Source organism: Sceloporus occidentalis, unplaced genomic scaffold, assembly GCF_023333645.1.
Source record: "Sceloporus occidentalis isolate IW3139 unplaced genomic scaffold, rSceOcc1.0.p SCAF_128, whole genome shotgun sequence".
Lineage (NCBI taxonomy): Eukaryota > Metazoa > Chordata > Lepidosauria > Squamata > Phrynosomatidae > Sceloporus > Sceloporus occidentalis.
This window is the reverse complement of record NW_028317108.1, coordinates 2393250-2465338: the sequence shown is the minus strand read 5'-3', so window position 1 is coordinate 2465338 and position 72089 is coordinate 2393250. Positions and strand designations below refer to the sequence as shown.

Below are 72089 nucleotides of genomic sequence, written 5' to 3'. Positions count from 1 at the left end.
AGTACCCAAATAACCAGGCAAGACTAGTCTTTAGGTACAACAAGAGGAGAACTGATTTATTTTAGACACAGACAGCTGGATATATCCAGCAAAACACACATTAACATAAAACAAGATACTGGGATACAAACGTCCCCTTAATCTGCATCCCAGAGACAACAGGGGCAGTAAAGGGATTAACAATACAAAAGGAATAACTGTTTATTATGGGACAAGTGTCACCTTTTATAGGAAGGGACACCAAAGGGTGGGGGGACACAATGCAACAGGACACTGGCACCACTATGTCTGGGAGATCAAGAGCACACATTATCTTTATTACATTATCTCTCAGACCCTAGGAACCATCACAGGTACTGTCCCAGGGAAGGACTACAGGTGGAGACCATAGAGGCAGAAGAAAGGCCATGCCCCAGTAGACTCTTTAAGAGCGTTTCGAGTAAATTCTGCGAACAGCAAGATCAACCCAATTATCCTGGTGGTTATTGACTAAGATTCGTAGGTATTGCTCGAGATGTTAATTAGCTCTCTCCACTTACCCATTGGTCTGAGGTTGGTAAGCAGATGAGAAGGCAACGGTTATACCTAAGGACTTGGTGAACAGTGCTATAAACTGCGTTCCTCTGTCTCAGATAATTTGAGTGGGCAACCCGTGAAGACGAAGCACCCCCTGAATGAAGACATCTGCCAGAGTGACAGCGCTGGGTAGTTTCTTTAGGGGTATGAAGTGGGCCATCTTAGAGAAACGGTCGACCACAACTAGGATCATCGTATATCCCTTAGAGGAGGGCAAATCAACAATTAAGTCCATAGCAATATGAGTCCATGAAATGGAGGGATAGGTTAAGGTTCATGACTCTCTCCTTCCGGTATAGTGTGCATACAGGACAGGGTGTCTGCCTTGGTATTCTTAGAACCCGGACGGTAAGTCAGCACAAATGGAAAGCGGGAAATGAAGAGAGCCCATCTGGGCCAGCGCGGATTGAGGCATTTGGAGGATTCAATGTATCGAAGGTTCTTGTTAACAGTCAAAACCAGTGTAGGTACAGAGACCCCTTCTAACTGACGACGCCACTCCTCCAGGGCCAGGATGATGTCTCAAAAGCTCTTTGTTACCTATATTGTAGTTTCTTTTGGCCAAAGTAAAACGTCTTGAAAAATACCCACAAGAATGAAGAGGACTGCTGTAAGATGCCTGTTGGGCAAAGACTGCTCCAACCCTGGACTCAGAGTCATCCACCTCTAAAATAAACTGTAGTTGAGAGTCAGGATGTGTCAGCACAGGAGCCGTGATAAACTTGTCCTTAAGGCGGATATAGCCTCAGATGACCACTTCGAGACATTGGCCCCCTTCGGGGTTAGGGCTATTAAAGGTGCAACTTGGAGTGATTGCAGATAAACTGTCTGTAGTAATTGGCAAAACCCAAAAAACTTTGAAAGGCCTTAAGGCCTTGATTGCTTGTACCATTATGAACCTCAAAGGCACACTTCTCCAGCGGTCCTCTGTAGTCTATACAGGGGCGCAATTCGCCGTCTTTTTTTCCCAGACAAAGGAAAACCAAACACCAGCGGGGATGTCGACCGGCGAAAAAACCCACGTTTCAGATTCTCCTTGATGTAAGCCTCCATAGCATTGGTCTCTGGAATGGATAACAGACTCGACCTCTGGCTGGCATGGTACCAGGAAGAAGGTTAATCTGTGCGGGGGCAACTTCTCTGCCTCCTTTTTGTTGAATACGTCCACAAAGTCCTGGTACGGCTAAGGTAGAAGTGTTGTCAAGGCCAAAGGAGTAGTCAACAAGGAAGCAAGTCTCACTGGCTTGAGATGATGCTCCTCGCAGGTTTTACTCCAAGACGTAATCTGCCTGGTAGTCCAGTCAATGGTGGGGTTATGTGACTGTAGCCAATGAAATCCCAGTATTATGGGAGTTAAAGGGGAACAGATAGTGAAAAACTGCAATCCTTCAGTATGTACCAGACCCACGGACAGCGTCAGGGGAGCTCAGGTGACCTGAGCAGGATGGAGAGGCCTGCCATCAATGGACTCAAGGCGTACAGGAGTACTTCTCAGGAGCGTGGAAATAAGGTGCTGCTTGCTGAACGCAGAGTCAACAAAGTTACCCGCAGCTCCAGAATCCAGGAAAGCCTCAGTGAAAATTGACCTGTAGACCAGGATAGACGAACAGGAACAATACCTGCCTTCTCTCACAACCAAACACATATAAAAAGTAAACATTGGATCGGAACACCAATTACTCATTAAATGCAAGTACATAGGTAAGTGAAAGGCTTTCTGCATGTACTCCATGTGGATATTATGATTATTATTATATTTAATTTATATAATGGCAACAATTTTTACAATACATACAATACATATATTCGAAGGGTTTGAGAAAACTAGAATTGACAGACCAAAGATATCAGATAGATGACCTTGCTCACAACCGTACAATCCAAAGAATTTGCTTTTTACTTTTTTGTTATGATCTTTAACCCCTTCAGTCCCCTATGGATGTACCTGTACATCCTAAAAATGCATTTAGTAAAGCCCTTTAGGACACCCTGGACTTCCCCTGTCAGCAGAACCCAGCGTTGCTGCCTTCCTGCAGCCTGATCTCTTGTATCGCTGCTGGCACGAGAGGCGGAAAGCTGCTACAGTTAAGTGCCACAGCAGTGAGCTGCCGTCCTACGTTAGGCAGCTGTGGGGCTGCATAGACGTCTGTGTGGCACCAGTGATGATCGGCTGGTCCCTGGACCAGTGATGTGCAAGAGAGGTAATGGGGTGCGGGAGAGTGAATGATTGAATTAAGTGAGTAAGTGTTTAGGGGCAGAAATGTGACAGGCAGGCTGTTTAGAGGGGCAGAGGTGGCACAGGCAGGCTTCTTCAGGGGGGACAGAAATGGAACAGGCTGTTCGGGGGCAGAGGGGCACAGGCAGGTTGCTTCAGGGACAGAGTTGGCTCTGGCAGGCTGTTTCAGGGGCAGAGTTGGCTCTGGGAGGCTGTTTCAGAGGCAGAGTTGACACTGGCAGGCTATTTCATGGACAGAGGTGGCACAACCTGGCTGCTTCAGGGCAGATGTGGCACAGGCAAGGCTGTTTTAGGGACAGCACTGGCACGGGCTGGCTGTTTTAGGTGCAGCAGTGGCATGGGGAGACTATTTTAGGGCCAAAGTCTGGCTTACTGTATAGTGATAGAGGTTATGCTCCACAACCGTCAATGTCTGGCTAAGTATATAGTAATGGGAATTATGCTGTACCAGATCTGTTCAGTATTTTTGGTTTATTTATTTAAAATTAAGTTGCAATCCCATTTTACCTAATGTAAAACTTCTACGGCTTTGTAAAAAATAATTTACACCTTTATAGTATGTTCCTTATAAGTGTTGGGAAAGTATGGAAATCCTTTATAAATGAGGTATTTCTGAAATCAGGACGCCTGAATTGATATATTTGGATGGGATCTTCCGTCACCTTACTTAATTTTCATTTAGTTTTTACTAAATTGCTCATCCTAAATTTTCAGCTAATTATCTAACTGTGGTATCAAAGGAAAGTCCTCTCTCTCCTTGAAAAAACAATTTATAGTTTACATGGGTACACTTTTCGCAGGAAAGGGGAATAATCGCTGAACCGACATACCGCAAAAATGGCTCCAAGACTTAAGATACCAAAACACCTTGGGACTAAAGGGGTTAATGACATACGTTCAAACATTGAACCTATTTGTTATTGTTGAATAATAGACGATCACAAATGAAATCAAGAATTTTAACTAACATGCGATCAGAAAGAAAAATGTTTGCATGTTTACAATATGCAAAATACTTTTAGCTTTATTTTGTTACTTTATCTCCACCTTGTGGCTAAAATAGCAAATTAAATCCTAAACATGCCTATTATTTTAATTGAAAAAAGAGAGAATGAACTTCAGCAGCTTCGGCAGATGGGATTGTAAAGGATTTGGGCAATGTACACTACATGACAAAAGTACTGGCACACCTATTACACCAACAGGGACTTTTATGGCATTCTAAATACAAAGATGTTAATGTAATGTAGTCAACCCCCCCCTTTTGCAGCGATAACAGTTTCCCCTCTTCTGTCAAGGCTTTCCACAAGATTGAGGAGTGTTTTTGCCCATTCATCCAGTAGAGCATTTGTGAGGTTAGGCATTGATGTTGGATGAGAAGGCCCGGCCAGCATTCCCCATTCCAGTTCATCCAAAAGGTGTTCAATGAGGTGATTTAAAAGACCTTAGGAGGCAATCAATGAGTGTAGGAGGCGCTTAAACGGTGTTGCTTAAATGCCTCAATAGCGAAGCATTCAGTGACACTGAAAACCCATCCCAGGGCGCAGGATGGCCGGATGTCAAAATCTATTTAGCATTTTTTTTTTTCATTGTCTTTTATAGAAGACTAAAAGATGTTTCAAGTATAAGTCAATAAGTACATGCACATCACTTTCAGCCTCCCTGTGCTCCCTCCTTGTGTCCCCTACACACGGATCCATGCTATCACGCACACACACACATATATTCATTAATTTACTCCCCCACCCTGATCTGAACTGCAGATCTTCTGGTGCCGCTCGCAGACTTCCGTGGGGGCCGCTGTTTCCCTCTCCGTTGCTCGAACAGGAACGGAGCGGAGTCATGTGATGTGATGTGGGTTCTTGTGTCGCCCCGACGGATCAAGAGACGCTGCTGAGCAACACAGAGGTAAGCAGCTTTCCGGTAAAAAAAAAAAAAATCTACCACCATTGTATAAGACCCACCCAGTTTTTAGACCCCACATTTTTCTATACATGGGGAACTACGGTAATATTCAGGGATATAATTTTTAAATTATGTGGAAACAGCTTCTTGATTCTTGATCCAAGGAAAGATCTGACTGCCATTCTGGGGTCAAGAAGGATTTTTTCCCCCTAGTTTGTAGAAAATTGTAAAGAGACAACTGGGTTTGCCTTCTTTTGGATTAACAGCAAGAAATAAACAGATATGGGAAAGGCTGAACTTGATGGACACGTGTTTTTTCAGCCTATGTAACTATGTAAAATAATGACATCTAAAGATTAACTCCTTTTGTCCTGAAAAAAACCCAATGTACAACTTGTGTGGGTTCAGTAAATGAGAGAGGAAAATTACCGCTAAACATGAGCACCACAAAAATGTTAATTTTGTACACTAAATTGTTATTGAAAATATTAAATTGAACATTATATTAAGATTCTCAAAACATATCTTATAGCAATAATTTGTTGACTCATGTGAAATACAATTTTACTCTACTTCACTGTTCCAGACATATCTGTATTAAATATTACTTAAGGGTGCTGCATATTGTCAGTGCCATATATTGTCAGAAGGCAATATTTACTTATTATTAAGTTGCTTTTTGGATGCTACAAAAACTTAAAATTGAAAGGTGTAGCGTAAGTATTGATTTCTGACTTCCTATCAAGAATCTAGAAAACAAACCAATATTCTGTGTGCAATGTGTTTAGATAATCTTCCAACTTCCTCAGATTGTGTGGTTTTCAGGCAAAATATCTTTTCTGCATCTGTACATGTCTGTATCAAATTTGAGAACGTTTTATTTGGCCACAAATGTTTGTATTTCCCGCATGATTCAGAATTTAAAAGGATATTTTTTGCAACTAGTACATTAGGTCCAATACGAATGCATTGCTTTGTCAGGTTGAAAGCCAATATAGGGTATTCATTTGTTTTTTTTGTTCCAGGTCAACCCAAGACAAACAGAAAAAACAAGGTCACCAAAGGTTGCCAAATTCAAAACGGAAAAAACTGGCCCAACAGCATATTAGTAGCAGCACTGCTCTATCTTACATTGCAGCTGTAGTGCCATACACCCAACCACCAATTTGGCAGTACCGTGCTATGATGAGCAAATTTACACTGTGTATGTATATGTGTATGTGTATATATATACTGTATATATATATATATACTGTATATGTATGTATGTGTGTGTATATATATATATATACTGTATGTGTGTATATATATATATATATACTGTATGTGTGTATATATATATATATATACTGTATGTGTGTATATATATATATATATACTGTATGTGTGTATATATATATATATATACTGTATGTGTGTATATATATATATATATACTGTATGTGTGTATATATATATATATACTGTATGTGTGTATATATATATATATACTGTATGTGTGTATATATATATATATATACTGTATGTGTGTGTATATATATATATACTGTATGTGTGTGTATATATATATATACTGTATGTGTATATATATACTGTATGTGTATATACTGTATGTGTATATGTATATACTGTATGTGTGTATGTATATACTGTATGTGTGTATATGTGTATATATATATATATATATATATATATATATACTGTATGTGTGTATATATATATATTAGACATATGCACGGTGACCAAAATCACTTTAGCCAATAGTTTTATTTTTGTAGCGTTCGTGGATTTCTTATCCTGCCAGTTTAGCTCAAACGAAATTTGTGAGTCTTTTTTGATTCATAAGGTGCCGGGGGGACACCTTCTGGACTCGCCTTTCATTATAGAAATTTGAAAAAAAAAGTAAGGAAGGAAGGTCAAAGAGGTACAGCAGCCACTGTAGTACTAGGGCACTGAGCCTGGGCAGGCAAATACTGGCAGCCCTGTGAAGAAGGACTACACTTCCCCAATATTATAAAGATGTATAATATTATATCCATGTTTTCTTTGTTCCTTATACATGTAGTTATATTAGGTGTTGCTACTAGGACAGGTCTCTTGCTCCATGCAACATACCAAAACTATTTTAGTCACACATATTAATGATGTATTTTTAACTTAAGCCAAGCTCAAAAAACATTTTAACATAAACACTCAATTATATAATATAGGCTCTAATTGAAATCTTGGAGTATGAGATTGAATATTTCAGTATGTCCGATTGGAGCAAATTAAGGATAACCTCATTTGCCCACTTTCGATTCAACAAACTATAATCCCTTTCCCTTCTTTAGCACTTAAGATTGGATTGACTACTAAGGATCTTTTTAAATACATAATTAAAAAAACTACTTCTATCTTCTAAAAATATGCATATTATAATGAACTTTATAACTGCCTTCCACAAATGTAAAGGGGTTTTTAGAGCAATCAGACTATTACATGAATTACCCTATACATTATTCTACCAGTGGTATAGTACCAACAAAACAAAAAAAATTACAACTACAATTTCTGATACATGTTGATGTTGTTCAAGTAATTCAGGATATATTTTTCACATTTAGTTGGAGTGTGACCAGTTGATTCCTCTAATAAATCACTTGAAACTTTTAGTAAACAAACTTATTCCAGAGATATCTGAAATTACTCCCCAAATGTGTTTTGTTCAATATTGACTTATCAAATTAAAACAAAAGTCAAAAAGCTCTATTTATATTATGATAGCAGCAAAAATCTATATAGCAAGGAAATGGAAGAAGCATTGGTCCAATAAATTGGTTAGAAGTTATGAACCAAATCGACTATCTATACAAAATGGAAAGGAGTTTCTATCTCACATTAGGGAAAGAAATCTGGGCCCCGTGGACTAAATACTTAGATAAAATTGCTCATTAATTTATTTTAACACCCTTATCTTCGTCACAGTAATATAAAACACCTGACCGAGATCAATGTAGTGTGAGAGTGTGTGTATATCATTGTTTATTATTGTTTCTGTTGTTAACTTCATATGCTTTCATCTCATTCTAGATATATTTAGATAATCCTAGCAAAACAAATATCTAACAACTTGGAGGAAAAGCAGTGGTGCAAGATTTGAATTCACCAGTAGTTGGATATTCCAGTAGTTGGATATTATCCAACACAAGTAACACATATACACAAAAAGGCCATGTCACGGAGCTGGCTAGTCCGACCGACTGCCTCCGCTGTTTTATGCTCCCTTAGCCTGGGACAACACACTTTCCCCGGTTCCCCAGTCACTAGCCGAGACTCAGTGTAGGGTAAAACCAAACGAAGACTGATTTATTTTAGACACACAGAGCTGGATATATCCAGCAAAACACACATTAACATAAAACAAGATATTGGGACACAAACCGCCCCCTTAATCTGCCTCTCAGAGACAACAGGGGCAGTAACGGGATTAACAATACAATAGGTGTGTGGGGGGGGGGGGGGGAGACTGATTTATACAACATTAAACATCAAAGAATGGTGGTCACTCCCTGGTGGCAGATCCTGGCTGTCTGCTGGAGATAATCCCCTCAGCCAGTGATGAGATAATAATACTGCTGGGGGTAGCCACAGAAGTCTCTACAAACCCAGGGCCCATAGTCAATAGGGAGGAGGCTGGCAGTCAGGCTTCTCCAGTGGTCCCAGTGATGGAGGCTTCCGTCACAGGCCAAACTTTTCTAAATAAACAAACAAAAAAAAAAAAGGAAAAAAGAAACTATCCTCATTGAGTTTTTGTTTCCTTGCCATAGTTAAGCCTGTTTGCATAGACATTTTGTATGTTCTTGCCATAGGGTTAACCTCTTGAGGCATCCACATTGTTTCCAAAATCCCATCATCATTTTTGGGGTTTTTTTTTTTTTACAGCACCAGCCGATTCTAGGGATAATAGGAGAATTTAACATGACAATACCTTTAAAGCACATTAAAACATACTACTAAAGAAGGAGAGGGGGGTCTTTCTGTTGCAAGTGTACAGGATATTGGGTGGTTGAGGGGAAGTAAAACAGCATGAGAGGACTGCTTGGGTTAGGCTATGTTGATTGTAGTGACTTGGAGAACTCAATGTTGGGCTAAGGTTTGTCATTGCCAAGCGCCAGTAGCTTGCAGGTACAGAGTGAAAGGGGGTTCAGCATATGATTTTTCTTTTGGACATAATGTATGTTCTGTAAAACATTCCCCATATTCAGGGCACTATATCAATTTCACACTTGGTACATCGTAGACATTATAGATTTTCCTACCACATGAATCAATACTCACAAAGGGCTTGGGCTTTCACAGTTAATGTTTGCTCTGGGAACCATGCCTGAGGCACCATGGATCCTACTAAACCACACTTGCAACATTACATACAGGTATAGACATGAATAATTTAACCCACATGTGATGTATATTAGTTTTATACATTTGATGCAAATATTGATTTCTATTTGTTTCCATCTCTCTTACAAACTCCATGTTTAGTGGAAAAAAAGCTGTTTTCATATATACATTCACATACTTTCCTTCATGTATATGCACACACAATATTGATTGCAATTTATATTTTGACCATAATTAAACATTTGTTTGATGACATCTTATATAGAGACTCTACATTTTATATTGTGATCACATGCTCTCATTTGAATACATAAAGGTGAGAGTGCTGACTGGTGATGGAGCTAAGCTAGACTTTGGGCTTGATTTGTCTAAAGGAATGAAAAGGAGGGGTTTTTACCCTTCTCAGAATAACTCTACTCTTGGCAAGTTGCACTCTAACTGGCCAATTAGACAGAAACACAACCTCTCTCACATATAAATATACACACATGCTATCAGGGCCGGCCTTAGGGGTGTGCGAGCTATGCGGCCCCGCAGGGGGGCCAAGAGGGCATGGGCAGGTTGTTTGAGGACAAAGATGTCTTATGCTGAGCTGTTTGGGGACAAAGATGGCTCAGGCTGGGCTGTAATTTGTATGTGTAATCTGGGTGCTGGTCAAGTTCTTTGTGGACACCAGGGCTGGCTTTGGGGTGTGCAACCTGTGATCTATGCCTGTAATTTTTTTTTTTATCTATACCTTTAATGCTGAGTTTATATGTGATTTCCAGTTGATCTATATCAGCAAATCCAGATTTGTGTGTTATTCTGTTGATCTATATCAGATATGCTATGTTTCCATGCATTATTTATGTATACCTGGGTATATCTTATTTAGTTGATCTATACCTGCAGTGCTGTTTCTATGTGGTGTTTATTTGATCCATACCTTCAGTGCTAAGTTTACATGTAATCCCCAGTTGATCTATTCCTGCAATGCTGGGTTTGTGTGTTATTCTGTTCGACTATACCTGCAATGCTATACACGCAAGTGTTGTTTACATGTGTTGTTCATTTGTTCTATACCTGAACTCCAAGGAGGAAGGAAAAGAGAGGTGTGGCATAGTGAATGAGGGGACAAAGGGACTCTGGGGATGATTACGGGGTAGAGGACCTTTCAAAGTTACAGTAGAGTCAGAAGGAGGGAAGACTGCATTTTTTTGTGTGGCATTTTTTTTTTTTTTTTTTGGTGTGGGAGCGGAGGGAGTGATTACATGCTAGGGTGTGTGGAGGGAGTGCAAAGGAAATAATTGCCTAGGGTCCAATTTTTTTCAATATTTGAAGGAAAAATGTTTTAATTACAAAGATTTTTTTTCCTATATTTAATGTATTTAACCTACATTATTGTTACCAGTGTATCCACTTATATTTTATTGTACTTGTTTTCACTTGCACATAAGTAATCTCTAATTAAAGCTAGTTGTTTGTTACAATATTTTTTCCCTTTCATTTTTGTCAAGGGGTGCGCCAGAGAAGTAGTCCGCACAGGGCGCCTGAACACCAAAGGCCAGCCCTGCATGCTATTTAAACCAACATAAGTGGGGGAGGTGACATAAATAAAGGTAGAGATTAATATATTAGCACTGCCATTACTATTCAGCTCAGTGTGGTAACACACCTCCCCCTTTGTCAGCCCCGTCCCAAGAACACCCCCATTTAGCTGTGGCAGTAGGACACAGAGAGGAGGGTTCCATCCCCTCCTCTAAACACACCTCCTGCCCAGCTGTGAGCAGGAAGACATGGAGGAAGGCTCTGCCCCCCTCCGCATCATCAGCGTTTCAGCTTCGAAGGCAGAGGGCACCAACAACCTGCCACGCACCCCCTGACCCCTCGCTGGGAGGCACGTTACCGCGTCAGGGTAGGTGCCTGACACCCAGGCTAATACCCAGATGATAACGATTCACATCAGCCATTTTGCTTAAGGATGCATGTATATTTTACGTGCTACTGACATGCATAAAGTGTTCCTCTTTAGTCTGTTAGATATTTAAACTCACAGAAGAATCAAATTCTTGCTTAACCCCTTACAGACCAAGCCATTTCAGCAGCTGTCTTTGTTCAACTGTGCTTTCTCTCTCATTTATTTAACTCCTTTGTCACAATGGCTGATTTTATCTTTTGTACCCTTTGTGACAATGGCTGTTTTAACTTTTCTGTGATGCTCGTAGTTTTCTTCTTTCCTTTTTTTTTACGAAACCCATGCATGTTATATATTTTTTTCAGGACAATGGCTTTCTTTGGATACCATTATTTTGAGCATATCCTCTAATTAACGCTAAACATTTTTTTAGAAAATATGGTGAAAAATTGAAAAAAATTCAAATGTGCTTACTTTTATTTGAAAAATATTTTACTCATCTACAAAAGCTAATGAAAAACCTGTTAAATAGATTCTATTTGTCCAGAGTTTAAAAATACCCATTGTTTTTATGGTTTTGTTTTTTTGCGATAAGTACAAGTAGCATATTGCTATTTTTAAACCATTTTTTTCAAAACTGGTCATTCTGTCCCCATGTGCGCTTTTAGGGACATATTTAAAGCCAATTAGTTCAATATACCCCCATATTTTTGAAAACTACACACCCCAAGGTATTTCACATGCTAGTATTTTAACTCTTTCCATGCACTATTTCTACCACCAGCCCTTGTCAAACTATGTGGTATTTGTTTTGTTGTTTTGCTTTTTTCCCCCACACACATTCTACTTTAGGTATGAATTTACAGCTCCTGGTATATGTCAAACAACATGCCAATATGTGTTCAGCAACTTCTCCTCAGTCCAGTGATACCACCCATGCAAATGTTTGCCTGGCTGTTTGGGAGCAGAGGGTCACATTTGGGAGGTGCACATTGTTCAATAGTGAACTTTGAAATTTGGTGATCCTGTGCATATGCCCTATTTGGGACATATTTCAAGCCGGTCAGTTCAATTTACCCTCATCAAACCATATATATATATATATATATATATATATAAATATATATATATATATATATATATTTATTTATTTATTTATTTTTTATTATTTTTTATTTGATTTTCGTATCGCAAGATATATACAAGCATAATCTTATTTGTATTGTCATTATTTCATCGTTCTATTTTATAACAGCCAATATCGTATAGTGTACGAACATCCGCAGATACATAAACTTTAAAGTGCTACCATACTGACGTTCAGGCTATTTATACCGTTAAAAATAGCATGTGCTGTATCACAGATTGCAATCATCTTATTTCTATTATCATTATTTCATCAGTCTGTTTTGTAAGAGTTTCAATTCAATACCATATAATATAAAGTGCATCCATAACTAACATAAAATCTAAGGTACATCCATACTCACATTCACACTGTTCATACCATTAGAGGAGTAAATCTAAACTAACAAACTTAATCGGAGTATGAGAAGAAATAATTAGAAATTAAAATTTTTGATAGGGTGTTGTGCGGGTAGTTGAATTATTTAAAGTTTCCAATAGTCCCTTTATATTTAATATAGTAGGGTTTTAATTTCTTAGCTTGAAGCTAAATATGAACATTTATGGTTTTGATCCCAACTGGGCCCATATCTTTTTAACGAGATCTGACTTTCCTTCCCTATAATAAAATCCTTTTTCCATATTATATTGGAAATGTATTTGATTTGTCACTTCCCATCATTCTGCTTCCTCTTTCTTTTTTCCATTTCCTTGTTATACATATCTTAGCTGCTGAGCATATATGGACTAGTAAGTTTTGTTGTTCACTGGTTAATTCTGGAAGATCTAATAGAAGAACAAACGCCTTTGGAGATAGTAGCTTATCTATAGAAAATAAGGAATTTATCATACTATTGAGTTTGTTTTAAATTTGTTAGCTTCTCGAGTTCCACCAGTTCTACATCAACAGCATATAGGTGAGTTTGATTTACTTATTTTATGCATTTTCTTCGGCACCATGTACCACCCGTAAGAGATTTTATAATGCAGTTCTGCTAAATTTATGCAGTGTATACTATTCCTGATTAATTTTATCCCCAAATCCATTCCTCAGGATCAATCGCAATATTTAGCTCTGTTTCCCATTTCATTAAAAATGAGACCTTTGGTTCTTCTTTTAAATTTCGGATCAGTTTAATTGTCCAAGGAGTTTCCAAGAAATCTATTGGTATGTGTGATAAAATAATTTCTCTAGTTCTCACAAAGTTCTTTATTCTAAGGTACGTGAAAATTTCCCGTGCAGGTAGGGCAAACTTCTCCTGGATTTGAGTGAATGTATTTAATTTGTCCAAGCTTGGATCTCCAAGGAAATCCCTTTATTCCTCCAGTTATTTAATTGTAAATCATCAATACTCAGATGTAGCACTTGAATTGGGGAAGATGCTGGGAGAGATTTTATTACATCAAATTTCTTTCTTAGGCATTTAATAGTATGTAGAACTCCTCTGATTATTGGGTTAGAATTAAAAAGATTTCATTTCCTGTAGTTGTTAACCCAAATCTAATTATTTAACTTAATGTGTTCTCTACTTAGATCTTCCAATCTTAGCCAAAGTGGTTCTTCTATGTCCCTCCTGTCCCATGACATAAAGTTAGTGATCATGCAAGCATCATGGAGGGCTTTTAGGGCTGAACAAGCTAAACCTCCCCTTCTCAATATTTTGGTTAATATGTGTTTAGATGTTCTTGTTTTTTTATTATGCCATATAAAATCTAAGATAGTTTTTTTTTAAATTGTTGAATAAGACACTCTGAGTGGGATAGATCTAAAAAGGTGAAGTATCTTCGGAGTTATATACGTCTTAACTAACTCTATTCTTCCAAGCCACCATGCCTCGTCTGATTTCTGCAAGTAGCTCCGCATAATTTGCATCTACCATATTTTAAATGCTAGATGTTATCTTAATGCCTAAATATTTTAATTTAGTATTATGTCAAATACATTTAAAACTAGAGTATGATCTTTCAATATCCCGCCCCTCTAAGCCCCCAGTTAGCCTTTGTGTTTTTGTTAGATTTAATTTATAGTTTGAGTGATAAATATATTGCTTGATAATCTGTAGCAATGCTTGAATAGAAGTGAGAGGGCTAGTTAGTGACAGGAGGACATCATCTGCATAAAGTGAGATCTAATATTCATGTTTACGAGCCACAATGCTCTTTACTTATTTAGATTGACGAATCATTTCTGCCAGAGGTTCCATAGACAGGATGTAAAGTAATGGGGCTAATGGACATCCTTGACGTGTCCCATTTTGTATATTAAATCGGTCAGATTCTAACATTAGTCCTAAGACTTTAGCAGCTGGATTTTAATAGAAAAGCAGTGTGTAGTCCTTAAATCTTCCTTAATGCCAAATGACTGTAATACCTGGTCTAATGCCTTTTCTGCATCTAAAGCAAGAAAGGTGGTCCCAATTTGGCTTTGTTCCTGTTGGGGTATCAGATTAAAAATATTATGAATTTTATCTGCTGTGATTCTACCTTGCACGTATCCCACCTTTATGTACTAAATCTGGAATTACCTCCTTAAATCTATCGGCCAATATTTTTAGGAATTATAGATGGTTCTTTCCTGGGTTTCAAGATTGGAAATATCGTGGTCTAGAGAAATTAATCCAGCAATCTTTTGAGAGTTGTAAACTCTGAGTATACCCTTAATAGGATTGGAGCTATAACTTCCTCCAGTATCTGATAGAAGATCGCTGTATAGCCATCTGGACCTGGTACTTTGCCCAATTTAAGTTTAGGTATTCCCTTTTCATTTCGTCCAATTATATAGGGAGGTTTAGTTTGTCCAATTTTTCGGCAGATATTTTTGGCAAGTTAAATAAGGACAAAAAGTTCAGGGTTGATTGTTAAGGAGAATTAATTTTAGGTAATAATTACCAAAGGCAGCAGATATGTGGTTAGGCGAAATAATTTTTTATCTCCTACTATAATGTTCTTTATTACTTCTGTTTTACGGTTGTTGTTAACCCTAATTGTAAGAGACTTGCCTGCTCTGTTATTCGCAAAATTCCATTTTTGGAGTAAGTATATTAGGGATTTAGTAATAGTTTTGATTTTATTTTCTCTTTAATTTGATTAATCTGTGTGCCAATTTGTTCATCTAATTTATCTTTATGAATTCTTTGGAGTTTTGCTAATTATATATATAGTACTGATAGCGTCTCTAGTTTATTACCATTCTTCCCTTTGTTTGCGCTCATTTTAATAAAGAAGTCCCGAATTACACATTTAAAAGTACTCCAGAGTGCAATATCCGAATTGTTGATTTGATCAATTCTAGTCATTTGTTGTTCTAAAAATTTCAAGGGGGGTTGATTAGTAGCATAGATATTTACTATGGAGTATGTTATATCATTGATCTTGGCTATAAGTATTTGGAATCTCCCATGTTCAAATTTTAATTTATTAGACATAAGTATCGCCACAACCCCACTAGTATATAGTTGGGAAACGAGCATATTTCCATAGATTTAATGGATCGGTTACCCAGAGTGTCTCCTGTATTAGGCCCACATCGATATTATTCTCTATGAGGGAATTATCTTCTGAGGTGAATTTAAACCCTGACAGTTCAGGGACATAAAATTTAATGTCATTTATGTACTTCCTCCCTTTTTGCTTTATACGATTTTTTACTTCCTCTAAAATTATTCATGATATTTCCTAATTCATTCAACCAAAACACAAATAACACCTTCATTCTAATAACTTTCATACCAACTTTCATACCATTGAGAATTATTCTAAACTGCATACTCAATCTAGTCCTGCCACCATTGCAGGGAAACCCAGGGCGGATGGGCGGTGAGGTAGCTAACATCTTTAATTCCCTTCTCCTTCTCTTTTCTATCCACTTCCCTCCAAATCCCTCTGTCTTTCCTTAAGTTTACTTATATTAATCAGTTTAAATTATAAACCTTCTATTTTAACTTTGACCAAATGAATGCCTTTCAAAGTCACCTTGTTATTAATTAAGGTAGCCGATTGTGCGCATTGCAGTTTAAATTGTGAACCACCTATTTAACAAAGGTATAACTTATACATTTTATTTATATCACTGATCACATAGTGATTAGTGAGCTGGGCTCCATTGACCTGCATGGTTGGCTGCAGTACCTGTCTGGAAAGACCCTTCGGGATTTTAAACTGCAATCTTGCTAGAGGCAGCATGTCTCTAACAGGTGGCCGATTGAAATGCTCCTAGGAGCAATCAAACGGGCCCCTGACTTTTTTTTGTGCCGCTGAATGCCTCTATGTAGAGGCACTTCAGCAACACCAGCTCAAATCCAAGAGTGTGTCCCACATACATGGATATGTCATGTTTTTCAGATGTTATGGGCAGGGTTGAGTCTAAGGTTAGTGCCACCTGAGTTACAAAGTGGGTGCTAACTGTTTGAATTTTGTTTGAAGAGCTCCGAAGAAAGAAGACAGAACAACAAGAAAATGAAAGAGAAAATACAGTGCTGGATGGCAAGGAGACAGGGATATGGAAGCCGTCGGCGGAAAAGGTAGGGAGACACTCAAAGAGTGTGAGAGAGAGTAAATGAGAGTGTGAGAGTCTGAAAGAGCATGAGAGAGTGAATGAGGGTGAGTGACAATTAATTTTGTTTCTATGATCCTTATCATGTCCAGAGTGTTCCAGCAGGTAACTACATCCTGACATAGACAGTGCCGGGGTAGACCTGTATTCCTCTGGTCCTCCCTCAGCTGCTGATTTATGCTGTGGTGAAAGGGCCCTGCAGTTTTTCTTTTGGATAATATATTTTTATTGTTTTACAGCACAAAAAAGGCAGTACAGCAGGATACTGTACACCTGTACAGGTTACAGTTTAGAGAACTCCCTTTATAGTCTAGGCCGGACCCCCTAATCCAAAAATGGAAAGTCCACTGCTGGCTAATCTACAAAGAGACTGTTCGCTCGTCAAGGAATGTCCCATATCATAAAAAGGAAGAATTGCATGTTTTTCTGGGTGTTAAGTATCTTTTGGTACCAGGACCTCTGTGGCCAGTTACATGTGGAGCAAATACTCCTAGATCCCCCCCTACAAAATTGTGCACTGGTAGACTAAGGGTTTGGAATATTATAGGCACAACTTGAGTTTAGGAATTGTGACCAAGGGAGACATTTAAGCTCATCTGCTGAGCCAGAGCCCCTCAAGGTATTTTTGATATTTTCCATTATTCTGATCCTATCAACCAACTCCATCCATCCCTCGATCTATGGAGAAGTAGTCTGTCTTCAGTGCCTAGGTATAAATGATTTGTCTGCCTAATTAACCCAATGAACTGGGTGAGTAGGGTAGAGGCTGCAGTTGCCTGAAACCCATCGTCAGAGACCTGTTTGATTACATAGGTTATTATATTCCAATTGTGCGTCAGTTTGGGGCAGCTACACCAGATGTGAACATATGAACCAGAGGCCCCCAAGCATCTCCAACACCTATCAGGTCTACCAGGGTAGATTTTTGCTAAATCGGTTTGGACCCTGTAGCATTGAGTAAGCAGTGTATAGGCCGTTTCTTAGAAGGCAACAGGCAATGAACATTACTGAGTTAGAATGACAATTTTCTCAGAGAAATTAAGGTCCAACCCCCTCTCCCATAGTTTAATAAAGTAGGGATCAGAGGAGGCTGTTTCAACATAAGACATCTGTACACAGAGGAAATTAGCCTGTTACGCTGTTCTTGAGCCACATAGAGCCTAGTGGGAGCTTTGGGATTTTTAGGTCTCATCTAATAATCCCAGGAGGAAGTCCCAATTATGTGTAAGGGGCATTAGAAGGGAAGGAGTGTGTAACATCTTGGAGCTGAGTGTGAGCTCATTCTACACCCTCTGGGTAGGTGAAATGGTCAAATGGTTTCTTGTTGTACACATTTTCTGGAGCCTTGGGAGCCATGCCACTACCTGTACTGGGGCTGTGAGATGCATTTAGTAAATACAAAAAATCCAAAGTAAGAAAGATCTAGACAGATCTATAAAATTAGGCAGAAAGAGGCAAAGCAAGTTATAAGAGCTGCCAAACCACACGCAGAAGTGATAATTGCCCAATCCGTTAAAAAGGAGATACAACTTTTTTAGATATATAAATGAGGAAAAGTCAAACAAAGATAAGTTAGATTAAAAACAAAAGAAGGTATGTAGAAGAGGATAAAGGTCTAGCTGACTGCCTCGATGAATGTTTATGTTCAGTTTTTGTAGCTGAGAATGAAGGAAAGGGACCTCAGTTAGGAAAAAATACTAATGAGTCATTTGATACATCTGAGTTTATCGAGGAGGAGGTTCTACTTCAGCTGTCTAAAGTAATGAAAAATAAGTTGATGGTGCCTGATGGGATACACCTCAAGTAATTAAAAGAGCTTAGTGGTGTCCTAGCCAAACCGTTAACGGATTTCTTAAACTAATCATTGTTTGGAGTAGTCCTAAAAGGTTGGCGAATGTTATACCCATCACAAGAAAGACAGTAGGGATGAGTAGGGCAACTACAGTCCTTTGAGTCTTACATCGGTAGTAAGAAACTTTATTAAAGGATCTAAAGTCACGTGAGTTTCAAGATCAAAAACAAAATGGGTTTACTTCAGGAAGATCATACCAACCTAATCTTATTGATTTTTTTGATCGAGTGACATGCAACAGAGGGTTGAAATGGGGAGGAGGGGTAGATAGATCCTGAAGGAGCGGCGACGATCTTGGGGGTGTCGAGGGGGCCCTCGGGGTCCAGGAACATCTGGTCCAAAAAGGGACGTGATCGGTCAACGGAGCCCCGAGCGCCAACAGTTCAAAGTTTCCCCGGGACGAACCGCGAGATAGCCGGCATGCGTTCGGCAGCCGCACATAAGACACTCACACAGATAGAGATGTATATGTATAAATCACAACCCCTGATTATTAAATGGTACTTTTTAACCCAGGGTTATGACAGAAGGGGATACGTTATTCAATCATACTTGATCAGACACGGCATTATTTAACCCCGGATGGTCATAATAGTTGTTATAGATGGCACTTATTAACCCCAGGCCGTCACAACCCCCCGACCCATAGTCCAGCAGACCCGGCTAAATCCTGGACGGGTCGGCCTGGGGCTGTAAGGAAAAATTAGTTTGGTATTAAGTCTGTTTGCCGGGAGAGACCATCCGCGTTCCCATTTTGCTTTCCTGGGCGGTACTGGACTGGGAAATTGTAGGGTTGCAAGGCAAGGCTCCTCCGTAATAAGCATCCGTTGTCCCCAGAGACTCGGTTCAGCCAAATGTGGGGGTTGTGGTTGTGAGTACCGTGAATGATTGTCCGTATAGGTACGGTTGGAGCTTCTTGAGAGCCCACACCAGCGCTAGGCATTCCTTTTCTACAGCTGCATACCCGACTTCCCTGGGTACCAGCTTCCGGCTGATGCAGGCTATCGGGTGCTCATTGCCGTCGGCAATGTGTGTGGACAGAAAATTGTTTGGCCGGGTCAGGAGTGGCTAGTACCGGAGCAGAAACAAGGGCAGTCTTTAACTGCTGGAAGGCAGCTTCGCACTCGGGGGACCACCGGACCTGTTGTGGTAATTTCTTTTTGGTCAGGTCCCTCAGGGGTTGGCAATGGCGCTATAGTCAGGGACGAATCGTCGGTAATAACCTGCTGTGCCCAGAAAAGCTAGTACCCGTGTCTTGGTTCGGAGGTTCGGGTCATTGTCGCCCCTGCCCACCCGGTGGCCTAGGTAGGACACTTCGGAAACCCCTATCGTGCATTTGTCTGGCTTCAGGGTTAGACCCGCAGCCCTGATGTGGTCTAGTACAGCCTTTAGGTGAACAAGGTATTCGTCCCAGGTATGGCTGTATATCACCATGTCGTTCAGATATGCGCAAGCAAAATCCTGGAGGCCATCGAGGAGCCGGTCAATCATCCGCTGGAAGGTCGCGGGCGCGTTCTTCATCCCGAACGGCATAACTTTAAACTGGTACAAGCCGAAGGGGGTGATGAAGGCCGAATAAGGAACGGCTGCTGGGGCCATTCCCCTGAGCAATGCTATCTAATAGTTTGTCTACTCGGGACATGGGGTACGTATCAGTCGCTGTCCTGTCGTTTAGTTGGCGGTAGTCCACGCAGAAGCGTATCGCGCCGTCCCGTTTTGGCACTAGCACTACCGGGGAAGCCCAGGGGCTATTAGAGAGTTCAACGACTCCTAGGTCGAGCATTTCCCGCATCTCGGACCACATACCTTCCCTTACGGCCTCGGGTACCTGGTAATCTGCCTGCCGCATGGGCGACTACCCCGGGGTCTCCACCTGGTGCACTGCGGCAGTAGTGTACCCAGGGGCGGTGAAGAACATTTGGCGACGCTTGGACAATACCTGCCGAACCTGCTCCTGTTGGGCCTCTGTCAGGGTAACTCCGGCAGCGGAAGACCCTCCGGGGCGGGGGCGCAGATAGCGGCTACCTCCCCTGATCATTCCTGGTAAGCCTTAAGCATACTTATATGGGGACCTGCCAGGTGGCTTGTAGTCTATCGGCCTTAGCTGGTTTGAGAACAAGGACCTTTTGTCCAAAGTGCAGAGTGTGGTCTCGGGTGGTGCGATCATACCACCGTTTTTGCCGGCCCTGCACACCATGAAGATTCTCCCGAACTGTTTCGGCTAGGTCCTTCAGCCGCTCCCTGAGGGTAAAAACGTATTGTACCACCGGGGTACCCTCGGTAGTGGCCCTCACCTCCCAGTGGTTCCTGATCAAGCCTAAGGGTCCCCGGACCTGTCGCTCATATAACAACTCAGAAGGAGAATACCCAGTGGACTCTTGTGGCACCTCCCGATACGCGAACAGGAGGTGCGGCAAGTACTTCTCCCAGTCCCGGTGAGAGGTAGCGAACATCCAAAGCAGTTGCTTCAGTGTTCCGTTAAACCTCTCACATAGCCCGTTCGGCTGGGGGTGGTAAGGGGCACTATACACGGGCTTAATCCCGCAAAACCTTCACATCTGCTGAGTAATCTCCGCGGTAAATCGGGTCCCCTGGTCGGAAATTATCTCCTGGGGAAAACCCACCCAGGCGAACACCCGGAGTAGTGCATCGGCTACGGTCTCTGCATTGATATTGGATAAGGGGATGAGCTTGGGGTATCGCGTAGCATAGTCCGCGACCGTTAATATATATTTCTTCCCCGAGGGGCTGGGACGGGGTAGGGGCCCCACCAGATCTACTGCTATCCTACTGAAGGGCTCGTGGATGATGGGTAGTTTTCTACGTGCTGGCAGGTGTCGCATGTACTACAATACCACTTGATATCCTTTGTCAGCCCTGGCCAGAAGAAGGACTGGGTGGCTCGGTGATGAGTCCGGTTCCTACCCAAATGGCCTGCTGGCCTTTGGGCACACGGATCTTTCCCTGACCATCGGTCAGCCGGTTGACCAGTCCCTGGTCCCATTCAATTCTATCTCCCCCTTGTCCACTGGGATCTGTCCTGGCTCGGGCTTGGTACCCCTGTAAAGTCGGTTTGCGTAAGGTCTCCTGGGCAAAGTCAGTGGGGGACGCCCAGTGCATGGTAGGGGTAGTCTGGGAACAGTCTGGGGAAATGTCGGGGTTACTCGTACTCATCGGGTCTCGTCCTCGAGTGCGTTGTCCGCCTTCCGTGCCTACTGGCGGGTTAGAGCCGCACAATGCTCGGGGTTGGTAGCCGGTTCAAACGTGGTGGTGAGGTGTCCCAAATCATTCCCCAGGAGAACTTCGGCGGTTGGTTGATCATTCATGACCCCAACCACTACTTTGCGGGCACCGGTCCCCCAATCTAAATGTATCCGGGCAGTGGGGATCCGGTGTATTCTCCATCCAGCCACTCGTACGGCAATGGCGCAGCTGGTCTGCTTAGTGGTGGCGACCATCTGGGGCTGTATCAAGGTGATGGTAGCCCCGCTGTCCCGTAGCCCCTGAGTGGGGCGCCTATTAACCCACAAAGCCTGCCGATGATGGTGGAGGTTGTCCGGGGTGGCTGCCTGGACCGGGTCAGCCTCATGCAATACCCGAAAGTCCTCTTCAAGCCAAGCGTAGGGCAGGGAAAGTCGTGGAGACTCTAGGCAGTGGGCCGCTGCTCAGACTGGTCCGGTAGGAGCAGATGTGCCCGGGCGAGGAGCCTGGTTGGCAGGGCACTCTGACTTCTTGTGTCCGACTTGGTGACAGCCGTAGCATCGGACGCCAGATGAGCGATGGTCCTGGAAGATGGCGGTGGGTGGTCGAGCTGGGGGACGAGTTGCCGCGCAGTAGGGTTGTGGCGTGCGTAGTGGGGGTGCCACGCAGCGGACCACCGTTCGATGTTCCGCTGGGGTGGTCCTTTGGGCGTCGACGTACTGGTCGGCTAGCACAGCGGCATGGTCCAGAGTGAGGGACCCCCGGTCACGTACCCATTTTCCTATGGCCGTAGGGGTTAAGTCGTAGAATTGCTCCTGGAGCATGAGCTGTAAAACGTCAGAGGCGGAGGTGGCTTGACACCCGTTGATCCTCAGCCGCTTGGGTCATGCAATGCATCCAGTCGGTAAAGGGTTCCTTGTCTCGGTCACCCAGTTGGTTGTTTCCACGCCCTGCAGACCACATTGACACTCAAAAATCTGCAGGTATCTTTCGATTTCATCTATGCTGTCTTGAAACCAGGGAATGGCATCGTAGGGTAGTTTAGCTCGGGTCGGGGGGGATGCTCTGGTCTGTCGTGGGTGTCTGTTCTCTATCTCACTGGATTTTGGCGACATTTACTTGGTCGGCCCCGCTGATTACCTGGGCGATGAGGGTTTGTGGCGGGTCGGGTCCTAGGAGCCCGATACGCCACTGGATTTGTCGCTGGAGGTCGGAGGTTCCAGTGCCCTCTGACGAGGCTAGGCTGTTGCAGTCTCCCTCCATTAGCTCCGCGATCAGGGTTGCCTTGGACTTGTTGCTGGCCGTCTGCCCAGGGGCTTCCAATAAGTCTTTCAGCGTCTCCCTCTTCAATCCCTAGTAGCGTTGCTACATTCACTGGAACGTAGTCTCAGTGGTGGTTTGGATGTCCCGGGACTTTGGAAGCATCCAGCCGCTGGCACCAAATGTCATGGGCACACCTTGTACCCCGTCGGTTCAGCGATGCTTCCTGCCGGGATAGAAAGGGTTAACCGCTTCTAGAGCTAGCCAATACTAGCGGAACGGGCTCATGAGCTAATACTGTGACTCTAGCTTCATGGCACCGCATCCCGCCGAGGTGTAGCTGAGTACAGTGCCATAGTTGTCCTGACAAGGACAACTAGTGATCCAGCGGGCCCCTGAAGCTAATGTTCAGGAACTAATGTTCCAGGGAAGTAACACACTTTATTGGGAAACACACAGGCTTATATACAGGTTAGGTGATAAAAAGGTCATAAATATTTATTAACCCCGGGCCGTCACAAATGATATTTCTCGTGCTACCCCCAAGTCTCAAGTATTAAGCCAGTATCACAACCTCATGCTGACCAGTCCCATTAAGGACGAAACAGCTGTCCATGAGTGGTGATCTAGCTACTGCACCTCTTACCCGAGTTTTGTCTAAAGGCTGTCTTGTACAGCGGGAAATTACTTTCAAGGGATCCATGTATAAAGTGGATATAGAGGCAAAAAGGTGATCATTGATGCCCTTATTTGCATGCACCTACCCAGAATCCCTTGTGGTTGTGGCAGCACCATGAGATTTCTGAGGGAAAAACAAGTCTTCTGGCTTGTCTGGTGTCTGTAGATAGTATATATATATATATTAGGGCTGCAACTAATGATTATTTTCATAATCGATTAGTTGGCCAATTATTTTTTCGATTAATCGGATAAAAAAAATGAATGTAAATTTTTCATTTATTTAAAATAATTTAATAAACAAATGATGTTAAATACAAACAGCAGAATAAAAAAAAAAACTTTGATAAAACGCATTTCTTGTCTTTATTTCCCAACCAGCCCCCCCAATTTATGCACATTTGAGCCCAGACATGCCATGCTGCCTCCCACATATGCCACTCCACGCTGCCTCCCACATATGCCACTCCACGCTGCCTCCCACATATGCCACTCCACGCTGCCTCCCACATATGCCACTCCACGCTGCCTCCCACATATGCCACTCCACGCTGCCTCCCACATATGCCACTCCACGCTGCCTCCCACATATGCCACTCCACGCTGCCTCCCACATATGCCACTCCACGCTGCCTCCCATATATGCCACTCCACGCTGCCTCCCACATATGCCACTCCACGCTGCCTCCCACATATGCCACTCCACGCTGCCTCCCACATATGCCACTCCACGCTGCCTCCCACATATGCCACTCCACGCTGCCTCCCACATATGCCACTCCACGCTGCCTCCCACATATGCCACTCCACGCTGCCTCCAACATATGCCACTCCACGCTGCCTCCCACATATGCCACTCCACGCTGCCTCCCACATATGCCACTCCACGCTGCCTCCCACATATGCCACTCCACGCTGCCTCCCACATATGCCACTCTACGCTGCCTCCCACATATGCCACTCTACGCTGCCTCCCACATATGCCACTCTACGCTGCCTCCCACATATGCCACTGTACGCTGCCTCCCACATATGCCACTCTACGCTGCCTCCCACATATGCCACTCTACGCTGCCTCCCACATATGCCACTCTACGCTGCCTCCCACATATACCACTCCACGCTGCCTCCCACATATGCCACTCCACGCTGCCTCCCACATATGCCACTCTACGCTGCCTCCCACATATGCCACTCTACGCTGCCTCCCACATATGCCACTCTACGCTGCCTCCCACATATGCCACTCTACGCTGCCTCCCACATATGCCACTCTACGCTGCCTCCCACATATGCCACTCTACGCTGCCTCCCACATATGCCACTCTACGCTGCCTCCCACATATGCCACTCTACGCTGCCTCCCACATATGCCACTCTACGCTGCCTCCCACATATGCCACTCTACGCTGCCTCCCACATATGCCACTCCACGCTGCCTCCACATATGCCACTGTGCCTGATACGCCTTATACCCCCTGATACACCACTCCATCCTCCTCAAACATGCCACACTGCCTCCCAGACATGCCACGCTGCCCTCCCCACATATGCCACTCCACTTTACCTCCAGATATGCCACTGTGGCCCCAGATATGCCTTATACACCCTGATACACCACTCCATCCTCCCCAGACATGCCACACTGCCTCCCCACATATGCCTTATATACCGTATATGCCTTATACCCCCAGATATGTCTCTCCGTCCTCCTAAGATATGCTTTATACCCCCCAGATATCTCATAGTGCCCTCATAGAGTCACAGACCCGTTCACAGCACACTGACACCATACTTTTATAAATAAGTACTGGGTTAATCTTAACTGCCCCAAGGATTTAGATTCCCCTTAGTTTGCCCCCCTTTATCTCTAACTGCACCTTAAGTTAACTTTATTAAATTAATTAAATTAACCCTCAGTCCTCATCATTAAATTAACCCTAAACACCCCATTAACCATAACTACCCCTAAATTAACTCTATCAACAACAGCATCCCCTAAATTAACCCTAAAGACCCCATCAACAGCCCCTAAATTAACCCTAAACACACCATTAACCACAACTTCCTCAAATTAACCCCAAACACCCCATTAACCATAGCTGCCCCTAAATTAACCCTAAACACCCCATTAACCATAACTGCCCCTAAATTAACCCTAAACACCCCATTAACCATAACTGCCCCTAAATTAACCCTAAACATCCCATTAACTATAACTTCCCCTAAATTAACCCCCACTTCCCCTAACTTTCAGCAGCCCAAATATAAATTTTATACTTACAGTTAGATGAGTGTCACAGCCATGTGGTTCTGGAGAAGGAAGGGGCGGGGCCAGTTGTCAGAGTGATTACAGGGAGGGACTGGTAAGTAGGAGCTGCTGCTGAGAGTCACTGAAACGGATTATATAATGAGGGGTATTGCTCTGAAAAAACCCTCATTTTATAATCGATTAAAATCGATTCAACTAATCGATAATTAAATTCGTTGGCACCGATTTTCATTATCGATTATTTGTTGCAGCCCTAATATATATATATATAGTGACAGAAAGGGCAGTACAGTAGTGGATGGGCTGTATACTTTGGCTAATTTTGTTTGCCCTTACATGTAAAATTGAAGCCCCAGGGAAAGATAAGCCCTGCCTGAGAAGGTCAGTTGCAAATGTTCCCAACCCTTCAGCATCGCCTGGATTCTCCATATTATAGGGTTTATGTTGGCCTTGTTCAAGTGATCAAGAAATTTGGGTATTTTAAGCCCCAAATTTCCCCAGGGGCATGACATTCCCACGCAATGCCAAGCAAGTGGACTCTTGCAGGATTCTCAGCGGTACCTAGGTGCAGATCCTCCGTCGTTGAAATATTAATTTTAAACCCCACAACATGACCCCACCCATCAAGGAGCAAGAAGACCACTCCTAGAGAAGTCTGTGTGCTAGAAATGTAAAGCAAAATGCTGCAAAAGTCGACACCTTCTGTATCCTACACCCTAATTCCTTCAAAGTCTGGTGAGTTGATCAAGACATGCATCAACGGATCCAGACCTATATTGAACAAGGGCAGAGACAAAGGGCACCCATACCTCAAACCCTCACACCTTTCCATAATCACGTCCCAAAGGTCAAACCCATTAACATGGATCCTTCTCACCAGATTTGTATAAAGATTCCTAAAGAATGACAGAAAGGGCGCTCCAATAAACACACTGCCTGTGGCGTCTTTGTCCCATAAACACCCTGCCTGTGCTATCTGGGTCCCCAAGACTCAAACACCCTGCGTGTGCCATCTTTGCCTTTTCACAAATCAATTATACATCTATTATACACACAAACACTTTTACAGTCACTCACTAATTCACACTTTCATTCATACAATTCATTCACACAAATCATTTACACATTCATTAAAGCATTCTCACAAATCTATTAATTCTCTCACTCATTCACACAATTCATCCACACATTAATTCTCCCATTTATTCACACAATTCATCCACACATTAATTCGTACTGCTACTCATTCACACAATTCATCCACATATTAATTCATTCTCTCACTCATTCACACAATTCATCCACACATTAATTCATTCTCTCATTTATTCACACAATTCATCCACACATTTCATTTATTTTCTCATTCATGCAATGCATCCACACATTAATGTATTCTCTTACTCATTCTCGCTGTTTATTTCAATATTGTTACTACCCCCTTTCTCACAAGCTACCTCTCCTCCCTTTCCTCACTATGTACCCCTTTTCTCACTGTCACGGAAGCCCCCGTGCCATGGGCCCCTGGAGGGGACTGAGTGCCAGCCTCCTTCCTACAGACTATGGGCCAGGGTACGGAGTGCCACATTTCCCAAAGTACCAGAGACTAAAGACTGTGGAGCATGGACAGATTTGGGGTTCCTGCATTTTGGGAGGGAGGTTTATGTGTGGTTCTTGTTCTCCCTGTTGTATCCTCAGTGTATCGCACGCCCTTTTGCCTGACCGGGTCCTGGCCATAATCCTCTGGAACTGTTTCTCGGCTAGGACCCGAGCAATTGCCTGCAGACTTTAACCCCTCATAACCCGTACACTATTGACCCCACCAGAGTGCTCTTTCCTGGAGTTAGCCCACAGCCACTCCCTCAGGATCACCCTGAAAACAGCGGTTTGGGGTTGTGCAGACATTGCGGGGCTTGGTGGCCTGAGTGTGGTGCCGGGCTGTCTGGGCAGGTTGTGGATATGTTAATGTGATTTATGTCCCTTTCATTGTTGAACTGTATATAAGGCTGTGTGTTTCCAAATAAACTGAGTCCTGTTTTCACCTCAACATGAGTGTTGTCTGATGCTTGGGGTGGGCTGCTATGATCCTTTATTGTCCATTTCAGGACAGTAGCCACACTGTGTAGCTAAGCTTCGGCTAGCCACATTGCCAACGCAGCTCCGGTGCAGCGACGTCCCCCCTTCTATCTACAACACTGGTTCTGTCTGCCGCTGAAGGGGTTAATTGTTGGTGTCGCGGCAGAAGGAAGCAACGTTTAGCGGGAGTACCCCGTCAAACTCACTATCTACCCCCTCTCCCCTTTCTCACTATCTCGCGATCTACGTTGGCTTTCTGCACCCAAACGGTGTTGCCGTAATGCCTCGAGGCATTCAGCAACACCAAGATCAACATCAGGGGCTATGTCTGGCCCCTCCCCGGACACCTATTTTAAAAGAGTTTAGGAGGCGATCAGTCATCTCCTCCTAAAGTTCAAGGGTGTCACTCAAATGCCTCGATAGCAAGGCATTCAGTGACACGGAACACCCACCCCAGGACGCGCTGTGACCGCTCTGCAGAGCGGTCCCAACTGCCACTGCGAGATTTTGCCACTCTCAAGATAGCGGTGCGTCCTTTAAAAATTTGCAAGTTTCCAAGAAGTACTGCATTCAACCACACAAGTCAATGGAGCCCAGCTTTTTAAACACATTGTGATTCCAAAAAAAAATGGTAACATGTAAAAATAATTTGCCACTGATGTCACCATCAGGGGAACCTTCCAGAGCAATAAAAAAAATATAAATATAAATATTTTTATGAGCGAGTCCAAAAATTAGTGCTATATCTTCAAACAATTCTCACATGGAAAAAGTTAATACCTGCATGTTAAATGTCCATGGGGTTTCTACTTTTAAAAAATCGATGATTTTTGGCCAGGTTCATCAATGTCCCAATTAACACAAGGGGAAGGATGGCCACATGTCAAATTTACAATATGAAAAATGCACTTGCCCCAAATATGGCATTTTAGCCTCCAAACAACTGTACTCAGGACATGTTGCTGAAGACATATTTGGGTTTGTGTGACAGTGACATATAGTGATATATACAGTGATATATACCTGTAAATTCAAACCTCAAGTAAAAGGTGTGTAAAAAAAAAAATCACCAAAAAATGACTAACCACAAAGTTTGACAAAGACTGGTGGTAGATTTAGTGCATGGAAATACTAAAATACTAGCATTTGAAATACCCTGGGGTGTCTAGTCTTCAAACATATATGGTTTGATGGGATAAATTGCATTGACCAGCTTCAAAAATACCTTAAATAGCACATGGGGCAGAATTACCAGATGCAGAAAAAAGCAAAAAAACATACAACATTGGGTATTTCTAAACTCAGGACAAATAGAATCTACTTAGCAGTATTTTTCATTCATTTTTATAGTTGAGAAATAGATTTTTCAAGTAAATGTCAGAAAAAGTATTTTTTTTTCTAAATTTTTCACCATATTTTATATTTTTTTTTATTGTAAATGATATGATATAATCAAAATAATGACATCTAAAGAAAGCCCTTCTCGTCCTGAAAAAACCCCAATATATGACTATAGAGACAGAGGGGCGCCGAGTTGTTGCCGAATGGGGGGATTCCTACGGCCCTGGCGGGGATTTCTTCATTATCGCCCCCCCCCCGCATGATTTACTGGGGGGGATCTGTCCCCCCTGGTTCCTATGCCCATGCCTGTATGATACCTTGATAAACTTGGGAATTCGCTGTCCCCTCCATGATGTCAAGCTCTCCACGCCATGAAGCAGCAGAGCAGCCCTAAATCTTCATGCTCCCTCCAACATACTTTAACTTTTTGGATAATGTTTTCATGTGGGTACGCGGTGCCCTTTTTACGCCACATGGTTTTTTTTATGCCAAAGAAGCTCTAAAACACACCTCCAATCCCATGTCATTGCTTGAACCCTAGGTTTGCTAACTCCTGACTGCAATATGATTGCAGGAATTTGCCCGGGTGTTCACGTATTTTTTTCCAACCCCGCACTGTGAATGTTTCAATGACCTATTCAGTATGGACAAAAACAATGCAATACTTTGTGCATTATTAATTAAAACAAATGTGGCAGCTTGGACATACGAGAACCATTGTTGTGACCTTATAGGTGTAGTAGGTGTGTAGGGATACTATTAGTTTTGGCTGTTTAGATGTCTTCAAGTGAATAGGGTTTGAAGGGACTACCACTGCTGCTATTCTGGTACAGGGACACTAGTAATCCCTGCACTGCAGCTGCCGATAATGCTTCTCATATTTAGGGCTGGTATATAGTCAGGTGTCAGACTGCAGTGGTTCTCGTATTACTCTCCTTGCCAATTACAGATGGAAATATCTCTTCAGGCCTGGATTATTGGGGATGGGCCTCTGCAGAACTAGGCGTTACCCTGTACAGAAAAATATTAGACAGAGGGGAGAGATAAAGAAATAAACAGGAGACGTGGGCTTTTCAAATAAACAGGGAGTCGTGTAGAAATGAAAGCGCGATGCGTACGAGATATAATACTGACTGCATTACACAGAGTTAAAGAGGATGGTTTGTCAGTATTAGACTGAAATAGTCAGGGAACCGGAGAGAGCGGGGAGTGGCAACAACTGTCAGGCTCGGGGCAATAGACAAAGGAGAGAAACTTAACAGGTAAATCTACTTCAGAGAATCTGTGACAGAGAGTGTATTTTTTGCGTGCCTGAGTTGTTGGGTTAGTCAGGTCAGGGAGTATCTGCAGGGGAGAGACACACGGTGTGGGAGGAGACTGCAGAAAAAGCTCAAGATTACCAGGAAGGGAAGAACTAGAGAGAGCCTCCAGCACCGAGAGACCACCGACTAACCCTGCAAAGGTGAGTGTCACACCGCGAATCAAAGAGGTTTAATCTTTCCGTTGCCAAATACGGAGCCTTCCTAAATGTACATGTATTTGTGAAGCCAGGGTGTGTCTTTTTATTTTGCTGGGACGATGCCAACCACAGCCTCGGCTTTCACCACTGGCGTTTCCATGTATTTTGTACTAAAACTCCCATCGTGCTCAGCCTGCAATTGTATGGCTCAGCGCGATGGGAGCGGAAATGATCGCGAAATGTGGGGGTCGGCGGGACATTGGGCACTTTAGAAGTTAATATGCATTAACGCCAGCTTATTATCGAAGTGAATGGATCTGTATTTTTAACAAGGTGAAAACTTGGGTTCAGTACAAATATTTTGCTGTTTTACGAACAGGAAGCAAAATGGAAACAAGTTAACCATCGCTAATACTCTGTTTTATTGCAAGGCCCATTCCACAATTGTCTTCTTGATTTTAACCCTTTGCGTGCTAAAGAGTAACTAACTTTGCAGCTCCCTGGAGGCTAAGGCAACGTTATGTAACACGCATTGTTGGCAACATTACCATGAATATATTTCACATGTAATGTGTATAAAATCTGTAATTTGAAATGTTTCTACATTTAGCTCTAACCCCACTGGAAACAACTATCTCCTGCTCTTTTGAAAATGTCTGAAGAAGAGATTGTCCCGGTTTATGCCACTGGCATCTCTGCGCAGCTACAGAAACAAAGGGAACATGAACTGGGGATAGGAAAGCATGATAATGCAATTAAGTTTCTGGGTCAAGACTTCCATCAAATTCAGCAGGAGTGTTTGCAAAATGGTACTCTCTTCAAGGACGACACATTCCCACCAACAGCTTACTCCCTGGGATTCAAGGAGTTGGGTCCTAACTCATCAAAAACCTATGGAGTTAAATGGGTCCGGCCTACGGTAAGAGTCTGCAAAGGATGCTATATACCTTTTATATATATTTATATCTTTGGGTTAGTACCGTAATTTCTTGTGCTGAGCAGAGAGATGTAGGAAGGGGCTCTACTAAGCCATATAGTGCTGTATGTAAAGCCCCATTACCCAATAAGAACTGACCCTCAGTAGGACTCTCATCAAAGGTGATGGTGTGCTAGTGACATATGAGGATGTATAGTCGAGTCACTTCCCATTCAAAATGATGCTTAAAGGAATATAGGTCCCATATTTCCTACCAAACAATTATGTACAGTATGTCAGGATACTTCACTCCTTGAGTGAGTGAGCTAGTCAAAGTGGGCTTTGTTTGCTTGTAATTGTGGCAGTAGTCACTCTGTAACGTATACAGACAAAGGATTGTCCATTGGTGCTCAAATACTCTAACTTATCTAACTTCAAAGGGAAAAGTTCCTGTGCTGGATGAGAGATAGAACTGTAAATCAGTTCTTCCTCTAAGGTGACATGGTCAGTAGGAAATAACCTGTCATTATTATTATTATTTATATAGCGCTAACAATTTAGGCAGCTCTTACCAAACCTGCATGTGAATAGTGACACAGGAGAGGTCTACAGGTATCTATAATTTACAAGTCTTGCAATCGTGCCCTGATTTATTAACAACAGCAGGAACTTGTGGCCTGCCAGTTCTTTATTAGGAGACACCGTAAAAATGGGGTTAGCATATTTCACCACTGACGGACAGATGCATATAACAAAGAAAATACCAGTGCTTTATAGCTGCAAACTGGTAAAATAATTACATATAAAGGTTTGTTAAATGAATAGTTTACTGTTTCTAACAGAGACTCTGTAGTCCACATTTAGTCCACAGCTTCTGAACTCACATGTCAGTGGAAGTGCAACCTGCAAACAGAATCGAGCATAATAGGAATTCTGAAAATACCTGCTGCAGTGACCGAGAAAAGTAGCATGTCTGTCATAGTGAAGGATAGTACAAACACAAGGGCTGCAGTAAATCTGTCAGTCCTGCTGCTGAACAAAACAAGCATGAAGGAACCATGAATGCAGTCAAAGTGCCCTAAACACAGAAACAGCAAATACACACTGCTCAACCTATCTAGGCTGTCTCTAATTTTATGTTCATATCAAACATACATAAAGGGACGTATATACACCTAGAGCTCCCCCCTTCTGAGAGAGTGGCTTCATGACGAAGTGGGCTTGCTGTGCGAGGGCCAGGCTAGCCTCAAAAAGCATTACATGGAGTGCAAGAAGGGATTGGACAGGGAGTAAGTGTGGCAAAACACTACTGCTCTGTCTGCACCAGAGAAAGAAGGGAGTGACTCAGAGACTCAGGGTCACACCTGGGAGTTCCTGGCTATGTGCTTTTGTCCCTTTTCTCTATAAACAAACAAAGCTGCTGCCTACACCCACATTGTATATTTGCCACCGGTCAGGTCTAGTGCTAGCTCGGTGAGCACTCCAGGGAGCATTTGCGGAAAGCAGTCATGTTGATTTCAATGTGACTTGAAAACAACACCACAGAAGAGACAATGTGCTTTACTGCTGGAGCTTATCCTAAAGGCACATTTATTTAGTTTTTAACATTTTGAAGATAGTATATTAAGCGTGCTGGGTCTAAACCTTTGCCACAGTACTTGGAGAGCTAGCACTCAAGTTTACTTAAGGTTGAACACATCTGCACAAAAAATAGCTTTGGGATTCTTCATAATCCAACTATGCATTTGCAAGGGAGACCCTACAGAAATATAAAGGTACCACCCTACAATCAAATGCATTAAAGTGCACATGATAGCTGGAGTGCCACTTCAATATGCATTCGTTCTTTAGGAGGCAGTCTGCAATAGACTGGCCGTTTAAAATATCCTCATGTTATTGATGTCCACTTCTGGGAGGCTAGCATTATTCAACCACATCGCCAGTATTAGTCTGTTGGTCGGAGATTGACACAACAGGAGGGCCGTATAGTGGGTTACATATAAACATTTTCGGGTTCATAAAGTGGTCCTACAGTTTTAACAAAGGTCCAGTAAGCAAAAATATTATCTTGGTTGCGATGGTTATGAGTACCATTCAAACTTTGCATCCCAATGGCAATTTACACATTCCCCTATGAACGTATTTGCCCAACTGCTATGTAGGGTTGCCACGTTTCTTGCTAAATAATTTGCATAATTGCGTGACATCACAGAAACATAACGTGCACCTACCTTCCCTCCCCTCCAATATTTCCTTTCACAGAAACATAATGTGCACCTATCTTGGTTTACTTTTATCAGTGCAGGCATGGGTAGGGACATGAGGCCTTTTCCTCCGAGTCCACATGCAGCGAGCTTGCACAGGCCAGCCGGTCTGCGGATGCTGCCAGACTCCAGCATTACTCCCCCCAGCGCTCAGCCTCCGCCAATCACCCTGTTGCGGCCCGTAGCGCTGCACTAAAGACAGAGCGGCAGGAGGGGGAGCGCTCTAGTGGGTACTCCCCTCCTGCCAATCACCCTGCAAAAAATATTTATATTTTACTATACTGATAACGGCAGAGTGCTCTAAATACCGGCTGTGCCGGTGAAATACCGGCCAGGTGGCAACCCTACTGCTATGTTACAGGCAGAGACACCTGGCTGTCCTAAACCCTGCAAAAACGAGGGAGATTAGTGCGCCCCAACTGAAAAGTCTGTTCCTGCTAGCAATAGGCGAGACCACATTTGGCAAAAAAAGACTCAATACTTGATTTGGCTTGAGGCCAGAGTAGAAGGTATTTCCGTGGCTCCTCAGAAATGACATGCTTTACTGTAATCCTCTCACAAAATGATCTGAGCAAGACTAAGCAGGCAAGAAGCAATAAAACTGGTGGAATGGCATTCCCCTACTATAGTAGTGACTTTGCTGACTGTAGAGTGATGCCAAGTACTAATGGATTTGAATAGAGTACTGTGTACCAGTGTTGAGTATTGCATCAGTAATAAGGAACAGGGATCTATAATGGTTATATTTAACCCTTTACTGAATTGCATTTCTGAGCCTCTATAGACACACACGTTTCTGTAGAATTAGTAATTACACACATTGATTGCTTTGTACTGTGCACAATTCTGACCATCATTTATTTTGTTTCACTTCCTGTTTCCCCTGTGGTGCCGCACCGGCAGCAACTTGTCTCAAATCCACAGTTTATTGTTGATGGAGCAACAAGGACGGACATCTGTCAGGGTGCTCTGGGTAAGGGAATCTACCGTATAACTGATTATATGTTTAGAAATTCAATGTATTTAAATTGCAAGAGGGAGACTCCTATTTATCTGTTTAATACACTTTCATGACCACAATCGCTGAATTATCGATAGTTGGAAATACATGTTGCTGGATGTATTCACTGAATTGTGTGTGTGGCAAACATGCATCCATTGTTTGCTATCAACAATAACTACAAATGTGGGCAGTGCAGGGTGTGATGTGAGTGGGTGTTAGAGGGCGTGAAGTGTGTGGTTTTTATTAGGCGTGTGACACGCTGGGATTCCCTCGGGCTTTGTCCCTCCTCCTGGCTCACATTTCTGTTCTGTGACTCACGGCTCTGTTGCTGGGTGTGTCAGACTTGTTTTTGTGTGTGTGTGTGTGTGTGTGTGTGTTTGTGTGTGGTTGAATGCTCGTTTTGCCTATAACTGGTCGGATGGCCTCTAGTTCTCTAGCAGTGACTGAACCACAACTCTCATTATCCTCAGCAGGCTCTTGGCTGGATCATTGAGGATATAATATGACATATGACCTATCTGAAAAGCTGTTGGCTTCCCTTGGTGTACTTCATATATATTGAGCATGGACATTTTGTATATGTACATGCGATAAAGTAATTCTTTTTTTAATACAAGTATATAAAGCACAATGTTAAGCAAAGTTTTTAGTTCAGAACTCTAAGATCTGAGTTCAACAAGTTAAAATCTGAGTCCCATGAATAACTTTGTATGGCAACATTGCTTGTATAGGGGTGGTTTATAAAGGTGCTGCAAGTGGATAATACAATATGTAAAAAGGGAAATCTCAGTGGTACAGAATGTTAAGGCAGTTCAGACAATTGTATGCTTTTAACTTTGTGAAATACCAATAACAAAAGTTATGGTGGGTAAAGGTGATGGAAAACCCTTCCACTTAAAATTAAGGGGGTAGTAGAAGCATTATTAAACACTCATCTACAGACACCAGACAAGCCAGAAGGCTTGTTTTTTTTTCTCAGAAATCTCATGGTCACCATTTGCCTCTATATCCACTTTATACATGGATCCATTGAAAGCAATTACCCAGTCTACAAGACAGCCTTTAAACAACACTAGGGTAAGAGGTGTGGTAGCCAGATCACCCGCCACTCGTGGGAACCGTTTGGGGAATGCCCTTTCCTGTTTTCCCATGACTGTGCCTCAGTGCACAAAGCAAGTCTAAAAAGACATGGTGTGGAGGGACTTGAGTGGCCTGTAGAGCCCTTACCTTAGCCCCATTAGACATCTTTAATAGGCACAAATCCCCACAGAAACACTCCAAAACCGTAGGGAAATCCTTCACACAAGAGTGGATACTAATTTAGCCACATATTTATACCCATGGTTTTGAAATGGGCTGTACAAATAGCTTACAATGTATATGCATGATGATCATGTGTCACGATGGATAGGTATACCAGGGATTTGCCTTTTTGAAGCCACTGTTTGCAGATTTACCTTTTGACTTAACTATTTGATTCCAGAAATAGAAATCAGTGATATTATATATTGCATATTTCACTCTGTTTTTGGGTATGAGACATTGTTAGAAATCACTAACTTTTTTAACTCTTTACTTCCCTCTGGGTTGGTCTGTACTATCTTTTTGTGTTGTTGTTTTTCCTATATACCGTATTTCTACATTGATTTCCCCAATTTCCCTCTCTTTTTTCATTTTTGTGCAGGCGACTGCTGGCTCCTTGCAGCTATTGCCTCTCTCACATTGAATGAGACTATCCTGCACCGTGTGGTCCCTCATGGTCAGAGCTTCCAGGAGAATTATGCAGGGGTTTTCCATTTCCAGGTAAGGAAACATTTCTGTGGCCAGTATGCAATCTGTTGGTCACAATTTTTATTGTAGGTTCTAGACTAGGAACACTTGCTGCTTGCAAACATTTTGTAGTATTTTGGTTACCTCTAGGAACAGTTTATTTCAGAGTGTATTACATAAATATCCAGTTATATGATAAAAGAAGAGTGTTAGTAACATTGGTAGCAAATTTGCATTAACAATGTTACTGGAAATGACAGCATGCAACTACTTGGGTAGAACCCGTTTTTTATTTTAGAGAAGTTACATTTGAATGTAAGTTATTCAAACATTAGATTGTAAATACACTTTCAATTGTAAATGACCTGTTATTTATGTGCCTTGGCTAGTAAATCAAAAGTAGACTCCAGCCAAAAAACATGAGCACTGCTAACATCAGTGATCCAATCGCACCCTAGTACAAACAATGCAAATAAAATAAAGACACAAGGACACATACAGTTATATAAATGTATTTTTTTTATTTTTTTTTAATATTGAGTTAAAATGGGCGAATATGTTTTTGTGGACCACAACACTCTTCATTGTCAGCCAGAATACCAATGAGAGTGAAGAGAGTTGTTGCTTGTGGAAATTTATGATTTTATACCCAGAATTTGTTTGTTTAGCATGAATAGGGATTTTAACCTCTTCTTATATGTGCCTACCCTGTGATATGTTATATACTGTGGCCTACACGGGGTACCTGTGCAATCTATTTGTATTTGCAACACATAAAGCATAATTTAAAAAAAACATGTAAAAAAATTTGTATTAACGTACTTTGTTGGTTATTATTTTAATATCCATTAATTGTTAATGAGACTGTTTGAGATCCCTTTACTAAGGATCTCAATGATACAATAACTAGACACCTTGAGGTTGTTCGATCGTTGACTGAATTATTTAACATTGACATCAGCCATTGACTAAAACATCTGAGTATAAATAAACTCTGTTGACTGTGTTTTACAGCTGTGGCAGTTTGGTGAGTGGGTGGACGTTGTTGTTGACGACCTGCTCCCTGTCAAAGATGGGAAACTCGTCTTTGTGCACTCAGCTGCTGGGAATGAATTCTGGAGTGCACTACTGGAGAAGGCTTATGCTAAGTATGATTCCGAGTCTCTGTTTATACATATGCTTCATCTTCCTACAGTAATCCCAGATCAATTCTTTCTACACATAGGGTGTATTAATCAAGCCAAAAAGCAATTTGTTGTCTGCAGAAATATCTCATTGGTCTCACCTACTCCTAATGTAGTGCATTGCCTGAGAAATGATCACGTTTTTTAGCTTGGTATATTTCACCCATTAGTTAACTGACACACATTGATTCAGTCCAGCAGGCTTTCCCACATGCTCCCCTGTTGCAGTGCCAAATTACCCACAAACCTTCATTAATCACAAATAATTCCTGTCAGGATTCAATTTGCATACCACTGCTATGATTTATCGACATTATTTACACTGTGTTGCATTTACTCTCCATCCACACACCCTTATGTCTTTTGGTAACTTATATTCTCTTTATAAAGAGCTAATGGTAGTTATGAAGCTCTTTCTGGAGGAAGCACATCTGAAGGCTTTGAAGACTTCACCGGTGGAGTTACAGAGTGGTATGAGCTTAAGAAAGCACCCTCAGATCTCTACAGCATCATCTTGAAGGCTCTGGAAAGGGGGTCCCTAATGGGTTGCTCCATCGATGTGAGTTATATTTTTTTTCCCCACAACTCATTCTCCATTATGCCTTTACTTTCCACTCTGAGTCAATTTTCTATCCCTCATTACCCCTTGTACTGCACCCCTCTCTCTGCCCTTTGCTTTATTTATTTTCTATAATATTTGAACACATCTTCTATCTTTCTGTAGCTGGTGGTTGTGCAATTACTTATATTTATTGACTCCTCTGTGAGAAACCTGTCCAGCACACAGAAGATGGGAAGGTTTATCCCAATGGAGTGAAAACTAAAGTATATTACACCTATAGGTAGACTTACATAATTATATGTGAGTTGATCTTTTGACCCTTCACATTTAATTTCCATGTCAATGGGTCACCCTCAGCGAGCTGCTTCTGAAAGAAAAGCTTAGGCAGATCCATATAGTACATAGTTAAATTTGTAAGAAGATTTTCATGAAATTACTCCACCTTAAGTGTGCAACAGAAGCTCACTAGAACTGGTAATTACAATGCATATTGAGTTTAGGAAGTCTCTTGCATATCCAACCTCCTAAAATTTCCCCTTTCCTTCTTTTTTACTTTATTCTGCCCCATGGTATATTGCAGTTCTCCCTCATTCTTTTGTAGTTCTTTTTACATTCTCTTTACCTCACTGACCTCATACTTTTTTTTACATTTTTATTCCAGATCACCAGTGCCACTGACATGGAAGCCATAACATTCAAGAAGCTGGTCAAAGGGCATGCATACTCTGTGACCGGAGCCAGTGAGGTAATTGTGGAAGTATGGCATTGCCATTAATACTGACAATAGCATCACCTTCAATTGATGGTATATTTTTTGTATCCACATTTACATTTTTACCAGTTTTTCTTGGTCTCCCTTCTTCGTTATGGGGTCAAGTACAATGCATTGAAAAATAAAATAATGTGTGTGTTGCATTAATTATATGGCATGTAACAAATGATGCTTATTTTCACTTATGTTTTATTTCTTTTTTTTGTTTTACATAAAGCAGGTATTTGCTTGTTGTATATGTAAAGCTCTAATCTGCTCTAGTTGGCCAGTGTAAAATCTAAGGCTGTATCTTATTCTATTGTTGTAAATATTAGAGTAAAGAATTATTACAGTTTTAATCACCAGGGGACAATTTAACTAATTAAATTCTATGGCTAACATACTCAGGTTGGATTTCAAAACCCTTGCTTTAAAGCAATCATCACTATGATGTTTTATAATGGGATTATCTAAAATGGCAACTGCTTGGTAATTGAAATTATTATTATAACACACATCGGCGTATAACACGCATCGGCGTATAACAAACACATCCATCTTGCCTTCTCTTTGGTCCGGCACTCAGTGTGCCTCATAACTGCATGCCGGAACACTCGCAAGGTCTTGTGCACTAAATGCAGATGAGGGAGGTGATGTGGGTGGGGTGAGGAGAGAGTGGAAGGTGGAGAAAAGTCGTTTAGCGTTGGAGGAAAGAGATGAAATGAGGGAAGAAAAGTATGTTTGTTTAGCAAGCTGAAGAGCAGATGTGTAAGTGTGGAGGATGAACCAGTAGTGGTTGAAGTCAGCTTCGGAGCGTGATTTCCTCCAGACACGCTCAGCACTGCGGGAGCATTTTGTAAATAGCGTGTCTGCCTTGAGCTGACGACGTGGAGCTTTGCAAAGTTGAGGGGGAGCAAGTGAGTCAAGTGCAGTTGATAGAGTGTTGTTATAGTGTGCTGTGGCTAGGTCAGGGCAGGGTATAGTAGAAGTCTGGGAAATGCCAGATTCACCTACACTATATCACCAAAAGTATGTGAACACCTGACAATCACACCTATATGAGCTTGTTAGACTTCCCATTCCAAATCCATGAGCATTCATCCCCCTCCTTGCAGCTAAAACAGCCTTCGCTCTCTTAGGAATGCTTTCCACAAGATGTTGGAATGTGTCTCCAGAAATTTGTACCTATTCAGTTTTTTTAGAGCAGGCACTACTGTTGGATAAAGGTGTTAAATGAGTTTAATGTCTGGACACGTTGTGTTTTGTACACCAGCAAATAAATCACAGTTTGCTGCAAACTGGTGTTCCTGAGCCTTATTGCCCTAGATGACGGTGCTTAAGATCCCTAAAAGTGACATTCCTCATACTGCAGGGTTTGTCGCAACTGTTTTATTTTTTTCCTCTGAATGTTTAGTCTTGCTACATAATATAAGAAGCTTTTTAATTTCCTATGGAAATAATTTGCCAGTACGTGCTTTTATGTCACATGAGTTTGAGAAAGTTCTAATCGCTCTGACTGATCAGCAGCATTCTTTGCCCCATGATATACACGTAATGTAAACGGAAAGCTTTAGCTTTTTTGTTCCCCCGCATGGTGTACTATGCTAACATTAAGGGTTTAAGCCCACTGTTTTCATGACAGCATGGTATATCATGAAGGGCAGAAGGGGTTAAAGGAGGGAAGGGGAGAAATGATCATCCTGATACCCAAGACGGGAAGTTGGTGCTATTGTATACACATACTGTGTTTCTAATATTATGCAATTTAAATATTTAAACACAATTACATAGGCCTTTCTATGTTCAAACATTCTTTATTGAATTGTCCAAAACAATTGTGAACAATTTTACATATCACATTTATCTTAGACATAGTTTCTATTTCAAAAGTAAAATCGGCCGCAGTAGTGGGCAGGATACTCATATTTATCTCATATTCTTAGATTTGATCAGAGACCTGTGTAGCGTAAGAGGAGGCCTAATGACGTGCCCCACAAAGTTCCACACTGTTTAGTCCCAGAATCTCAAACGACGTTCCACCATGCCAGTGCAGCTGCATATTCCAGCGACTCTCCATGCTCATCACAAGACATAGGCTTATTTACCATTCTTATCTTTTGGTCATAGGTCAACTACAGAGGGCAGACTACAAAGCTGATTCGGATGAGGAACCCATGGGGAGAAGTAGAGTGGACAGGTGCTTGGAGTGACAGGTGAGATCCACAGATGTTGTCCCAAAGCATAAAAACATATTTTCCCCTATTCTTTGACCAGATAGACCAGATAGGACACTCAAATTACTCTGCTCTGTTCCATTGATCATAGTTTGTGTGCTCTGCAGTTCATCTGAATGGAATAATGTGGATCCATCTCAAAGAGGAAAATTGATGTCTAAGATGGAGGATGGTGAATTTTGGTGAGTTGCAATTCCAGACCACACTCTCGTATTAGTCTTCTTTTTTGTTTTATTGTAGTGCCTACCTAACTATGTTCATGTAACTGATACTGCCAATTAGTAAATAGAACCAAATAAGCTGAAATTAAATATTGCATCCAAAATTATGTATTATAAGCTGACAAACTGGCATTTTTATCTTATCTCATGCATAATGCAAAGTCAAAGCAGAAACTCACAGCTTATTGTTATAAATAGATTTGTGGTGTTATGAACCACTGGATTTTTCAGCCCTGGGGTTGCTGAGGACACTTAAGAACAATGCGCACAGCATGGGTAATCTGGAGCAAAGTGAAATTTTGTGTTTGTCAAGGTTTAAGAAAGAAGGTAAAGCCAAAATTTCACATTGTGGAAAAAAACCATTGTACGTCATATAGGAATGTGTGGTAACTTTTTTTCCTGGCACCCCAAGGAGTCCAATTTGAAAGTAAAATACATAATACTAACCTGAATAACAGAATATTTTGTAATTATTTGCCTATTTGTCTCTGTTTCACATTCTGCTTCTTTTACTCAGGATGGCTTTTCAGGAGTTCCTACGTGAATTTTCCCGTCTTGAGATCTGTAATCTTACACCCGACGCTCTCACTGCCCGTAGATATCGCAAATGGAACACAACTCTTTATACTGGGTCTTGGCGCAAGGGAAGTACAGCTGGAGGTTGCCGAAACTATCCTGGTAAGCAAATGAACTGAAAATGCAATCAAACCAGTCTCAGAGTTTAGTAGGCAGAGCTGATCTATATCAAATAAAATATATTTTTCATTTCTGCACTAGCTTTGCATGTACAGAATTTCTTGCTCCCTTCCTCAATAGCCATAAGATCATCCACCCATACATGTCATATTAACCCAAACTAGCAAAGGATCACCGGAGCTGCTTATAAATATGAACTAGCAGCAATAAATGTTCAAAAAACTCTCAATGAGAGATACAGAGGAGTAGGTACTCACTGGATACAAGTGTATCACCATCAATAATAAATTGATGGTGATAATAAATATGAAAAAAGCAGAAGACTCAGCCAGGATAATGGTCAAAAAACAGTTCCCTTTATTAATGGAAACCCCGACCAGTTTCGGCGTAGAAAAACGCCCTTATCAAGGTGAAACATGTTTCACCTTGATAAGGGCGTTTGTCTACGCCGAAACCTAACAAGCCTAACAAACTCTGTACCCGTACAGTCACATTAGCTTAATCTATGTGACTACTGTGAGTTGCAAGCACTACCATGCTACAATTCGGAAAACAATTCAAATATATACAAGTTACAGTTGATTTCCTTAGCGTTAAAGTTGGCCTTCCAACTTAAATGGAACGTGGAATTGACCTTTAAGGCACCTGATGCCCCTGGATACATATCAATAAACCAGCAATGAGCAGTCACTTTTCAATCTGCCAGTCAGCTTTTTTGTTTTTAATATTTGGGATGATCCCTTTCTATGCACCAAAATAGAAACTTTAAGTGTATCATTTAATGTTGCCAGATGGCATTAAATGGCGTTCTACCTGGGCTACTTAGAGGTGGGGTGTAGTTTGTGATTTTTTTTTTTTGTGTCTTACATTTTATGTTTGCTTTAGTTAATTATGTGGACCTTTGGGGGTTTACAGCCGTAGCTCCTTTTTTACAAATTGTTTTTCATTATGCATGGGAAGATTCTGAAAACCTGCACATTTGCAAAGAGCTTGAGTCTTGTTGTTGAGAGCCATTCTCAGTGTCTAATATGCTCTTCTCTCTCTAGCCACGTTCTGGATTAACCCACAGTTCAAGATAAAGCTCGAGGAGGAGGATGATAATGATGACTATGGCTCTGAAACAGGTTGTACTTTTCTCCTTGCTCTCATGCAAAAGAACCGGCGCAAGGAGAGGCGCTTTGGAAAAGACATGGAAACCATTGGCTTTGCTGTATATGAGGTAGGCAGATACTGAACAGAAAGCATTGTACAATTCTATAAGTAGTCATTGGTACTATGTAGGCTTTCAGACACAAAAATAACTTTGCAGTGGATATATAAATGATCATACTGAAAATTATTTAATCACATAAGGGTATATGTTACTTCTAAACCATGAATAATATGCATATTTGTTTTTTCTCGTTGCAGGTTCCTCGAGAGGTATGTAACATTTACGATCATCGCTTTGTATACAATCAAAAACCTTGTATGAAAATAATTAATTTGTATTTGCAATTTCTTGTGGTAATTTCTACCACTACCTTGCATGCATTATCATGGCCCTTGGCACCCATGCTTTTATTTTCTCATTCAGTTATTTTCAATGAAAAAAATCTTAATCACTGTTGTAGTTTTTCATCCTTGTGTAACTTTATATGTGTATTTTGGCCCAGTAAAAGGTATTAATGTCAACTAAAAGCCCCATTTATTTATTGGGCTTTATATGGCAATATCCATTTTTCTTCTTTTTTAATTTTTAACACATGTCCTACCTGCCTTGTTAGTTTTTAGGACAATCAGCCGTGCACTTGAAGCGTGACTTCTTCCTCACAAACTCATCTCGAGCCCGCTCTGAACAGTTCATTAACTTGAGGGAAGTCAGCACCCGACACAAGCTTCCCCCTGGGGAATACATTGTGGTACCATCCACCTTTGAACCTAATGTTGAGAGTGACTTTGTTTTAAGATTCTTCTCTGAAAATCGACATGGAGCTGTGTAAGTTAAAAAAAAAAAAAAAAAAAAAGACTAAAAAAAAATTACATGTTTGAAGGTTAAAAGAAAACCGATCATTTCACGTAATTCCAAAAAGAAAGATAGAACAGTGTAAATATAGGTAATGAAGGTAGGGAACTATGAATGTGGTGGATAGCACAACACCACAAGATTCACTGGACAGGGTAAAATAATACTTTAAGTAAATACACAAAATGGATGTAATATCACTCATGTCTAAGAATATAGTCTTTCTAACGTTGTTTCCTATACTTCACATCCTTACTTGTTGAACTCTTACTTGCATGTAAAGCTCATCTTTCTGTTTGCAGGGAGATGGATGATGACATATCTGCCAACTTACCTACCGAGGTGAGTGCCCAGCATTCTATTATCTACATGAGAATGTTAAAAAGGCACATCAAGAACAGGCACATAAAGAACCCTTTAAGTCCCCTTAGGAGGTACATCCTTAAAACCTGTGCTAAGAAGCCCATTAGGATATACAGGTATGCCCTGACTTTGTTGCTACACACGAGATGAGGCTGTCTTGAAAGCCTGGACTCAACCCTGTCAGCAGAAGCCAGCATCGCTGCCTTTTTGCTGACTGATCATGCGTAGGTACACATCAATCACGGAATGCCCGATCTCAGCATAGCTTTCCGGTAAGTCAAAGCTTACACCCACCGGAAGTTCCCTTGAGGAGAGGAGAGCCTCAGCAGTGTCTGTGTAGACCCTGCAGGGCTTTCCTATTTCTCCCCTTGCTGGCTGATTGCAATTATTGCAATCTGCAATGGAGGGCCATAAAGCCCTGCTTGCTGATCATATTCTGTTCAGCACAAGTAGATATGATTGAGTGGAAGGAGTAAAATAGTTTCTTCCTTTCCCCAAAAATTGAAAAAAATCTAAATGAAAAATAAATATAAAAAACAATATTGAAAATATTAAAATACAAAATCTTTTTTCCCTAAAAGTGCCCCTTAGTCCCTTTTTTTTTAAATATTTAAAAACTCACTACACCTAATCGCCTTAAGTCAATACTAGTAAAAAATAGTATGGGTAATATGTAAAGCATGGATGTGGGGTATGACTTATCAGGAGATGTTGCAGAACATAAATTAGATTATTTTTCAGCTGTGGCATCTACAGTACAGAAGAAAATTTAAGCAAGATTGCAAAAATGATTTTCTGTTTTAGTGTAGTTTTTTTTTTAATCTGTTATCACTAAAAGGCCATTCTTCTCCTGAACAAAACGATGTGTAATTTGTGTAGGTCCATCAAATATGGAAAAGGGGAATCATGGTTTAACAAATATATGGTAAAAAATGAAAGCGCTAAGGGGGTTAGATACTTATTTGTTGTTCCTAACACAGTATAAAATGTGCAGAATCTTAGAGATGGCAGTTGAGATTAGAATATGTCTCAATATGAACATAATTGACCTCGGTGTGATTTTTCCAAGGAATTGTAAAATGCACAAATTTACTTACATTTCAAGATTCTGGAAAGGATTAGCATAACTATATATTCTTACAAATCTAATTAAAGGGAAATGTTTAAATGTTTAAAGTTAAATCTTAAAGTAAATCTGTCGCTTTTCCCAGATCCTACACTGTGGGTCTATATATTAAATATAATCCATTCTATTGTGTTTGCAGATTAAAAAAATATCCCTATTAAATAATGCTTGTCCTGCCACTCTGACATTTATTTATAGAGTGCTAACACATACTATAGCACTTTTACAATAGGGCACAAAGAGATCAAATAGTAACATTACAATGACAATACCGTATTGGCTCGGATATAGGCCGCACCCTAAAAGTTTTTTCTTTAAAAAAGCACCAAAACAACATGCTGCCACTCTGTCTCCCCCCCCGAGATATGCTGCCACTGTCGTCCCCCCCCCCCCCCCCCCGAGATATGCTGCCACTCCCCCCCCCGACTTACCAGAGCAGACTCCCGGGTGTCTTCCGGTGCCAGCACTCAGCGGATGTGCCGGCACCGGAAGTTGTATATGCGTATTGCATAGATGTCCCCCGCCGGCACCGCAAGATACCCGGGAGTCTGCTCTGGTAAGTCTTGGAGGCAGAGGTAAAACGCATCGTGCAGACGGTCACCGGCTGCGGTGATGCGCGTAAACAACCTCCGCTGCCGGGACTCCCCGTGAGAAGTGCTGGCAGGGAAGGCTGTATGAGCGTATCAGAGAGTAGGATGCAGGTCCCCTGCACCACTGCGGGGGATCTGTATCCTAACCCCGCTGCCTGTCGGGCGCTAGACCCCGAATATAGGCCTATATTCGAGCCAATACGGTATATATTGACACACAGAGAACTGGAAGGATAAGAGGGTTCAGTTCAGTTCTTGTGAGATTACAATCTGTTACGAGGTTTAAGGGGAATTAGAAGGAGATTTCAATTGCAGTTTGGGATAAATGTTTACACTGGCTGCCAAAAAAAGTACAACCAACGTTTTTAATTTAAGAATTTAGTTACAGTTTAGCATGCTTAATTGTGGGTTTCCTTTTTTTTTTTTTGAATACACATGGTTTTTGTTGCACAATTTTTTTTTTTTTATCCTTTGTGGATAAGTACCTCTTAGGACACTTCTAGAGCAGCAGGGACAGCAGGAGACCCAATATGTTTTCAGGCTTTTAGTGCACCAACTCAGTCAAACAAACATAGAAAGAAAAACCTTCTCCTATTTAGGAGGCTTACTAAACAGTAGTCTTCCCTGACTAACACAGAACTGGCCAGCTAAGCTGGTTTCCAGTATAAAATGAATATACTTCCCAAAAGTCATCTCTCCTACCAGCTCACATTGTAGCACACTGAAACTCAGGTATACCTCCTGTTCCTTCCAAGATGTGGACAAATCGCAGTGGGGTGTTCTCAGTCAGAGAGAGAGACTTTTTTCTCCACACTGCATTTATCTCGGTGCAGATATAAACCTGGGGCACCTGTGTTAATTGGACTAGCAGTTAACCCATTTGTCACTGGGATAAACTGCACTTTCCAAATTCCTGCTTACATAGAAGCCATCTTTCACCCTGTCACACCTTTTCTTGGTTTTCATTAGATTTGTCAACAGTAAGCTCAGTGTGGTATATGAGTATATAATGTGGCCATCATGACTCTCTACAATGATGGCATACAGCTAAAGAAAGTTTATTGGATTAATATGGTATAAAAACTAATACTCTGCTTTACTGTATGTATACAGTATGTTTTCCATGGGACGTTCCCTTACATCTAAAGGGGATTATGAACACTATTTGTATGATTCTCTTCTTTGGGAAGTGTAAGAGGCATTTATATCTTCATGTGTTTATAGGAAGCATTATCTGAAGATCAACTTGATGACGCATTTAAAAACCTTTTCAAGCAGCTTGCTGGTGCGGTACGTATATGTAGATGGCAATGAGATAGAACATTTTTTTAGTATTTGAACTATACAGGTTATTGAGTTTTATGTATGTATTGGCAAAGAAGGCTTACATTCCTCTACTGTACATATACAACAATTAGTAATAATGTATGTAATGGTTTGGTATTGTATTGCATAATTTTACAGTTTACAGCATTACCTGGATGCTTTGGCGTGAAGTTATATTTTTCAGAATATAATATGTACCTGAATATAAGATTTCAATAAGGAGTTCAGTAAATAAAATATATGGGGAGATTTCATATGTCTGCCAGGCTGCTCTCGTTGTTAAAAAGGTTACATTATTACATGATTAGACCCATGCTTAACACTCAAATCAATAATAACACAATTTAGTTTTATACCTGTGGTGTCATGGATCGGCATCAGGTACATGCGGTTGTAACATCCAGTGCTGCTGTACTGTAACAAATGGAGCATCAAGATGTACTTCCTGTTTATACGTCAAAACTCACTGTTGGGTGTCTGTTATAGGAGACACAAGTCTGCTTCTAGGGTTTTCGTGGCAGGGTGCTGTTAAGTTTCTACATATATATATATATATATATATATATATATATATATATATATAATTTCTATAGTGAACCCTAGACCGCAGGAACCTAAAGGGAATGACCTCACTGTCATAGAGTTTTCATTACGTCATGGTGACCTCTCCAATAGTTCTAATTAAGTATTTATTTTGTTTGTTGTTATTTCTTGTGAGTGGAGATACTTTGTTTCCCTTACTTCTCACACCAATGCCCCCGCTTGCTAATCATACAGCTCGCACAGTTCTGCCTACCTGCTTTCCTAATAACTCTGTGTGATCAGTTGAGGCGGATCATCAGAGACTGTGCAAGGTCTCTATTACACCAAGGGATTTCTTTTGTGGCATACCCTCTGAAACTAGTAACACAAGTTAGATTCAGATGTTCTTGTGAACCAGCATATTGTAGTGACACATGTACAGTAAGACATAGATCCAGAAATAGAACTGCCCAACCAAACATGGGCCACCATATTTAAGTCTTGGTTTCCATAACCATACTTTGATGTAGCTGACGTATTATTGCATTTATGAGCATGTTTTTATTAGTGAAATGTTTTGCATGTTTGTGGGAGTCCCATTGTGAAGAGGACAATTTACTGTGCTCACAATGGCAATACTGTTTGTTTTTTTAAAATGTCGGTCTATAACAGTGATCAAATCAATTCATATGCTTGGTGGATAGAATAACATAACTGTTATCTTAATCTTTTGTCCACATAGGATATGGAAATTAGCGTTCAGGAATTACAAGCCATATTAAACAAAATAGTTTCTAAACGTAAGTATATCTAAATATCTATATTTTGGAGTGTTTCATTTGTGAGGTCAGGCACCAATGTTGGACTAGAAGGCCTGGCTCCCAATCACAGTTCCAGTTCATCCCAAAAGTGTTTAATGGGGTTGAGGTCAGAGCTCTTGCGGGCCAGTCACATTCTTCCACGCCAAACTCATCCAACCATGTCTTTTTGGACATTTATTTGTGCTCTGGGGCTCAGTCATGCTTCTCCAAACTGTTCCCACAAAGTTGGAAGCATAGCATTGTCCAAATTCTCTTGGTATGCTGAAGCATTAAGATTTCCCTTTCACTGGAAATAAGGGGCTTAGCCCAACCCCAGAAAAAACAGCCCCATTATTCCTCCTCCACCATTGTTTACTGTAGGCACATTGCAGTTAGGCAGGTAACATTCTCCTGGCTTCCACCAAACAGAGACTTGCCCATCAGACTGCCAAACAGAGAAGCATAAGTGGTCACGCCACAGAACACGTTTCTGCTGCTCCAGGGTCCAGTAGCAGCGTGCTTTACACCCCTCAATCCGACGCTTGGCATTGTACATGGTCTTCTGCTTCGTGGCAACTGTTCCTAAACACTTCCACTTTCCCATAATACCACTTACAGTTGACTGTGGAATATCTAACAGAGATGAAATTTCACAAATTGACTTATTGCAGAGGTGTCATTCTATCACAGTACCAAGCTTGAATTTACTAAGCTCTTCTGAACGACCCATTTTTTCACAAATGTTTGTAAATGCAGACTGCATGGCTAGGTTTTATATATAGATGTTAAATAGATTTTATACACCTCTGGAAATGGGTCTGATTGAAGAAGTTGAATTCAATAATTAGGAGGTGTGTCCCAAAACTTTTGTCCATACAGTGTGTGTGTGGTACTTAATTACTTCCACAACAACAGTTTTTATAGTGTCATTTTAATTTTTCTTGCAGATAAAGATCTCCGTACTAAAGGATTCAGTTTAGAGTCGTGCCGCAGTATGGTGAATTTAATGGATGTATCCTTTTGAATTCTCACTTATTGTATTAACACTGATTACATGATGGCAGCTTGGTCTAGTTCAGTTACCAAACTCAAAGTTGCACTCAAACTGTCAGCTGGGAGCCAGCACAGTAGTATCTGTTGACATGGTGGAAAACCAAGGTCCAGTCTTTAACTCATGAAGTGCCAGGAGAATAATTTGCCCTCAAGGGTCAGAATTATGAAACAATCCTGGCACATCACTCGGTGTCAAGGGATTTACCTGAATAGCAATATGTGTGAGAAAATCACCAAAAATGTACCTCTTCGGCAAAGTTTGGCAAAGATTGATGGTACAAAATAGATGCATGAGAAGTGACAAAATACCCCATGTTAAGTACCCTAGGTTGTCTTTTGAGAAATATGTCTATGGGGGGGGGGGGGGTAATTCAGGGATTTATGACAGGTATCAATGTTACTATTGCTAATTTGAAACAAATGTGATTATTTTTTTTGTATTTTGAAATGGCAAAACGCTACTTGCACTTATTGCCCTATAACTTGCAAAAAAAACCCATTAAAACGTTGGATATTTTTTTAAACCCAGAACAAATACTAAAATTTATTTAGCAGGTTTTTTCATTAGCTTTTGCAGATAAGTAAAAGATTTTTTAAAAATGTCAGAAAAGGTTTTTGTGTTTTGTTTTTTTTTCAGTTTCAAGTAAATTAGATATTTGGGATAAATGGTATCTAAAGAAAGACATTCTTGTCATGAAAAATTATACAATTTATGTGGGTACAGTAAATGTATAATTACTCCACAGACATGTTAAAACAAAAAAGGATACAAAAATAAAAATGGACCTGTCATGAATGGGGTTTAATATATATAATATATATAATATATATATACCGTATATGCTCGATTATAAAACAAGGTTTTTTTTATAATCGTCTTATAATCGTGATCCTCTTATAATCAGACCTCAAATAGGTCTGACTATGAGACGACTAAGATCCAGATCCCCCGCAGCTGCAGGGGACCTGGATCCTCCTGTCTCCCCCGCCCCACTTACCGGCACCGGTGCAGGGAATTCTCTCTGACAGCCGGGGAAGGTCTGCGTGATGGACGCAGACAACCCCCGCTGCTAACCGCACCTCCTTCCGGCTGCAGCGTAAGTTGTCTACGTGAATCGCGTAGACATCTACACACTGCTCCGGCTACACACCGGGGACTCAGAAGCACCAGTAAGTGGGGCGACGACAGGAGGATCCAGGTCATTCCGACTAACTAAATATGGTGAAATAATCCAAACTATTAAATATTGAATTATACAAAATTAAGTGCATTCTAGGCTGGGTTTATTTTGATAATATATTGTTTTTAAAATCATTTTAACTTTTGTTTTTTATTCAACATCCAGTATTGTGTATTATCCTTAATGTGATGTTACAGAAAGATGGGAATGGGAAATTAGGAATACTGGAATTCAATGTCCTGTGGAATAAAATTAAGAATTATCTGGTAAGGCTTGATTGCAAGAAATAATCATATTAATTTAAATTCAATAAATTACCGATAGCAACTTGGGGGACTCTGTGGGGACACAAATACTAATTCGGGTTCCCTCTTACAGCGCATGCAGTTTAAAAAAGCATGTTGCAACTTCTACAGGCCACCTCGAGTTAAGTTAAAACTCAGGAGCTAAACTTGCTGAAACTTGTTATAGTAGAATATAATATGCATAGTAAACCAAACTTGGGGCACTGTGCTAGAATTGGTGTTTTCTTTGTATTACAGACAATTTTCAGAAAGTTTGACATGGACAAATCTGGAAGCATGAGTGCTTATGAGATGCGTTTGGCTGTGGAGTTTGCAGGTGAGTTACTCTGGTAGCATTGAATAAAAGTGATAGAGGAAGAAATAGTATTAAGGTTTAATATCACTCTTGTTTGTAGGCTTTAAGCTGAGCAACGGACTCCACCAGCTACTGATAACCAGATATGCAGAACCCGATTTGGCTGTGGATTTTGATAACTTCACATGTTGTCTGATTAGGCTGGAGACTATGTTCAGTAAGTAGCAAAACTATACACGATTGATAGTGCTGCAAAGGGTCCTGCATGTGGATATTTTCTTCTTTCGGTTTCATATTGAAAAACTCAAAAAAATTCCAAAAAAAGAGAGAAAACCGATACCTCAAAAATATGATTTAGTGTGACTCTCAGAAGCGTGAAACTGCTGGTGTGAAATATAAATACAATTGTGTGTGAAATATAAATAGCGATATAGAAATTTTTTTAAAGAATTTTGTGGGAGGTAGAAAAGATGGCAAAAAAAATCTGCTAAGTTTCATAAATGACATAAATAAATCACTGAATTAGTTAGTAACTGGGTGTGCGGATAGCTGTATACATTGCTCTTCAATAGAAAATCGTATCAGCCTACAAATCAGAGGAAACAACATAGTGTATACTGATAAAATTGTTCTGTATTGCACTATAGCAACTTAGAGTATAATCAGTGATAGCAGGTGCATCAAATCGAAGTCCAAATACTGCTAGTCGATGTACGCAAACTCTTGTCCGGAGGTACAGAAGTGTTTCTTCTCAGTGTATTCATATTTCCTGCTGGCTCTGGGACTCGTAGTTGTTCTTTAGGGAATGTTCTGTCTCTCTATGCGTCTGAGCAGTAGTCTCGATAGCACTCACTACACTGCCCTACGCATAAAAATTAAGCTAGCTACTGTAAAATAAAAGAAAAATAAATGATTGTTCCTTTCCTCCTCATGTCAAAGCACTGCCACAAATATAATGTTCAGTCTGCAGGAGTACCCAGGTATTTCTGTCTCTGCAGTGCCCTTTGCCACTGCAAAGTATCCATTTTCCTTCAGGTGCAGATTCCTGGACGGGGATCCTGACGTGATAAATCACAGTATTTACACTTTGATTTAATGTGCCTGCAATTACTTATTGTCCTGTGATTTGCTACGATATAAAGCGCAATACAGAGCGATTTTCTCAGTACACACTATATTGTTTCTTAGTTTGATTTGTAGGCTAAAATAGCTTTCTTTTGACGAGCAACGTATATAGCTGGGAATACACCTAGTTAATAGCTAATTCACTGATTTATTTATTTGTGTAATTACACACTGGTTGTGTTTCATTCTTTTTGCCTTTTTATTTCCCTTTGAATTTCAGAACTACCTCCACATGAGTCTTACTTTCTAAGCATTTCTATATCACTATTAATATTTCATACCATATTTTATTTATATCTCACACCAGCAGTTTAATGCTTCTGGGAGACGCACTAAATTTTGAGGTGTGTTATTTTTTTTTTTTGGTTGCTGTTTTTTATTCTGCCACAGTATATATGAACATGATTGGTGACACCGATAGTGTAACATTGCATTATAATATGACCATTTAAACCTATAAAAGGCTGTTGTCTGAAATTTTCAGCTTTATTCTGGTAATCATTCTTAAATACTTGTTTTCTACAGGGTTTTTCCAAGGTATGGATACAGACAAGGATGGAGTCATCAACTTTAACCTGTTTACAGTGAGTTGGTCTTTAAAACTATTTTTGTTTTTCTAATCTACACGTCTTTGCAACTCACATCTCACTCAATAATCTTTTTTGTTCATACTTGTGAATTTAATTAGTTCCACTTCAACTATTACTCCCTTAGTGCTAATTTTTTTGCCTTGGGGTCCATAATCACAATCATTTTATTCATGTGTGCTTTTCTTTGTATTTTTTCAGTGGCTTCAGATGACCATGTTTGCATAGTGAAACCTCCCTTATACTTGAGCTGTATCTTACATCGCCCCTATAATCAATCGCGAGTGCCTTCGATTACCTGCTGCTGTGCCAAAAGAAATACCTTGAGAATATCTCTCTGCCCTACCACTCCGTTGTATACTGTATTGTGGTTACACTCCTTAATGGCTGTCTGCCCGTTGGTCCTCTTCTTTCAGTCTAATATACACAAAAATACCCTTCTCTCAGCATTTTTTTAAAAATACAGCAACATTTTTGCTTGAACTGATCATGGATATATTTAGCTATTTGGCCTTTCCTAAGTACTTTAGGATGTCTTCATCATGCTTATTGCCAGATATATTTAGTTACACTTTATTAGCCTCTTTTTATACTAGGTTTTAAATGCCAAAATTATGTTGAGCATTATGTACTGAAAATATAGTCAAAAACCTGCACTGTCAAATTTGTATATTAAATATGGGGATTTTCTTGCATATTACTTGTTGCATTTGTCCGAAATACATATGCTTTCTATATCTTACAAAATGTTTTTTTCTTTATTGGTTTCTGGTATGATGACATTACACTTAAAACTAAAATGTTAATACATTTTATAATGTTGCTTTGTCATTTGACGTAAATTGAATTGTATTTCTTGAGTTTTGTGGATGATTGGCTTGTAAAATAAGTTCGTTCATTGAGCTACTAACGTTTTATTGCCAGCTTTCTATGTAGCAGTTCAATGGGCATCTTAAGAATCTGTAGTAAATCCATCCAGCCCTAGTGACCTTAGAAGCTATGATGAACCAAGTACGCAGTCTAAGCAGCTACTTTTGGCTTTACTTATTTAATTTTCAGTACAGAAAGTTTTCTTTTAGCACTTTGGGGCATTGTTGTATTAATTTCATACTTTGCATATCCTTCACTATTTGTTCTATAGATTTCTTTCTTAAGTGTATAGAGTACACAAAGACCTTAACAACACTTCTCCACACATGCATATATTCTAACCTCTTCTATAAATTATCAACTGCTTTGAAATATAATTAGTAAGTTTTAACTTGCTTTACTATATTACAGCCACATCATTCCCACACTAAACTTTACTTGAATATTGAGGCACACCCACTATATTTGCCTGGAAAACAAAACCAGTCATGATTGCAAAGAATGTAACATAGTAACATAGTAACATAGTTCATAAGGTTGAAAAAAGACCAAAGTCCATCAAGTTCAACCTATATACATATTGTGTCCCTACTGTGTTGATCCAGAGGAAGGCAAAAAAACCCTTATGAAGCAGATGCCAATTGCCCCATACCAGGGGGAAAATTCCTTCCCGACTCCAAATATGGCAATCAGAATAAATCCCTGGATCAACGTTCTGTCCCTATTAATCTAATATCCATAACTTGTAATATTATTGCTTTCAAGAAACACGTCCAGGCTCCTTTTGAACTCTTTTATTGAGTTTACCATAACCACTTCCTCTGGCAGAGAGTTCCATAATCTCACCGCTCTTACTGTAAAGGACCCCCTGTCTGTGCTGGTGTAGAAACCTTCTTTCCTCCAACCGTAGAGGATGTCCCCTTGTTATAGATACAGTCCTGGGTATAAATAGGTCCTGGGAGTGATCTCTGTACTGTCCCCTTATATATTTATACATAGTTATTAAATCCCCCCTAAGCCGTCTTTTTTCCAAACTAAATAACCCTAATTCTGATAATCTTTCTGGGTACTGTAGTCCTCCCATTCCCCTTATTACTCTGGTTGCCCGTCTTTGAACCCTCTCCAGCTCCACTATATCTTTCTTGTACACTGGTGCCCAGTACTGTACACAGTATTCCATGTGTGGTCTGACTAGTGACTTGTACAGTGGTAGAATTATTTCCTTGTCGTGGGCATCTATGCCCCTTTTGATGCACCCCATGATTTTATTTGTCTTAGCAGCAGCTGCCTGACACTGGTCGCTACAGGTAAATTTACTGTTAACTAAAACTCCTAAGTCCTTTTCCATGTCAGTCGTCCCCAGTGTTTTCCCATTTAATACATATTCCCAGCCTGGATTTTTCTTCCCCATGTGCATAACCTTACATTTATCTGTGTTGAACCTCATCTGCCACATCCCAGCCCAAGCCTCCAACCTATGCAGATCCATTTGTAATCGTTCACTGTCCTCTATTGTGTTAACCACGTTACAGAGCTTAGTATCGTCTGCAAAGATTGATACTTTACTATACAATCCCTCTACAAGGTCATTAATAAATATATTAAAAAGAATAGGACCCAAAACTGACCCCTGTGGTACCCCACTAGCAACAGTAACCCACTCAGAGTATGTACCATTAATAACCACCCTCTGTTTCCTATCACTGAGCCAGTTACTTACCCACATACACACATTCTCCCCCAGCCCAAGCATTCTCATTTTATGTACCAGCCTTTTATGTGGCACCGTATCAAATGCTTTGGAAAAATCAAGATATACGACATCCAGCGATTCACCCCGATCCAGTCTTGAGCTCACCTCCTGATAAAAGCTGATCAGGTTAGTTTGACAGGACCGATCCCTTGTAAACCCATGCTGATATGGAGTCATACACTTATTTTCATTGAGATACTCCAAAATAGCATCTCTTAAGAAACCCTCAAACAGTTTACACACAACAGAAGTTAAACTAACAGGCCTATAATTCCCCGGGTCACTTTTTGTCCCCTTTTTGAATATTGGCACAACATTTGCTATGCGCCAGTCCTGGGGAACAGACCCTGTCACTATAGAGTCCTTGAATATTAGAAATAGGGGTCTGTCTATTACATTACTTAACTCCCTTAGAACGCGGGGGTGAATGCCATCTGGACCTGGTGATTTGTCTATTTTGATTTTTTTTAGGCGGCACTGCACTTCTTCCTGGGTTAGACAGGCGACATGTACTGGGGCAGTTATCTCATCCTGCTGTATATTACCTGGCATTTCATTTTCCTCTGTGAATACAGCAGAGAAGAATATATTTAATAGATTAGCTTTTTCCTGATCCCCGTCTATAACTTCTCCCTCATTACTTTTTAAGGGGCCAACGCTTTCATTTTTAACCTTTTTACTATTTATATAGTTAAAGAACATTTTGGGGTTTGTCTTACTCTCTTTGGCAATGAGTCTTTCTGTCTCCACTTTTGCTGCTTTTATCTGATTTTTACATATTTTATTTTTTTCCCGATAGCTTTTTAGTGCTTCCTCACTGCCTTCCTGTTTTAGTAGCTTAAATGCCTTTTTTTGCCATTTATTACCCCCTTTACATTTTTATTTATCCACATTGGTTTTCTCTTGTTCCTGACTCTTTTATTCCCATACGGTATGTACCTTTCACAGTGAGAATTTAAGATATCCTTAAAAATCTCCCATTGAGTGTCTGTACTCTTGTTTTTGAGGACATTTTCCCAATTTACAGTGTTAAGGGCTTCTCTTAGTTGATCAAACTTTGCCTTCCTAAAGTTCATGGTTCTTGTGGCTCCTCTAAGAGTTCCCTTATTGAAGGACAAGTTATAATGTATCATATTATGATCACTATTTCCTAGATGCCCCCTGACCTGCACATTAGTTACTCTGTCAGGTCTGTTGGTTAATATTAAGTCCAGTAGGGCACCCCCTCTGGTCGGGTCCTGTACCATTTGGGACAGATAATTATCCTTACTTATAGTCAGAAACCGGTTTCCTTTATGAGATTCACAGGTCTCTGTTTCCCAGTTTATGTCGGGATAGTTAAAGTCCCCCATAATAACCACCTCATTGTGATTTGCTGCCTTGTTTATTTGCTTTAATAATGTAAACACATCTTTCTTTCTGGTGCCTTATACCAATCACCAGGCCCATGATGGCTGGTAACCACTATCACTCTGATTTTGGAGCGACTAGTCAGCAACTTTTTTTACATGATTCAGTCGATTTAACAACAGCATACTGCTTACCTATAGTGTATTTGGCCCCAGAGAAGTGTACATCACTGACCCCAACAAACATGTTGCATGCCAGATACCAAAATTAGCTCAACACCAGATCCTAAATCCTCCTGATATATATAATCAGTAGAACACAGATTACCAGAGACATAGGGTTTTCTTGAATACCTAGTAGTTCCTGTCATATCATATACAACAGGACATAAGAGCACTGTCCCCAGTGTCTAGTAGCTTTCAGTCATCCCTTCTTAATTGAGGTTAATTAACTTCCTCATGTTCTTGAAATGTTTAGACCGTCTTCTTAGATTTGTTACTTGCAAGCATCAGCCACTGCACATTTCCTATGTCTTTCATACAAATGACATCTAGCCAAAGAGCCAAACCTAACACAAAGGGAAATGACAACCCATTGCCCCATTTCTGAAAGGTTCCACAAAGAATGCTCACCTATTTCATTAGACGGGCCCTCATGTGCTCCCAACCACCTTAGGTAACCAATATAGATAGGCAGTATTCATTTGTTAAGCTACCCTCTGAGAGCTTCTCAGCATTACTAGCTCCTGTCTCCACCAATGTCAACAGATTATCACCTGTCAGTGGTCATAATGTTATCTGGCTTCGCTGGCGTATGGAACTTCGGAGGCCGACGTGTGTCATGGAACATAGAGATTATGAAGGTCCTTACACCAGGCTGGGGAAGGGCACCGCTGCCTGTTATAGGTCCAGACGCAGTCCTCCTTTCAGACGCTGAACTCCCTGACGTATCTGCTACTCATTGATGCAGAACTGAGTCTGATACGTCCAGCCACTCCCTTAATGTCCCAGTGCCCAGATATGATGTCTATGCTTGATCCTTGGATCCTCCAGACCGCTTGCTAACCAAACCCATTGGTGCTGCACAAGGTGACTGCTGCTCCTACTGTACTTCTGTCCTGAGTTACTGCCAAAGTAGAGGTACCCTCATCTTCCCACTCTGCCTCGTCGGATGCTACCACTGAAATTCGGTGTTGGAGACAATAAGCTTATTGAGATGGTTGAGTTTTTGGATGAGAGTAGAGGCTTTCATATAACCCTTCCAAATAACTTGTGGTGATGTAGGTGACGTGGGATTGTAGTTTTGGAGACTTTCCGACCCCAAGAGGCAACTGACTTCTGCAATTCTCCAGCTGTGATCCTTGGAGATTGTTTGCCACTCGAACCATTCTCTTCACAGTGCGTTAAGACAATAAAGACACACGTCCTCTTCCAGGTTCATAGCATTTCAAGTTGTCTGGAATGTCTTAATTAGTGCCCTTATGGGGAAAATATTTCTTATAGCCACTTCCAATTACTAAGAAATTTAAAATATACTTCAAATATAGTTTTCTCATATAAATGTATAGGGGTGCCAATAATTGTGCCACACATTCTTATTCTTATTTTGATAAACTTGTAATGTGGTTGCAATTATTTGATATCCATGTGTATTTTTTTTTAAGAAAAGACCAAAAGGTTAAACAGTAAAGGCTTTTTCCACAGCCTTTTTTGTGACAATATTTGTGAAGTCACCAAAATCAGGAATCTGCACACACTCCCCACAGGAACTCAGGTGCTTAGCTGTGCCAGGAAGGGCCAACTTCCCAGTAAATCAAAATAGAAAAAGGCTCCAGGCACTCAAAGGTTCCATCAGGCAGATTTATTGAAGGAGAAGGACAACAACATTTCGACCTCACGATGAGGTCTTTATCAAGTTAACCACACAAGTAAAAGTAAAAGTTTAAATAGCACATATCAATAAATGGATAGCCAATCAAAAGACCGATCTAATCTAACACCATGTGTAGTATAATTGATAATCATGTATTGACATAAGTAAATATTCAAAAGTATACATCCCATAGTAAATAAATGATACTTGCAGATGTTAAAAGAAACCAGTGACAAATAAAGAAATATATTAAGATCCATATGTATTAAATAACCAAAGGGAATATATTAAAAAAATACCCATAAAGTATGTGCAATCAGTGTCTGTAATAGACACTTACAGAGATTTAACTAGTGCAGTTCCATGTATAAACAATCAGTGTTAATACTCCAAAAAAAGTGTGTGAATATTTGTGAAGGGCACATATGTAATAGCAACTCGAATGTAGTGGAATGTGCGAGTTGCAATTTACCGGTGGCTCACATTCAAAGCGTGAAGTTTAAAGCAGCCGTCGTGCGGCTGTAAGACCGCCTCTGCCGGCCGATTTAACTTCATTACCCATATTCGGGGGGGGGGGGGCTGGGTTATGGCATTACAAAAAAAATATAAACAGGGGTGTGTGTGTGGCTGGGGGGTAATACACATGGCAGTGGGGGCATCAATAGAAAAGAGGGTGGTTGGGCATTGCATTAACCAATACAAAAGGGGTGGGGGCATAAAGGGGGCAATACACAAGGTTGTGGGGGGGGACACATTAATCAATAGTAAAGGGGGCCTGGCTGGGGCATCAATACACAAGGGGGAACAATACAAAAGGGGCAGTTAATGACAAAGCAGTGTAGAAAATACATTTTTATGCTTCAGTGTGGCAGAGCCTGGCCTGGTGTGTGTGTTTGGGTGTACGTGTGGCAGAGCCTGTGTGTGTCTGGCGGTCGGTGTGGCAGAGCCTGTCCTGGTGTGTGTGTGTGTGTGTGTGTGTGTGTGTCTGGGTGTTGGTGTGGCACAGCCTGTCCTGGTGTGTGTGTGTCTGGGTGTCGGCGTGGCAGGTCCTGTCCTCGTGTGTGTGTCTGGGTGTCGGTGTGGCAGAACCTGTCCCGGTGTGTGTGTCTGGGTCTTGTTGTGCCAGAACCTGTCCTGGTGTGTTTTTTGGGGTGTCGGTGTGGCAGAACCTGTCCTGGTGTGTATTTGGTTGCATGTTTCCTGGCACTAACTGCAGGAATAAATAGAACTACTTAATTTTTACTTATCCAGAGATAAAACACCCTTCTGAATTTGTAGTCACTTCAGAGGACAAAACTGTCTTGGCCCAGAAATCAGTGGGAGGAAAGGTAAAGTTTTTGTGTTATTTACTGTGTTTCATCTGCATATTTTATTATATAGGATTAGTGGCATTAAATTGTGGCTTCGGGCATCCTGCGTATGATGACTTTTTTTTAGTGTCTGATTACTCTGATTACTCTGATTACTGATTACTCCCAATCCCATCACATAAGATTCTATCTTGTATTATCTGCCGAGCTCTGATGTCATCTTTATCCAGTACACATCGATGCCGAGGAGTTAAGATTCTGTCTATTTTATTTATTTCCATAAAATGGCCGCCAAAATCCTCGGCACCAGGAACTATATATGCTCTTAATCCGGCCCTGCCTCCAGTGTGCGTCAACCAGTTTAAATCCAGTTTGTACCCACAGTGTGCTCCAGCCTTGTGCAGTTTTATTTGGCTAAACTTGTTTTAAATGGTTTGTGGACTGACTTTGTTTTACTGTTTAAGTAATTCATTGTTGATAGAATGACCAAAAAAACATTTCCCCTGCTTTTTTCATTATCACCAAATTAACCCTGTATTAAAATGCATTATAAAGCTAAAAGGCCGTATTTTCTCTCAGTGAAAAATGAGTGCGCCCCACGCACATATACAATTCTGATGAAGTGGCCCACTGCAGAAAAAACTTGGACACCCCTGCCCTATACAGTAGTGTACCCAAGGGGCCTGCCAAACTGATGTCTATGTAGCCCCACGGTCACGTAATGTGGGCCTGCAGCTTACACGGAGGTGGCACAGGCACATTGTATAGTGGGGGGCGGAGGTGGCACAAGCAAGCTGTTTGGGAGATGTGTCACAGACAGGCTGCTAAAAGAGTAGAGGTGGCACAGACAGGCTGCTAAAGGGGCAGAGCCCTACCACGTCAATATCTGGCTTAGCATATAGTGATGGGGGTCATGCAACACTACCGTCAATGTCTGGCTCAGTGTATAGTGATGGGAATTCTGCTGTACCAAATCAGTTTGGTAAATGTTATTTATTTTAAGTTATTTATTTGTACAGATTTCTAGTTTTTTTCCCAGTTGACATACAGTTTACAAATGTGTGCCACATACAGGATCCGCCCCGGGTTCCAACTAATCTAGTACGCACCTGGTGTCACGAACGCACTCTACTCCAAGCGTGCGCGTGACTTGGTTCTGGTGGTAAAAGGGTTAAAATTCACTATCTGTCTGCCCTAGACCGGAAATAGTGATAAAAATACAAATATCCACCCTTACTACCACCCGCAATTAACTATAATGATATAACAAATATCAAAATAACGCTGCCACCACCAAGACAATTTAGAAATGGGGTGCCTTGGTACCCCAAGTGAATCAGACTAAAAACCCACACCATATATTTTAACACAGTAATTATGTGATTTTAAATTACCGATAAAATGGTCTAATCAGGTAACGTAAGTCTTTACCAGACAAAGGCAGAACTTAATAAAGGAATACAGTATTTGCTCGATTATAAGACGACCCCGATTATAATACGACATCCCAAATCTGAATATTAATTTAAAAAAAAAAGAAAAAGCCTGAATATAAGACGACTCTATAGGGAAAAAGTTTTACCAGTAAATGTTAATTCATGTAAACTATTTTTTAATAAAAGCTATGATTGAGAAAAATATTTGGGTTTTATCTCCTTCTATTTTCCAACCTGCCCCCCCCAGTTATGCCCCAGAAATGCCTTATACCCCCTATATGCCACTGTGCCCCATGATATGCCTTTTGACTCCCTATGTGCCACTCTGCCTCCAGAAATACCTTATACCCCTATATGCCACTCTGGCATTAAGGGGGTTAAAAGGCATTTCAGGAGGCAGAGTGGCGTATAGAGAGTTAAAAAGGCATTTCTGGAGGCAAAGTGGCATTAAGGGGGTTAAAAGGCATTTCATAGAACACTCTGCCTCCAGAAATGCCTTATGCCCCCCATTTAACACTCCCCCGCCCCCTCCAACTTACCGGTGCTTTTGACTCCCCTGTCATGTAGCCGGGGCAGCGTGTAGATAACTTACGCTGCAGCCGAAAGGAGGTGTGGCTAGCAGCGGGGGTTGTCTGCGTCCATCGCGCAGACCTTCTCCGGCTGTCAGAGATCAGAGTTCCCCGCAGCTCCTTCCGGCTGCAGCATAAGTTGTCTACGCGAATCGGGTAGACATCTACACGCTGCCCCCGGCTACACACCGGGGACTCAGAAGCACCGGTAAGTGGGATGGGGGGGGGGGTTGAGACAGGAGGATCCAGGTCCCCTGCAGCTGCGGGGGATCTGGATCTTAGTCGTCTCATAGTCAGATCTATTTGAGGTCTGATTATAAGACGACCCCGATTATAAGACGAGGGGTATTTTTCAGAGCATTTGCTCTGAAAAAAACCTTGTCTTATAATCGAGCAAATACGGTATTTATTATTAACAAAAAAATCACAGTGCATACAAAAAAGATGATAAACAGATTATTTACACCAACAGATAAAATAAAAAGGAGAAAATTACAGAAAACCTAACTACTCACTTGAATGGTAAAGTAACAGTTTTTCTGTCCGTAGGGCTCCGGCAAGGAAAGATGGCGACTTACTCAAAATTAGATCTTGGCCCCTAGTAAGCACACTGGCCAATCTTCTCTCATTAACTTTATACTCTTTCCCAGTTCATCTCGAGTTTCCAAGCCGGCCCAGAGGTGGTATAAGCGGAGGGAAGGTGTACCATAAAACCTCCCCCTTGTGTGGTGGAAACATATCAGTCCAAATAATTTATTTTCATTTTATCGTCCCTCCTGTGCTCGCCACAGCCATAATTCATGCATTTATAAATTTCCTGTAAATTGTGAAGTCCATAGATATGTCACACTTGCTACTTATGACTGAACATCATAGACTTCACAATTCCTTCCAAACTGTTTAAGTGGCGCCTCCATGTTTGTACTCTTTTTGTAGGGTGCGCTTTCCCCGTTCTAGGTATGCACACAAGGAGGTATGATAATGAATATATGAGTTATTATTTATATGGGTTGGATATGACCTGGATATGAAATGGTCTTCCTGACTGCTAGTGGTCACTTAGCATATCAAAGAATCCAGGGTCTATGAGGGGATACAGGCATATGGTCGTCTACATTTGAACCTAGACAAAGCGGCAGCTCCACTGTAGGATTTCACACCTTATAGAAGGTCCTGGTTGAAGTCCGAGCTTCAAAAGACAAATTTATCTTACAAGACCTTTTGGCACCACATGCCTATACAATCAAATTAACCCCTCTCATACTGAAATTGGCCATATCATCTCTATCAGGTAGCAAGTCCATGCATGCACTACACAAGTTGGTGTGACACCTGGTCCTATAAAACAACAGAGATTCATTTGATTATCTCCACGTGAAATATGCTCTAAATGCATAAAATATATGAATGAGTCCCAACAACAGTTAACTAGAATCTCGAAACCAAATTAGAATTAAAGATGGTTCTGGGTAGGTTAAACAGCTGCTCCTGGGAACAGTGGAATAACTGGGATTAAACCTGCCAATAAACCTCTAATGACATCCTAAGGGCATTGGGGTATGATATCCAAATACACTCAAAGTCTGATGATCTCTTCTGTAAGATCCCTTTTGATAACTCTCTAGATATAAAATGACCTCCGCATCACCACCAAGTCAGGTATTAATATGAAGGAGCTAGTGATGTCCAGATCATGAACGAATCGTTCATTTGATCCGATTCTTTTTAGTGATCCGGATGAATCAGTTCAGTAGACTGAACGATTAATTTGTAGCAGTGCAGTTTGTGAATCATGCAGTTGTAACCTGATCCTAGAGTGAGTCATCTGCAGAGCACTCAGACACAGACTCTGGGATCAGGTTACAGCTCATTAATTCACAGAGGAATGATGACTCATAGGGACAGTTATGGTTAATGGGGTGTTTAGGCTTAATTTAGGGGCAGTTATGGTAGATGGGCTGTTAAGGGTTAATTTAGGGGCATTTATGGTTGATGGGGTGTTTAGGGTTAATTTAGGGGCAGTTATGGTTAATGGAGTCTTTAGGGTTAATTTCAGGGGCCGTTATGGTTGATGGGGTGTTAAGGGTTAATTTAATGCTGAGGACTGAGGGTTAACTTAATTAATTTAATAAAGTTAACTTAAGGAGCAGTTAGAGGTAAAGGGGGAATCTAAATCCTGGGGACAGTGATGATTAATGTATTTATTTATAAAAGTATGGTGATATTCTCTGAATGATTCGAATCCCTGTAAGATTCAGATCACTGTAAGATCCAGATCACTGTAAGATTCGGATCCCTGTAAGATTCAAATCTTTGAATGATTCTCTGCCTTCAGTGACATCACTAGAATAGGCAGGCAGAAGGGTTCAGTGACTAATGAAAGGGGGTGGGGCCAATCGTTAGTGTGCCTGCAGAGAGGGACTGGGAAACAGTAACTCCTGTGAGTCACACTGAGTGATCCGAAGATTCGGATCATGAATCGGATCATTTCAGTGAACGAGTCGAAATGATCCGATTCACTTCCCATCACTAGAAGGAGCTAAAGCCAGCAATGTTAAAGAATGTTGCCCTCTACAACGTGACGGCTAACAATTGTCTTTTTTTCCTGTATTCATATGATCCACATATTAATATCCTTGTAAAAGCTATAGGAAACCTGAACAATTGTTTATTTGTTGAAAAAATATTGTTACTTTAATGGTATCCTGTTCTAGCAAGATGATGACGAGTTATTTTATTGCCGACAGTACTGCTGCCAAATTCAGATACATTTTCATGGAAGCAATTTAAATTACCTTAATGTTTTATAGTACATCATGTGCCTATTTTTTTCAGCATGAGAACTTTTGCGCAGGAACTCGGTCTTCTGTCTGATGCCACAATGTCAGTAAACTAGCACAATATAAAGAAGTAGTGTTCTCATAGTGTTTTTCTTAAAAGAAACATAAACACAGAAAGACACAGAGTGCATGTGTAACATGAAATCAGGTCAAAATAAAGAAGGCTGATGTTCATTAAAGAAGCAGTATAATGCCCCAGATAGGGTGACCACATTTTATTTCTGCCATTCAGGGACACACTATGAAGCTCATGAGATCAAACACACACACACACAGGTGTATATATATATACGTATATATGCGTTTTAGACATGCTTTTTTTAACTACATAATATGTACCTATCGCTTTGAAGTAAAGACGGTGATTGAAATATGATTTTAAAATTTCCAAACTGCTGAACTGGCAGCCCCTGCTGCCGATATATATTAATAATAAACCTTACTGCCGATATATACCGTATTTGCTCGATTATAAGATGACCCCCCCCCAAATCTGAATATTAAATTAGGAAAAAAAAGAAAAAGCCTGAATATAAGACGACCCTATAGGAAAAAAGTTTTACCAGTAAATGTTAATTAATGTATACTATGTGAACAATTGCTTGTTAATAAAAGCTATGATTGAGAAAAATATTTTGTTTTTATTTCCTTTTTTTTTTACAACCTGCACATCTGCCCCCTGGCTTGCCACTCTTCCCCAGAAATGCCTTATACCCTCTATATGCCACTGTGCCCCATGATACGCCTTTTAACCCTCTATATGCCACTGTGCCCCATGATATGCCTTTTGACCCCATATGTGACACTCTGCCTCCAGAATTGCCTTATACCCCTATATGCCACTCTGGCATTTAGGGGGTTAAAAGGCATATTATGGGGCAGAGTGGCATATAGGGAGGTATAAGGCATTTCAGGAGGCAGAGTGGCGTATAGAGGGTTAAAAGGCATTTCTGGAGGCAGAGTGTCATCATGATTTGCACAACTGCTCTAATCTTTCAACTTCTACAACAGATGCTTTTCAACAAGCTTTTCATAAAAATATTAACTGCAAAGGACATTTAATTCAACAAAGGGTGTCTGGGACATCCACATTGTGTTAACACACTGACACACTGACATTATCTGAATATCTGGTTATTGCGAATACCAGGTCCATCTGTGAATGAATGGTCCTACGTGGAGATCTTGTTTTCCTGACCTGGAATTTGATTTTGTTGGATAGCTTGTATATTGCTGTCCCCATTCCAGGTGCTTTGCTGTTAAGCCGTGAGGTTGTGCAGCGTGTCTACGAAGCAAGGCTCGCTAACTGAACTGCAACAGAGCAAGCTATCGGCTGATGCTCTGGAGCAGAGGTCTAACACCATTGTGTCTGACACACTAACATGCTTTGCAGAAGTCCAGCAGGGAAGCTCCTAGACATGTGTTATAACATGAAACATTTGCCATTCAAATAAAGCTAAACGGAGGAGCCAGAGAAGGGTGACTAGAGCTCTACACGATGCCCAGACTAAGCACCCCCTAAATTAAAGGCATAGATCACAGGTTGCACACCCCAAAGCGAGCCTTGTCGTCCACACTGCCCACATAGAACCTGACCAGCACCCAGATAACACACATAAGACTTGCCATATTTGTCCCCAAACAGCCCAGCATGAGTCAACTTTGGCCCCAAACAGTCTGTCCTATGCCATCTTTGTCCCATAAACACCCTGTCTGCGCCATCTTGGTCCCCAAGGCTCAAACACCCTGCTTATACCATCTTTATGTGACACACACAAACATTTTTACAGCCACTCGCTAATTCACACTTTCATTCTCATAATTGTTTATGCTCTCTCGCACATATTCATTAATGTATTCTCACAAATTAATTAATTCTCTCCCTCAGACAATTCATCCACACATTAATTAATTAATTCTCTCCCTCATTCACACAATTCGTCCACACAGTAATTCATTTATTCTCTTACTCAATCTCACTCTTTATTTCAATATTCTTACTACCCTCTTTCTCACTATCTACCTCTCCTCGCGGAGGAGGCGGAGGGGCGCCGAGCGGTTGCTAAAAATGTCATTAGGGAAAACCACTCGGCACACCTCTCCTTTGCGTCAAAATGGGACACAAAAGTCCCATTGCGGGACTGTGGTGTGGTCACCCTAGCCCCAGATAGCCTCACCAAAAAAGTATGCATATTAAATCACTTTAGCAGGAGAGAGATTAGGATGAACACAGGGGGGATTCTGCAAAATATACCACGCATTTGTAAGGGGGCACCATAATAATTTAAAGAGACCTCTCAGCTATCATATACACTTTTATATATAGCAAAATTGTGTTGTAGTTATAAAGTGGAAGAGATTACATATTGTGACAGAATGACCTGTCATACAAGGCCCCAAGGTAGTCGGAGATGGCTCCAGCCTGGCTGCCAAACAGGCAGGAACTCCATTGTTTAATTAATCCCATCAATAGGATTGCTGATTGGGGATTAAAGGTTGGGTTGAATACATGTATCTGTTAATTTATGTTAATGAAGTTCTGTGGCTATATGAGTCTATGTTTTACTACAATAAATTGTTCATTCCTGCTGTACTCAATTCAAGGTAGTTGTGTGTCTACTTATTGGGTACACATAGCAGGGTTCCAAGGTGCGCATACATGTGGGTGATCTCTGGGAGTTACTACAGCTCTCTTGGTGAACCCGTTACATTGGTGGCAAGCGGCAGGATTGCCTCCTAGTCTGAGGGACACTTCCTTTGCACCGGGATCTATCTCCAGGAAAGAGAATGGAAGTCAGCTACGCAGAGCTGATCCAGAGGAATTGTACCCGCCTGAAGGTTCTCCACTTGGAAAATTAAGTACAAGGGGAAAAGCCTCCCAACCTTTGAGGAAAGGTTTTCGCTCCAGCGGAAGTTGTGGATGTCGTTCTTGGGGAAGTAGCCCAAAGAGGAATGGGTGACTGAGCTGGAGGTGCTGGTCCAGACAGAGCTGAGGTTACACGATGGATATCGGGCTCTGCGGTGGTACGCAGCACAGCTGTGCCTGGGGCTGGAGGATAAAGGTCCTACAGAGGGCTATGGCTTCGGCGGCCCGGGATTATTATTGGAAATTATAGAAAAGGATCCAGACTTCGGTAGTGCGTCGGAGTGTCGGGAGGAAGACATCCAGGAGCGAAGGGAGGAGGATATCCCATATGTGCCTGAGCTGTGGGCTGACCTGGATCATTTGGTCACACAAGAATGGGAACTGGAACAGGCATATCAAGAGTTGTTTGACCATGTGCAACAGTATGCCCCAGTGACCATGGATTTCATTGATTTTACTGCGTGGTCACCTGAGGATGTTGACCCAGGAGGGGTGGATGGGACTGAGTCACAGGGATACTGGACAGCTAACCCAGATCCGATAGCGGAACTATGTGACTGTACACCACAACCGGATCCAGAGATTGTGGATTTAATTGATTTTACATCTGAGGATGTTGGTCCAGGAGGGCTTGCAATTGACTTCCCTTCCCAGAGAAAGGAAGAAAGTTTTCTGGGTGTAGTAGATGGCACTGCGGTCTCCACAAGCACCCACCCAGCAGAAGAGCTGCCATCGGGGAAGAGTACCGCTGGCCTCTGCCTGCTCCTTTCCCTGTTTCCCGCACCTGACCACAGCAACCTTGTAGGGTGCAGTCAGGCAGCCCCTGAGACTGTGGTAGTTGATGGGACTGCGGTCTCCACACCTGGGTCCCCAGAATGTTGGGCAGTTGGCCCAGATCCACACTCCCCAGCAGAAACGCTGGCAACAGGGCAGAGTGCTGCTGTTCTCTGCCCACCCCTCCCCCTTGTTCCTGAGTCTAACCATGACGCTCCCGCAGAGCCTGCTCAGACAACCCCAGTCGAAATACTGGCAACAGGAGAGAGGTAGGATGGCCCCTCTCTACCAGCACTGGAGGTGCCCGCAAATCCTATAGAAGAGCTTTCTCCAGGTAAGAGTGCAGATGGCCTCTGCCCTCCCTCATCAGACGTCCCTCCACCAGAGGATGGTACAAAACCAGCACTGGGGGACATGTATCCCAAAAAGGTGGATGAGACTGTGGTTGCCACCTGTGGTCCCCAAAATTGCTGGACAGCTGGCTCGGATGCCTAACCCTGGGTTGAAGGGGCCCCCGCCACCCTGTCATCTCCCCAGCGGCTGAGAAAACTCCAGAGAGAAGGTGCAATTGTCAATTCTCTCCAGCGGCAGTTATATTTTTCGGGAGAGGCAGAGGGCAGGCGGGTGAGTACTGCTCTTTTGTTACATTGTTTTGGGGAGTACCAATTTGTGGCTGGCAGTGGTGGTCCAGATATACAGACTGACTTCAGAGTCAAACAGTGTGGGGTCTTATCAGACGTCAGTCTCCCCCAGAAAAAGGAGATATGTGATGGAGTGTGTGACGGAACTGTTCATCACTGGGGCCCCTGGAGAGGACTGAAAGCAAGCCTGCTACCTACAGATTATGGACCCTGTCTCCCTGCCCTGGCGAGTGGGACTGTTGTCCTCGTCTGGGACCCAAACTCCCCAGTCTCTAAGAGAACCCCAGGACTGGTTAGTGGGAAAGGTGCCTTTTGCCAGCCCCCTGCATTCACAACTCCAGGAGCGACGGAGCTGTGCTGTCCGACTGAACTGGATGCAGACCCGGTTTGGGTCTGGCCCCAGTTCAGTGTTCTTTGTAAAAGGGGAGATATGTGACAGAATGACCTGTCATACAAGACCCCAAGGTAGTCAGAGATGGCTCCAGCCTGGCTGCCAAACAGGCAGGAACTCCATTGTTTAATTAATCCCATCAATAGGATTGCTGATTGGGGATTAAAGGTTGGGTTGAATACATGTATCTGTTAATTTATGTTAATGAAGTTCTGTGGCTATATGAGTCTATGTTTTACTACAATAAACTGTTAATTCCTGCTGTACTCTATTCAAGGTAGTTGTGTGTCTACTTATTGGGTACACATAGCAGGGTTCCAAGGTGCGCATGCTGGCTGGTGCTGGAAGTGATTCCGGGGACAAAAGGAGGATACATGTGGGTGATCTCTGGGAGTTACTACAGCTCTCTTGGTGAACCCGTTACACATATATAAAAGAATTGACAGAAATTACTTCAAAGCCATTTGAAAAGTATGAATTGTCAAAGCATTTCCTCAGTAATGGACATTGCATAATCTAAGAGATGTTAGCAATTTTTTTCCCTGAGGGTAAAAGAGTCCAGACGTGAATGCATTGTTTATTGTGCCAAAAGAATATCAAACATTTCTCGCTTATAAGCTCCATGAAGGTTGAAATATAAATAATCGATTTTTAGTTACCTAAACTGTCAAAATGTGTGAGAGGGCATTATGTACGCAGGGGGGAGTCTTCTTTATACAGTTTGTATTATAATCAATGCTGTGCTCATATAGAGCACTTACATTGAACAACTTTAAAACAAATAAAATATATTTACAATATCTCTGACCTGGAAGTCAAAGGTTCAATACATAATTGCTAACAAAATACTGTCTGATCGCTGATTAGTGACACTTTAAGTGATATCATTGCAATTGTAGATTTTTTTATTTCACAATATTCATTTTATTTTCAACCTATCTTTGTCCTAATAAATTATCATATTATAACCAAACAGTGACTCTTTTGGTTACTGATCATTGATCAGTCTCACCAATCATCAGTGACCTAATTTGACTAATATCCCTATCATTAACACTATCCACTTACTAACCATAACATCTTAACACCCTAACAACGCCTTAACCTATCTTCTAACCTCTAACCAAACCACTAGATATATTCGTAAAACGATTTTAATAATTATTTCTTTGCTAGTTCATCTTAAATTTTTTTACTTTGGAGGTGGGTTTAGATAGCTGCTTGTTGTTTTTTTTTGGATGGTTTAGTTAATTTCTTTGTGAAATTTTGATTTCTCACGGTAGTTGATTTTTAGTTGATTTAGTCTATGGTTGGTTGTTTTTTCTTTATTGAAAATACAGGGCAGAGGAAGCTTATGCCTATTCTGTGGCATTTGGTTTCAATTTGGACTCAGAAAACAAGACAGAATTAAATTTACCATGTACATCCATCTACCAAGGTCCGCCATTAAATTTTTAGATGCAAACATTAATTCAACTTGCATGCCCTTGCCTAAAGTCACAAACCACTAGTGTATTTGTCAATATGTGAGCTGTTTTGCAAGTGTTAACATGTTAGGACATACAACATCGGGTGATCCTGGCCAGTCAGGCTAATCCTTAACTTAAACTCAAAAGGGGTAGGATAAAAGTCCTAAAAGAAATTTAAAAAATAAATAAATGTAAAAGGTTTTTGGTACCTCAAAGCCCAGAGCAATTTTGCCATTTTTGGGGTATGTCGGTTTAGCGA

General features: G+C 41.3%; 1 protein-coding gene across 1 annotated transcript; it reads left to right on the top strand.

Moving 5' to 3' along the window:
• The first annotated feature begins 31462 nt into the window (after window positions 1-31462).
• LOC149281746 (calpain-1 catalytic subunit-like) lies at window positions 31463-53917 on the top strand. The gene is made up of 21 exons (XM_089499018.1): window positions 31463-31729; window positions 34894-34963; window positions 36678-36796; window positions 37778-37911; window positions 38338-38506; window positions 39171-39254; window positions 41388-41473; window positions 41602-41676; window positions 42233-42393; window positions 43458-43630; window positions 43822-43833; window positions 44178-44389; window positions 44719-44758; window positions 47720-47785; window positions 49086-49143; window positions 50091-50155; window positions 51575-51643; window positions 51920-51998; window positions 52078-52194; window positions 53628-53686; window positions 53891-53917. The coding sequence occupies exons 1-21, from the start codon at window positions 31463-31465 to the stop codon at window positions 53915-53917; spliced, it is 2142 nt and encodes a 713-aa protein (XP_089355144.1).
• Window positions 53918-72089: the final 18172 nt, after the last annotated feature.

Coding starts and splice junctions, on each gene's coding strand:
- LOC149281746 (XM_089499018.1), top strand. CDS start 31,463: ATGTCTGAAGAAGAGATTGTCCCGGTTTATGCCACTGGCATCTCTGCG. Junction 47,786..49,085: donor TCAAGCAGCTTGCTGGTGCG/GTACGTATATGT, acceptor TTGTCCACATAG/GATATGGAAATTAGCGTTCA. Junction 51,999..52,077: donor TTTGGCTGTGGAGTTTGCAG/GTGAGTTACTCT, acceptor TCTTGTTTGTAG/GCTTTAAGCTGAGCAACGGA.